This window comes from Herpailurus yagouaroundi, unplaced genomic scaffold, assembly GCF_014898765.1.
Source record: "Herpailurus yagouaroundi ecotype Mexico unplaced genomic scaffold, PumYag 180, whole genome shotgun sequence".
NCBI classification, from domain to species: domain Eukaryota; kingdom Metazoa; phylum Chordata; class Mammalia; order Carnivora; family Felidae; genus Herpailurus; species Herpailurus yagouaroundi.
The window spans coordinates 517,936-590,024 of NW_024412411.1; the positions used below are offsets into that span (position 1 = coordinate 517,936).

General features: G+C 37.2%; 6 protein-coding genes across 6 annotated transcripts; 5 read left to right on the top strand and 1 right to left on the bottom strand.

Annotated features, from left to right (window-relative positions):
* Nucleotides 1–6,413: 6,413 nt before the first annotated feature.
* On the bottom strand, nt 6,414–7,370 carry LOC121039160 (olfactory receptor 51L1-like). The gene has a single exon (XM_040489089.1). It carries the CDS (start codon nt 7,359–7,361, stop codon nt 6,414–6,416), a length of 948 nt encoding a protein of 315 aa, XP_040345023.1. The 5' UTR covers nt 7,362–7,370.
* A 14,769-nt stretch (nt 7,371–22,139) lies between these two features.
* LOC121039506 (olfactory receptor 51A4-like) lies at nt 22,140–23,089 on the top strand. Its single transcript, XM_040489750.1, has one exon. The coding sequence runs from the start codon at nt 22,140–22,142 to the stop codon at nt 23,079–23,081; it is 942 nt and encodes a 313-aa protein (XP_040345684.1). The 3' UTR covers nt 23,082–23,089.
* Nucleotides 23,090–28,723: 5,634 nt separating this feature from the next.
* Nucleotides 28,724–29,987, top strand: LOC121039507 (olfactory receptor 51A7-like). Its single transcript, XM_040489751.1, is given in 2 exon segments — nt 28,724–29,573; nt 29,575–29,987. Coding segments are annotated over 2 exon segments (951 nt in total). The 5' UTR covers nt 28,724–28,731; the 3' UTR covers nt 29,684–29,987.
* An 8,210-nt stretch (nt 29,988–38,197) lies between these two features.
* Nucleotides 38,198–39,142, top strand: OR51A4 (olfactory receptor family 51 subfamily A member 4). The gene has a single exon (XM_040489119.1). It carries the CDS (start codon nt 38,198–38,200, stop codon nt 39,140–39,142), a length of 945 nt encoding a protein of 314 aa, XP_040345053.1.
* A 9,191-nt stretch (nt 39,143–48,333) lies between these two features.
* OR51G1 (olfactory receptor family 51 subfamily G member 1) lies at nt 48,334–49,293 on the top strand. Its single transcript, XM_040489090.1, has one exon. It carries the CDS (start codon nt 48,334–48,336, stop codon nt 49,291–49,293), a length of 960 nt encoding a protein of 319 aa, XP_040345024.1.
* Nucleotides 49,294–57,398: 8,105 nt separating this feature from the next.
* Nucleotides 57,399–58,337, top strand: LOC121039194 (olfactory receptor 51G2). The gene has a single exon (XM_040489120.1). The coding sequence runs from the start codon at nt 57,399–57,401 to the stop codon at nt 58,335–58,337; it is 939 nt and encodes a 312-aa protein (XP_040345054.1).
* The last annotated feature ends 13,752 nt before the right edge of the window (nt 58,338–72,089 follow it).

A 72,089-nucleotide genomic window follows, 5' to 3' on the forward strand; every position in this document is an offset into this window, starting at 1 on the left:
ATATTCACAGAAACACAAGATCTTCATTGAACCTGATTCAAAGAGCCCATGTAGAGGATGTGTGAAAACTGACAATGGAGAGTGGTGTGGCTTAAGATGTGCAAGTTAATGAAAACCAGTTATTAGATGGGAAAGTATTTGAATTTTATATCCTAATACTGAGCATTTCTTAACCCCATCTTATTGGCTCTTGGGTAGCATTTTCTTTTCTGAATCACTTTATTGAGACATAATATAGACACCAGGTTCAGAGCAGTGGGAAAGAGAAATCATAACTTCTTTCCTCAAGGCACTTTATTTGGTATCTTGATCAAGCATTCACTGAAATAACCTTCTGCAAATACCTAAAGTGTGGCACCAAAAGGAAAAAAAAAGATGACAATGAAAACAGACATACATAACACAGAATAATTGACATGTGAGACAGTCAAAGATTCCAAGATCTGGTGAAGATACATGAGAAAAGAGAATATCACAGAACCAATATATGAGAGACAATGGCTGAGAAATTTCCATCTGAAACTAATGTTCTGCAGATTATCAGGAATTTATGTCTTTCTTGAAACCCCTATTTGAAAGTTTTATAGAGAGAAAACCCCAGAGCCAGAAAGCATCTTTAATGAATAGCTCAAAACAGAAAAGAAAAATAACAGAAACGCTACACCTGTGTTTCTAGAGAATATAAAAAGAAGGATCACTTCTTAATGATTTTTATGAGGCAAGTGTAACCTGTATTCCATAACCAGAAAATGACATCACAGAAAATAAATATTAAAGACCAAAATATCCTTTAAAATTGATTTAATCCAAAACAAAATATCATCAAATATAATCCAGTAATTGTGTGTGCACACACATACACACACAGTCCATGATCCTATTGGATTTTTATGAAAATACATAATCAGTATTAAATTTAATCAAATATTTTTCTACCTCAGTCTGGAATAACAAATGATTTCCTCCTTTTCGTGCATTTAATTCAAGCATCAAAGATGTTTCACATGCAAAAATCACACAGTGATTTATATATATGTAATATATACAAGTGAATATAGTATACATGTAATATAGTGAATATGGTATATATGTAACATAGTGAATATAGTATATATGAAATATAGTATATAGTATATATGTAATATAGTGAATATAAGGAATAAATCATGTGATAATCTAGATTGATAAGGAAAATATATTCGACTACATTTAATACTGACAATGCTTATTAAAACATTAAGCTAAAAACATGAGAATTTCCTTGATCTGGTTTTAAAAACAATAAACCTGAGGTCCAGTTTCCAGTTTTTCATGTGAGGAGACAGAGTCATCACTCTGTCATAACAATGAGGATAAACTGAGCAGACTGAAAATCAACATCTCCTCTTCTTGGATCCATGAGAAAAGAAAGGACACGGGGCACATTACCACTCCCGAGAGTGGAGACTCAGGTAATACAGGGAGTTGGCTCCCTGTATTACAGGGAGTACAGAGTAGAGGCTCATAAGCAAGATGGCTGTGGGAACTACCATTAAGGTAGGAAAATTTGAACTAAATTAGCAGGTTTCTGGAGTCTTGGTGTAGACAAGTCTGGGGGTTAAAAAACCCAGGGGGACCCAACAATGGCAGGGTGAGGGAGGGGTAAGATATTGTGATATTTGCCTCCAGGAGCTTTTCAAAGCTCCCACAGTAAACATCTAAGAAAAATCCCCTCATGCTCCTAGCAAGGAGAGGGGGAAAGGAACCATTTTGAAACATGTCATGGCACTCTGTTCCTTTTAACAAGGCCTCAGGAGAAACTAGTTAACCAGAGCCTAACCTGGTATGGTATTAGCACCTAAATGACCATAGGGAGAAAAAAAAAAAAGCCAACTCCAGGCCCCTCTAGACTTCCATGTGGGAGAAGTATATACCCACCCACAGTCCACTCTAGCCATCCTGTTTTGTCTAAGAGAGGAGAATTAAAACAAAACGACAAAACAAAAGTGAGAAACACTTATGGAGTTCAGATTCCAGGGGCATAGGCTCACCAAAAGATTGAAACTATAGGATGTTTCCCCTCCCCCATACCTTATCAGACATTAATAAAGCCCCATTTAAAGCCATTCCTTTTACCTGATACATCATGTCCAGCTATTGGGGGCTGGTGTGTGTGTGTGTGTGTGTGTGTGTGTGTGTGTGTGTGTGTGTGTGTGAAGCATACTAAAATGCTAAAAATATCATTTGAAGAGACAGAGAAAGCATCAGAAGTAGGCATGACAGTGATGGTGGAATTATCAGATCAGGAATTTAACATCCCTATGATTCACATGCTAAAGGCTCTAATGAGTAAAGTAGACAGCATGCAAGAACAGATGGAATACCTAAGCAGAGAAAGGCAGATACTAAGAAAGAACCAAAAAGAAAAGCTAGAGATCAGAAGCACTGTGATAGGAAAGGAGAATGCCTTGAAGGGCTTTTTAGTACATTAGACATGGCTGAGGCTATAGAACTCCTAGAAGATAATATAAGAAAAGGTACATGACCTTGGCTGTGGCAATGATTTTTAGACATGACATCAAAATCCCAATCTCATGAAAGAAATAATTGATAAATTGGACTTTATTGAAATGAAAGCTTCTTCTCTATGAAAGATAGTGTCCAGAGAATGAGAAGACAAGCCATTGACCAAGAAATATTTGCAAAGACACATCTGGAAAAGGACAGTTGTCCAAAACACACAAAGAACTCGTAAAATACAACAATAAGAAAACAAACAACACAATTAAAAAATGGGGCAAAGACCTTAACAGACACTTTGTCAAGTAAGATATACAGATAGCAAATAAGTATATGTAACATGCTGTACATCACACGTCATCAGGAAAATTAAAATTAAAATAGTGATGAGACTACACATCTATTAGAAGGGCCAGAATCTGGAATGTCAACAATATCAAATGCTGACAAGGATGTGAAGCAATGGGAACTCTCATTCACTGCCAGTGGGAATGCAAAATGGTACAGCCACTTTAGAAGACATTTTGGCAATCTCTTGCCATACAAGCCAACAATCATGCTCTTTGGTATTTACCCAAAGTTCAATATTATGTCCACAAAAAAACATGCACACAGATGTTTATAGCAATTTTATTAATTGCCAAAACTTTGAAGCCAACCAGGATGTCCTTCTTTACGTGAATGGACAAATATTCTACGGTTAAGTACAGACAACTGACAATCCAAGATTTAAAAGAAATGAATTATATAGAAAATGAATAATATAGAAAAGTTAAAATTAATAAAATATAGAAAGTTAATATCATGGAATTTTAATAATGTAAAAAATTAATAATTAATAATTAAATAAATTTAATAATATATAGAAAGAAAATATGATCTCTCTGCTTTTGTGACTTCATTTCATGTCCCTGAGCCCAGAGATTTTCTGGTTCAGTATTTCCACAGAATAAATATCACATCTTATGCCAGTGTCGATTAGTTACTCCAAAATCCACAGGCAAAACCTAACATTATTTTTTAACCCAAAAAACAGAGGCTGGGGGCACCTGGGTGGCTCAGCCAGTTAAGCATCTGACTTCCGCTCAGGTCATGATCTCACAGCTCGTGAGTTCAAGCCCCACGTCAGGCTCTGTGCTGACAGTTCAGAGCCTGGAGCCTGCTTCCGATTCTATGTGTCTTTCTCTGTCCCTCCTCACTCTTGCTCTGTCTCTCTGTCTCTGTCTCTGTCTCTCTCTCTCAAAAATAAATAAATATTAAAAAAAAAAAACACACAACAACAGAGGCTAGGGAAAAAAAATTAGGGGTTGACTTTTTAAGAAATTATCATTTGAATTAGACATTTGACCTAATGTCATTTAAAATTTTTGACACAAATAAACTAAATATTCAGTTCCTATTATCAATTTATCCAAGTGAGAGCTTCCACAACCATTTTCTGTCTGTGCATATACTCAATGCTTACGAGTACAGGAATAAGAATTATTTCCCTTCTCCCAGGCTCACACACTGAGTTTGGCTTTCTACTTAAGACTTCAGAGTCAAAAATCATTGCTACATCCTCTTACTTTACTCCACCTGCTTGCAAAAGGATGTCTCTGAGAATTTTATTTCATTTTTGTCACAGGTTTTCTGGGAGAATCCCAGGATTCTCTACAAAAGCAGACTTTGAGGTAAAATTTAGTGTGCAATATGTATCATATGGAGAGTCCTCAGGAAAAGCATCTTAATAATATATGGGATGGAAGTTGGTTTGCCAGGAGAAATTGAGCTGTGAGTTGGGTCTGATGCAAGCTTTGTTCAATACCACAGAGAGTCCTGGAAGTAAAAGTTGTACGAGTGAATTGTTTTGCATTGGGCGGTAGGGTCAGGCCTTTCTGCCTATCACTGTGGTTACATAGGTCATATCTGCAATGAGGACAATCCTTGAAGGGGCTGAAAGTCCAAGACTCTCTCCTGACAGCACTTCCAGCAGCTGCGGCTACAAATCCTTCACTGAAGTGTGATCTGGGTAGTTTGTGTTCATGTCCATTACAACCCATTTAGAGTCCTTTCTCTTCTTTTTTTTTTTTTTTAAAGTTTATTTATTTTGAGAGAGAGAGAGAATCCCAAACCCTGATGTGGGGCTCAAACACACGAACCAGGAGATCATGACCTGAGCTGAGATCAAGAGCCAGACACTTAACCGACTGAGCCACCCAGGTGCCCCCAGAGCCATTTCTCTTTTGAGATAATGTGAAAGAGTTTGGGCAGGTCTCAACTTTCTCCTGGAGATGGGAGTATATTACTAACACATGTTCTCTCTACAGTCTTTGTTTTTCTTCATGCTACCTCCCCTTCCTGGAGTACCATACCCAGTGGTATGCTGGTAAATGCTTAACAACCAACTCTCTAGGAAACTTTTTAAAGCCCAGGTATGTACTGTTTGCCTATTTCCGTTGTGTAAATATTTCCATCATGACCAGTTTCAAACTCCCAGTGTTTTACAGAACATGGATTTGGGATAAGATATTGTACAATTGGCGTTCATAAACTAGAGAAGTTAACTTTAGCATACCACTTTCTTTCATACCTAGTCCAGCTAGAAAGGATTAATTTGAACCACAAGGCACAGCTAAAGTGTCAAATACTTCAGTCCAATCTTTAATAACAAAATTACACTATTTATTTATTTCAGTGACAGCATCTGTTAACTACTAACATATCCTTTTCATATATGTCTCCACTATTAAACATTAATTATTTAACATTATGATCATGCATATTTTATATATCCACAGTATTGAAAGAAATAACTGCCACAAGAGGTATTTCATGTTTCTCAGTATATTTTTCTTGGATGAGCGAATAGGCAATATAATTTTACACTTAGAACTATTTTATGAGTACTCATGCTGGTTGGAGAGACCAGCCCCAGAGAGATGTGTTAGTGTAGCAGTGACCCCATGCTCAAAAAGTTTTCAGTACAGCTGAGAAGAAAGTGAATATGTATTAAATACTAAAATATCACCAATGAAGGCATATGTATAAATCTTACCAGTGAAGGAGAAAAATAAGTAATGGGTTATTGGCAATAATGAAACTGAGAAAGACAATGCTATTGAAAATCTACACAGACATGGAGAACAAGAGGAGAAAACCTTATTAAAAGATAAGGATGGTTACTTTGCACAAGTCCCAACCCACTCACTGATTCAGACATGAAATTCTGTGCTATTGAACAGGGAATCTACACACTTGTCTAGATGTTTAGATGGTCAGGCTTTCTAGAGCAACTCACATGTGTCTGCTTCAGTATTTGCTGATAAATAGAAAAAAGCCGATAGATCTATCTGCCAGGAGAGATAGATATGGCCAGGAGAGAAAAGAAACATTACTGCCCAATGATGAGGTGAAAACTGGTCTATAGCCAATGGCCACAGTAGCAGTTCAAAGTCTGGTCAAAAACTCAAGTTCCAAACTTGCCCCCAAGAAGTCAGAAATCTTTTTATAAATAAGTATGAAACTTTGGCATGAGAAACACAATATAGACAGATCAGAGACAGATATTGATTTCTGGTTCATAAACATGAGAAACTATATAAACAACTATATTTTATAAAGAAACATATTGCTATTATTGTCATTCATACCAATAATTTAATAATATTAACAAAATTGTATATTTTTCAAAAGAATCTTTTTAGACACATTGTCTCTTATACATCTCATAATTATTTGGGGGATATAAAAGAACATTCTTATCTCAATTTGGCTATGAAAACAAGGGTTGATGATTAACTGAGATCACATATCTAGAAAGTGAAAGAATTATAGATTTAATCAGATGATCACACTCCAAATATTTTACTTCTCTTCTACTCAGATAGCTGCCCCAAGATTTTTTAATGGGAAAACTTGAGGATAGAGGTTATTTAATGCCCCCTCCGCAGTCCAAACCTGCGGAGAATTCTTAGACGAATCTGCTTTGTTTTGATGCTATAGACAATAGGGTTAAGCACTGGAGGGAAAAGCAGGTAAATATCGGCCATGATGATGTGAATTCTTGGAGACAGATGTTTCCCAAAGCGATGGACCATTGACACCCCAATTACTGGCACAAAGAAAATGAGCACAACACAGATATGGGATATGCATGTGTTGAGTGCCTTCCGCCGCTCTTCATGAGATGCAATCCCCAGCACAGCATTCAGAATCAGGATATAAGAAAGAAGTATGCAGACTGAATCCACACCAAGTGTGGTAATAACTACACACAGGCCATAGACACTGCTGATCCTTGCATCTGAACAGGATAATTTCAGAATGTCTTGGTGCAAACAGAAGGTATGGGAAAGGGCATTGTCATGGCAGTAGTGATAATGTCTCAGTAGCAAAGGTGTAGGAAGTACAACTCCCATGCTTCTTAGCAAGCAGGCCAAACCAATCTTGCCTATTACACTGTTGTTAAGGATGGTAGTGTAGTGCAGTGGACGGCAGATAGCAACAAAACGGTCAAAGGCCATGGCCAGTAGCACCGAAGACTCCAGGAATGTGAATGTGTGGATGAAAAAGAGCTGAGCATAGCAAGCACTTGCCTGGATCTCCCGAGCATCCAGCCATAACACAGCAAGCATGGTGGGAAGTGTGGACATAGACATACCTAGGTCAGTCACTGCCAAGATGGAAAGGAAGTAGTACATGGGCTGATGGAGTGATGACTCTATCCAAATGACAGAGAGGATGGTAACATTACCAATAAATGCTACCAAGTATGCAAGACAGAATGGGACTGAGATCCAAGAATAGACACACTCCAATCCATGAAATCCCCTCAGAATAAATATAGGCTCCATGGTGCTATTGTTATTCCAGACTACCATGGTGAACCTTGGTATACAGTGAAGAATCTTTTCTGTTATCCTTTTTTATCCCTTAAAGTTATCCCTTGTGAACATAAGCAGTGCAATCTGTATACAACATATCTTTCCTCTAACCTTACAGAGAAAGGAAGGAGGTACCTCTTATGGATCCTACATAAGAAACAGTTCCCAGTAGCAAAGAGCACTAAATTCCAGAACAAAAATGTGTACCACACACTGGTCATCTGGTCATCTCTGACAAGAACTCTGATGAATTTGCCCCGAGGACACTAAAAATAGAAACAGCAAAAGAGGAAAAAAAGACATCTTTACCAAATGTCATAAAAATGAAAATAGAGAAAAGTGAGAGTAAATGTCTATGGATTTGCATAAGCTTCCTGTCAGTGATGTTCTTGAGTTAATCATTTGTTGTTTCTAGGCTATCTCTTCATTCAGAGCAACTGAATTGTATCCAGGGACTCAACATAATTTCCTTTCATATTTATTTTTTATTATATACTTTATAATATATAAAAATTGAGCATATATAATATTTTAATATTAAAAAAGTAAATACCACATTATATAAAAAGGGGAAATGAACAAGAGTCAAGTCCATAATCCTAGCACACTTGCATATCTTTTAGCTGTTTAATATAGCAATTCTTCCTTAATCTAAACTCCTCACAGTAGTGGGGAAGATATTTATTATGATAAATATATCATAATGGTAACAATTTAACTATTAAAGTTATGCCTGCCCACAAAATAAAATTAAAACCATATATTTAAATCAGACATCTATCAGTAATAATGGGTAATATCCACTTCATTTATGTTTATCCTTTCTTGCTTTTTTTTCTCAAAATGATGCTTATAATCACATTTTTAAAAATATTCAACCTAGGGGCACCTGGGTAGACCAGCTGGTTAAGCATCTGACTCTTGATATCAGCTCAGGTCATGATCTCATGGTTCATGGATTCAAGCCTGGCATCAGGCTGCACACTGACAGCGTGGAGACTGCTTGGGATTCGCTCTCTCTCTCTCTCTCTCTCTGCTCCTCCCCCTCTTGTGCTCTCTCTCTCTCAACAAATAAACATTAACAATAAAATAAAATAAATTATTTTAAAAATTTAAACCTAAATATTAGTTTTTCCAATTTTATGACCCATTTGCACCTACCTCCATGAATCCACAGCAACCCCAGAAGTGTAGCCCTTAGCATTCTCCATCAGTGCCTTTTAGAAACAACCAATATCTTTTTCCTTTTTCAAAATAGAGTTCTAATGTCTGGTTTTCCTTTCCCTGAACAATCTTCACTGTAATTGCCTCCGCTGATACTGGCCTTGGTATTCCCCGGGTTGATGGCATTGGGCACAGCTACGAGATTCTCTGCCCCTTTAGTTCTCTGGGTCCTTATTTTAAGCCTGTCTAATGCCATTGACTGTCCTTGAGAAAATTCTTCACTTACCCCACGTTTTAAAGTCAGATCTCTCCTGCAATATCTCAGCATCTCCCTCATTCTTCCTTAGAGACACATAGTCTCTGAACTCTTAAACGTCTAACACAGATTTTAGCTCTGGCCTGAAGTAAAGATCTTTCCAAAAGTAGCCCAGATTGTTCATTGGCTCCGTCTGTCCAGCATTGACCTTTTATTGTCTCTGTTTTATTTCATAAAAACTTTTTTTTAAATTTTCCCCTCTTGACTGATTCTGATCCCCATTTTATAGTGTGAATGCTGAAAGTTCTCAGACTGAACAATCTGTCATTCCAGAGAAGATTTTAGGTTAGAATCTACAGCTGAGAAACAGAAGGAAATATGAAGCTGTCTGTAATAAGACAGATCTCTCATTTTCTCCTTTTTCCTCCAAGTCCAGGCATCCCATCCTCTGGGAGTGGGGCACCTCCCTAGTCCTCTTCTCCAGTCCCAAGTGTTCCAAACTGAGCTTTTACTGGGGCCCTTATCCTGGAGAAAGCAGTCAGCAACTCTCCCTGCTCTTCATGGACCAGGCAGAATATGAGTTCCATGCATTTCTTTTTCTTTACCCCCAAGCAACATTGTTCTCTCTAGTCTTCAAAATCTACTAAAGTCCCTGGGTGGTTTTCTTTTTTCTTCTTCATCACTCAGAAACGTTTGTTCTAATTTCTGTTCTAAAGCTCAGCTCATGAAAATACTCCAGACATTAACATTGAAGTATATAGTGCAAGAGGGTGTGCTCACACACAAAGAGGTTGTGCTGTGGCCAAAAAAGAAAAGTAGTTTGCTTTACCCCATGCCAGGAAATTAGCCTATGCTTTATTTTTCAACCTCGATATGAATCACATTTTCCTTAATTCTCAGAGAAGTTACAGAAAATAAAGTAGGTCTCTGGTTTTCAGACATGTCTTTCTCCCTGATCTGAGCCTTCTAAATTCAGATTGCAAGGTTTAGAAAATCAGCTGCAGGACTGTGCATGGATTTAAAGCTGGAGCAGACAGGAATATCCCTATTTGTTATCTTTCTTGTCCTCTCTCTCACTGAGCATCTGTCATATCTTTCACGTTTTCTCATCCCCTTATGGTTGCCTTTGTTCATTTTCTTATGACTCCATGTCATTAGCAATGATTCTACAGGGCTCTTGATTTATTTTAACATAATTTAATCATTGCTAATTGAAAAAGAAATGGTCAGAAGAGGCTGAGATGGATGTCAAGACGTTTCAAGGGCAGAGCATAAAAAGACTTCCATCACACACTCACATATTCCAAGGAATTAAGGAAGAGCCACTGAGGGTAAGGACACCATTTTATCTCTGTGGTCTTACCTGTAGTCCTCAAAAACTGCCTTCTGCCCACTGACTGGCCTATCTTAAAATTGTTGAAAAAAGACATTATGATATTACCACAATTCTATATGTCATACATTTCAAATTGTTTACTTCTAAAGAAAATGACACCTACTTTATCCTCCTGCATAAACCGTGCATTGTCCTAATTATTTTACTCTCTTTAGGTTTTGTGTAGTAACGTACACTGTGCCAAAATCTACTAGCTGTTTATTTGTAATTTAAAAATGGACACTTACCTGAAATTTACACATAAGGCAGTTACATCAATATGAATGCTTAATCATGCAATCAGTGGCCAGTTTCCCAAAGTATCCAGTTTCATTGGGTCTTTCTCTGCCTAAACTTTCCTACATTGTAGGTAAAGTCATACTCTCTGTTTCTATCTCCATGGCTATCTCTCTCTCTCTGCCACTTAATTTACTTTCTAAACATTTTTATCCTGTCTAATCTGTTCCCTGCTGCCATTTTCTTCTATTTTGTTTCACCTAAATTTGTGCCCTTTCACCATGTAACTTTCTTTTTTCCCCCAGTCTTTTCATTGCCCCTGTCTTCTCATTTCTCTGCTTTTAGTTCTGGCTGTCTTTGATTGATCCCTCCCCTGAGAAGAGCTCCCATCTCCCTCTGAAGGTCACACATATCCTGATTACAAATGGCCCAGTTTTGATACTCCATGAAACTCAGGTCCTGAAAATTTTTGATTCCATGAGTAGTGAGGCTTGAATACTTCCACCTTTCTATAAACACTCCTGATTTATCTTAGGATAGAAAACTGGGGATTGGTGTCAGAGTCTGATGGGTCCCTGGAGGTGAAATTAATATAATCAACCTTTAACCACAGCTGTGCCAAGAATATATGATTATGACCCATATGATTATGAGTCCCTACCTCTATCCACCATTCCCAGTCCTTTCCTTAAACTGTTAACAGTTTTCTCTTTTGGAATGAGCATGAGAATGAATGCATGATAACTACTCTAACCCAGAAGAATACTGAAACTGCAGCTTCATTAGGGGCATCCATACAGAGCTGTGGTAATTAAATGCAGAGAGACCCCTCTGTTACAAGGTATTTGCAGCTTCTCACTGAACAGGATATTCATCAGTTATACACTTGATAATCATTTATTAAGCAATAGCAGGGTTCATGTCTCCATACTAAATTCTGTAAAGGCAAAAATCATTATCTGGTTCATCATTACTGCCACTGTGCTTAGCCTGGAGCATGGCTTCCCAATACATTCCTTTTCTTAGCTTATACCTTGGCTATCCACCTGTCTGCATTTACTTATAAATTTTATAGGCAGCTTATCAATTTCGACAAAGATATATGTTGTGACTTTCATTGTGAATGTATGAAATCTGCAGATCAATTTTGGGAGAATTTAAATTTTTAGGTTACCAGGTCTTTCAATCCAAGAACACAGACCTCAGTTAATCAAATCTTTATTTTTTCTCAATATGGTTATAAACTTTTAAAATAAGAGCTATTATATAGCTTACATTATATTTATTCCTAAGTATTTGGTATTAATTCACGCTAATATGAATAGCATTTATAAATTAAAATAGCACTTTTTCTAAATCTTCGGTACTGATACATAAAGATCGATTTATTTTTGGTCTTTTGTCTGAGAAACTGCTAAGCTTATTTTTATTTATAATACATAATCTGTATAATCTTTAGGCCTTACTTGGTACCAATCACACCATCATAAATAATGTAGCTTCTTTCTGCCTTATTTCCAATTCTTATATCTGTTATTATATTTATTGATGTTGTGCTGGTCTCAGCCTATTATTGGTAACTAATGCTGTGTTTGACCCTTTGTGATTCTTATGATGACTGCAAGACACCCTCAGCAAGAACCATTAGGAAACTTTGAAAAAAAAAGATGGTTTATTATTTATTGGACCTGTAAATTACATGGCACACCTGGGACCACAGAGCAGGGTTGTTGGGTGGGCTTTAGGCCTACAGTAAAAACAAAAATCAAATAACAGGCATTAAGGATGGAAATTGGGGATCATATAAAAACTTGTGAAACTCATGCAATTATTGAGGGCCTATTATAAAATAAGTCTATATGTTATGCTTTTGGTAAGTATTATAGCAGAGAGAGAGGAAGACAGAGAATCCCAAGCAGGCTCCAGGCGGCACAGAGCCTGACTACGGTCTGGAATTCACCATGAGATTATGACCGGAGCCAAAATCAAGAGTTGGACAATTAACCAACCAATCTGAGCCACGCAGATGCTCCTACCATCCTTTATCTATTGCCAGGTTTAATTTGTTAATATTTTGTTTAGGATTTTTACATCTATGTTCATCAGTGAGAATGCCCTGAAATTTTCCTTACTTATGTTTTCGTCATGTTTTGCTATAAAATTATAGCAGAGTTTGAAAATAATTTAGGAATTTTTTTTCTAACTAGACGATTTTTCATATGGTTGGCATGATTTATTTATTAAATGGCTATCCAGGGGTAGTTTTAAAGTATAGTTTCAATAGAACAATTAAAAGACACTCATATTTTCTTCTTTGTCAGTTTTGAGAAAGACCAACCAGACCTATGACCTCTATCACATCTTACCACCAGGCTAAAGTTTAATTAAATTGTGAACCTGGTAGTAGGCCAAGATCATGGTTGGCACAGTCCTTACACCCTCTCTTTCACCACTCCTTAATGCCAAATATTGCCAAGGCAGAGAAGTATCAATTAAATATGGTGTCTTTCACAGCCATGAAGAAGATAAGGATGGGGACACAGCTACAATTCTCCACAGGAGCACCAGTGGAAATTTTATTGCCCTAGAAAGACCTGGCATGTTTTCAGAGTATAGGAGAAGGCAAGCCAATTTTGACTTATCGAGCCTGTGTTTGCAAGGACGACGACTGGATGGTATCATGTTTAGGGAGTAGCAGTCCTTGGAAGAAGAAAGGGAGTAGCAGTCCTTGGAAGAAGAAAGAAATTTGATTAAGATCACTTGTCAGGAGGAGTTGATTTGGAGGCAGGGATCTAGAGTTTTGGGGGTGAGTCAGAAGTAATGAATACCCCTTAATGCCCCATCTATTTTCTATCCTGTTTCCCCTCTCTTCACAGAGTCACTTTATTCTCTTTGGTTTATCTTCAGGAACTGGTGGAAATAGGAGAGAGGCAGTGCCTTGTAAACCCTGTCCTTGGGGGCCAGTGCAACAGGTGTCTCTGTGGTTACCAGAGGATGGGCTCCTGCAGGGCAAGTCATGCAACCACATCCATTCACTTTGTGTCTTCCTCATTGCATAGGTAATTCCAGGTCTGGGAACTTTATGTTCAATAAAGCCTGGTGTTTGAATCATCTTCTCTCATTGTCTATGGGTCTTTGTTTCTGCTTCAATTTTTGTGTCTGTGTGAATGTAATGATAATTGTAAAACAGCTCTTATCAATCGTGATTTACTGTTACCAAACCCAATCCTCAGTTTCCATCTCCATTACTATCAAATATATGAATATTATTAATTTCCTTAACTACAGAAAGAAACAGAGGCTTTTCAGTATTAAATGACTTGCTTAAAGCAGATCAGCTTTTAGGTAGCAGAGTTAATATTTGTACTCCTTTTGTGTGGTTTCAAAGGCTATCATATCAGCTGAAATCTTGTGCTGTTTGTAAATCTCTGTGTCTCTATTTATTATCAAGTGATTTATTTTCTCAAGTTTTCTTCAAGTTTGAAACTACTTGTGAAGAAATGTAATTATAGATTATCTTGTTCAACATTTGTAGGGCTACTTGGATTTTCTATTTCTCCCTTTGCCTATTTTTATAAGCTATGTTAATCTAAAAAACTATATTTTAGATATTTGTTGACTAAAAGTTACTCACTACACATCTTTATGATTTTTCAAGTTGAGGGAGGGGAGAGAGCCCACTCCTACATGTGGGCCTCGGGTTCTTCTTTTATTGGGGTCAAGGGTAAGGGCCTAGCATTTCATGGGCTCACCCTTATCAGTGAACTTAAAACACAAGAGCTGGAATTTATAGAGAAGAGAGTAGCCACCACAATAGTGAAGATGTAGATCAGAATATGAAAAATCTCTAAGAACCATATAGAAGAGTTACAGGAACACACAGAATGCTAAAAATGCTAAAAATGCTAAAAATATGTTTGTGAGCACAGGGCTCAACATAGGACTCAAACTTGCCAACCGTGAGAAAATGACTTGAGTCGAAGTTGGACACTTAACCAACTGAGCACCCAGATGCCCCTGGACTGCCAATTTCAGAGATGGCTCCATCACTTGTGGTATGACACCTGTCAGTGATGCTGTTTCTGGTTCTCCCAGGGTGCACCTTGCAATCTGATAGGGCAGACTCGGATAAGTAGCCACCTGTAAGACTGACCCATTTCTCAAGTAAATTGAGTGCTGGGTGCTGATACGTAGTTTACCTAAGAAACTAAATGAGTGACTTATTAATAAGATCACATGCCAAGTCACAAAAAAGTCTTAACAAATTTAAGAAGATTGAAATCATTCTCATTCCAAGTATCTTTTCCAAACACAACGAAACTAGAAATCAATAATAGAAAGAAAACAGCAAAATTCATAAATACATGGAAATTAAATGCACTCAGACAATAGGTTAAAAAAAGACATTTAAAAAGCTGTAAAATAACTCCAGACAAATGAAAATAAAAACATAACACACCACACTTATGAAATGCAAGAAAAGAAGTACTAAGTGGGAAGTTTGTAGAAATAAATACCTATTTTAAAGAAGAAGAAAGCTCTCAAATAAACAACCTAACTTTACATCTCAAGGATCCAGGAAAAACAAAACAAAACAAAGCAAAACAAAACAAAACAAAAAAACCCTAAGCCCAAATTTAGCAGATGGTTTCTGAGAAGTCACATGTAATTCTTATCTTTGTTCCCATATAGGTAAGTTATTTTGTTCCTTTGAGTGCTTTAGGATTTTTTTCTTTATTTTTGATTTTTGTAGTTTGAAAATAATATGCCTATGTGTAGTTTTTTTGATATTTACCTTGCTTGATGACACTAATTTGATTTTAAACTTCTTTTGTTCTTTAGCTAAGGGTTTATGAATTCTGTTTATATTTTCAAAAAAGCAATTCCTTATTTTATCAATTTTTAAATTATTTTTCTATTCTCCATTTCACTAAGTTATATTATAATCTTTATCATTTCAGGTTTTCCTAACACAGCACTGATTCCCAAGTTGATTTCTGCTAATGAGTCTCTGCTCCAGTAAACTGTGACTCCTTCTGTGCACTTTTCTGTCTTTCCAATTTGGTCACAGGGGTTTATCCTGCATTCTCAACTCTCTTAGTGCTTCTACAAGAGCTGTTGATTTTTCAGTCACTTCTGTTTTTATTTGTTAGGGTGGAGAAGCAGTTTCCAAGCCCCTTACATGGGGAACCAGAAAACAGAAATCCCTGTTCTTATGTTTGTATCATTACTTTGAATTCTTTATGGACTATTTTAAACAGTTGAACAATATGTTTATAGTTGTATTTGTTATTCAAAGAAATATAAGTATGTATATTAACTCCTGGCCTAGTAAAATTAGTGTATTTGTGTCCACGAAATTTCCTTTGACTGACTATATTTTTACTTACAAGTTGTTACCACAGAGAAACTTCTCATACTTTTTCCTTAAAGTTGAGGATATACTGGGGCGCTTGGGTGGCTCAGTCCGTTAAGCATCCAACTTCAGCTCTGGCCATGATCTCGCGGTCTGATCCAGGAGTTTCAGCCCCATGTAGGGCTCTGTGCTGACAGCTCAGAACCTGGAGCCTGCTTCGGATTCTGTGTCTCCCTGTCTCTCTGCCCATGCCCCACTCATGCTCTCTCTCTCTCTGTCTCTCAAAAATGAATAAAAGTTTAAAAATTTTTTTTAAATTGAAAATATACAAATAATAGTCTTAATTTTATGACTATGGACATATACATAGTACATAATTATTGCATACCCATTTTATTTGCATAACTACTTAAATGTTCTTCAGTTTTTAAATTAATTTTCTCTTCTCTTTGAATTATCTTCCCTTAATCACCTTACATTGTTTAAAATTTTTAAGTACAATACAAATCTTAGATATCCACTTATTCCTCTAGATATTGCCCTATTAGAGCTCTTCCTAGTCTTTCTCCAAACTAGACTTGAAGCTTTCTAGCTCGCGGCACAAATGACCTCCTGGGACTTACTTTAATTACCTTATGGTTTTGCATTGCTTATTAGAGTTCATGTATTCTTCTATCAATTCACTTAGTTTACTGGAAACCATCCTCAAGTAACTTCTTAGGTGAAATTAATTACACCTAAGTATTTAGAAAACATTAACCCCTTTGTCTTCTAAACTCTTGTCTAGCTATTGCAATATCTTACCCACATCTAATTATATTTGCTTTGTAGTCAAACATATTATTTTTAGATGTTTGTTTTTCTCTAATATCATTTATCATTCTATCTTTATCATTATTCCTTTAAAATTTCACAATATATTTAATATGGATTTTTAAAAATCCATAATTAGGTAACCCTTATTCCAGGACCTCCCATTAAAATGATGACATACGAACTCGTAGATTAGATTTTTTGTTTTTTTTAATGTTTTCCATCCTCATATTTTGTTTTTGCTGGAGATTTTCTCATATATTCAATATATACATTGAATCAAAGGCCTTTATATGTACTGCGACATCCTCCCCCTCCCCACCCCAAAATAGATCACAGGGGATGTTGTGTTTCTGTCCTCACATATGTGGACTCGGCAGGATTAGAGGTAGTGATTGCCAAGGCAGTGTAGTCTTTGTTACCATTGCATGGAATTCAAAGTTCTCTCCACTACTTCATTCTTTCCCCATAAGTCTTTAACCTGAGAGCACTCAACCAATAAACTCTGCGTACAAATATTCACCTCAGTATTTGATTCAAAGAGAACTCAGCCTATGATACCATCACTTACAAAGACAAATGCAAGTGACATAAGAGGAAAAATTATTTGCAAGCACATCAAAATAGAAGGCTATATTCTTTAATATAGAAAGCACACCCACAAACTAATAACTAATTTTTTTTAAAGAGCATACTTGACTGGCTTCTAAAAATAAATTCAAATGCTCTTGAATGAGAAAAGAAGACTAATATTTATTTTATAAGGTACAAAGTGCATTTACCTGCAGTAGCAAAACTGAATCTGAACACTCAGTTACAGGCACAAACATAATGACCTTGGAAAACAAAATGTGACACTCTTCCAGAAAAGCCACTTACAGAGTCTCTATAATTGCAGGTGACATAGGAATCAATTCTGCTTGGAGCAACAGGAGAGGCCTCTTAGGGCCTTAAACATAAATGGCTAATTCATATGCATAATGGGAATTCAGTTGAATGTTCCTTGAACTAATTCATTTAAGGACTTGTCTGGGGGCTTTTTAACCCTTCTGGATAATTTCCAGAGTTTTCATCCCCAGAGGCCTTTGTTATGCTAAAAGGGCATCCAGGTAGAAGGACTAGAATCAAACTGTCATGATCAACCCTTGTTGTGTCTATCAAATGGGATTTGGATGACTTCATCCTGTGTTCATCTCTTTTTTGAACTTAAAGAATATAAATGCAGTGGCCAACACCTTGGTAAGTACCTGAAAACCCTCATGATCTTATCAGTCAGTAACCATAAGATGCATCTCTTATCCCTGGTAAGCTATCATGATTTCACTATTCAATGCCTGCTTCAATATCAGGATATAGTCAACATCTGAAGCAGTCCCAATGACTTCATTGAAAATCACTCTACCTTTAACTTAAAGAACATGATAAACAACCTTATTTAAAACTTCCATATAAACAGTAAACTTTATTCTAAATCCATCCTTTAAAGACATTCTGTATCTGTTACTTACACTGCATTTTTTGTTTTTACAAAGTACAGAATAGGGTTGGGTAGGCCCTTCTGAGATGAAAACAACATACTAGAAATTTTTCTGTGCAGTGTTTTACTTTCTTGTAGACTCTTTAAAAATGTCACACTTCAAAGCAAATAAAATGGCTCTTCCAGAGACATATAGCACTTTCTAAAGATATATATATATATATATATATAAATTTAGGGGAAGTAGAGGTTGATAGTGAAGAATAAATAATGTGCTTGTTGAAAATGTTATTACTCCATTTTTTTGATTTATCAGTAAACAAGTTTTTATTACATTAAGAGAACTTATAAACACGAAGTTATTAATGGGATTTGGTATGGAAAAATTAATAACTCAGATCTCAAAATGCTTAAATTGATTAAAAGATTCAAAATTATTACATGATTACTGTGCAAAACCAGTGCCAAGTTATTGACAACCTATGAAGTATGGGAGAAAGTTTGCTAGATAATATCTAAGAGAAAATTGAAAGAGCAGAGTCCCCTCTACAGCCCAGGAAGAACTGCCTGCAGCAGGGATGGAGACATTGGCAGGAAGGGTGCTGAAAGAAAGATGGAAGTAGGTGAGTTCAAAGACAAGCTAGGCAGAAGAGGGACCCTGGGCAGCAAAGCAACATTTCTCAAACGTCTCACTTAGCTCAACAAATCTGACAGTAAACATGCTTTGATACTATCTGTCCTAAAGGGAATGATCCAATAACTCCGTGTGGTTACATAAACCAAACAAGCAAACCCCTTACCCAATCCTTGTTAAAATAAAACTTCAGTTTTCATTAAACATTAATCTTACTCCTTCCAGATTAACATCAGAAGCAAGTTTGGGGAATCTGAAGACACTAGGTCTAACGGATAGCCCTTCATTGGTTGTTGTGTGATTTGACACAACTGGTTTAGTGTCTAGGCAGACAGCTATCACAAACTAGTCACTGAAAGTACAGTTTATTCATTACTTTACTATCAATTTGTATGAGAGTTTGCCAAACTCTAAAGTGAACAATATCCAAACACCTGACAGGTGTTTTACTTTATTAAAAAATGAAAATAATGTATTATATAATGCAAAACTTCCTAGGCATTTCTTTCTAATTGTCTGTCTCCTAGACATCTCATTCTTAAGGGGAATAAATGTCACTAAAATGTTTATAGACAACCCAGAAGTGGAAGTAATTTGGGCAGAGGAACATAAATACAGGAAGTTGGAGGTGGGGTTCGTCCAGAAAACTCATTCAGAAGGCAGTGAAAGATCAAGAAGCAACAATAGCCTAGAGAAAACTGAAGGTGGATTACAATGCTTGGCATTTGAGATTATAGGAGAGATGAATTCCAGGGAAAAAAAATAGTTAAGAAAAAAGGGAACATGAGCTTTTAAGTATTTTCCATCATGACAACAGAATCATTGTGACAAAATGGTTGAAGATGTATGTAAAAATAAGAATGGAAGTACTAAGAAATGGCCTAAATAGTTCAGATCTGAGAGACATTATCAAATTCCTCATGACAAAAATTGATGATGAAGCCTGCAATTAGCTCTAGTGTATCATTGAATAAATTAATACATTAACTCATTATTTTACAAATAGCATATGATCAAACAATTCTCAAAACTATTTTTCTTGAACATTAACAGGTTATATTTTTTAAATTGTATTGAAGTTTTGATGGAGAATTTTATTAATATGGTATAGTGAGCTAAATTTGGTATGTCAATTTCCATTTTACTCTACACAGGTAGTAATAATAAATAAAAGATAAAAATAATAAAGAGATATTGCCATGCTCCTTAGATAGACAAATAGATAGAAAATACATGATAATTGATAGATGTTAAATGATAGATGGATGATGATAGATGATAGAGAGAGAGAGAAAGAGAGATGAGATGCCATGTAAAAATACATAATTATGTGTTGAAGTTGAATCCAGAAACCAATGTGGCTCCTGGTCTAGAGGCATATTGGTGGTTGGCAGCTCAGCATGTGCATGGGACTCAGCATGACAGTGCTGTATATTTGACAAGGGACCAGTCTAAGTTACCCTACTTGGGACATGAAGCTGTTAATCCACATGGAGAGTAGAAATAGGTGTTGTCACAGCTCAGATCTATTCCCCATAACAAGCCAGGTCTTGAGATAGTTGAGGGTGGGAGATGGGAAGGGCAAAACCGTCTTCAACTCTCATTTGAAACAGTATCCTTTAACCGTTATAAAAAGACTTAGTACAGTTGACAACCTTAAGGAAGTGAGGAAGAGTCAACTGCCACATCTAAACATGGGGCATGGACAAAATAAATCATCAAACAAACAAGGAAATTTTCACTGAAGGTGCGCTTACAAGTAAAATTCTGAAACATGTATGAAGACTAACACTGAAAAAGAAACTCTACAGTTTCAATAATAGCATTCACTGATGAGAAAAGAAAAACTAAAGCAATTTAAAATGAATTTTGAAGCAGCCATTCTTAAGATCCTCAAAACTTGAAGGTGGCATAATAACAATAAAATGAATGAAAAATTATGGGGGTAGGTAGATATAAATTGAAAATATAAATATGAATTATAAAAGAAAATAGAGTAATTGAAATAAAACTCAATAGTTGGGATACATTTGGGACCAGTAACAAATGAAAACAGAATTAGTAAATAAGAAGTGGTACTAAAGAATTCACCAAAATGCAACAAAAACAAATGAACAGTTTGAAGATATGAAGCAATCTAAATAGGAAGTTAGATTGGGAAGTTTCAACAAGTTCCAACTAGACATATTTTAGTAGGCAATGTTGAAAATTATAATGGCAGAAGATATTCAATGCTGAAAAAATACATGGCTTTTCAGGCTAAGAATACTAAATTACAAGCAAAATAAGTTAATTGCCAATCCCCATCTTGCACCGCAGATAACAGCCTAAAGACTAGAGGAGGTGAAGAAAATCTTAACTAAAAGGAATGAAAGACCATGTACCAGCAAGACACAGAGACACATGAGGAAGTCAATTGAAGAGGGTTTACTGAAGGATCTCTTTACAGACGTGTATATATGGCCAAAGGTGCAAAAAGAAGATGAGGAGACACTCAGGACTCTATGGTAGGAAGGAGGAGACAAAAAGAGAATGGCCAGCATAGACAGGCTTATAACAGGCTTCTACGCCAAAAATCTGCAGTGTTCCTCTATGTGACCAGTAATCATTATGAAAAATAGAAAAGTAATAGAGAATAAATGATCTTATAAATATTCTTATAAATAATTGCATAAGGACTCTAAAAAAATTTTTTTACAAAAGATGTAAGATCTTTGTGGAGAAAATTACCAAATGTTTCTGAAAGACATAAAAGGAAATTAGAAGAAAGGAAAAAAACCTATGTCTACGTTAGAAGACATTGTATAAAAATATGTTATTTTATCTCTGAATTTTTTTTTAATTTTTTTTTTCAACGTTTATTTATTTTTGGGACAGAGAGAGAGCATGAATGGGGGAGGGGCAGAGAGAGAGGGAGACACAGAATCGGAAACAGGCTCCAGGCTCTGAGCCATCAGCCCAGAGCCTGACGCGGGGCTCGAACTCACGGACCGCGAGATCGTGACCTGGCTGAAGTTGGACGCTTTAACCGACTGCGCCACCCAGGCGCCCCTATCTCTGAATTTTATGTACATTAATTGAAATTTTAACAGTATGTAAAGTATAATATTTACATTAAAAAGTGAAAGTTGCAAGTTCTCCAGTTGGAATATAATTATCTTAGTTGACCAATCAGCTCTTGTATAGAACTTATACCTATTATAACCTCTGTTGTAATGTTCAATTTTGATATAAATTTGTTTTCCTTCTCTCTCAGTTTTTGTTTTTAATGGACATTGATGAATACTTCTCTTCCTAGGTTTCTCCATTTAGGTTTATACCTAAGAATTATGTGCATATCCCTTGGATTCACAATACCTCAATGATTCCAAAATGGTAGAGTCAGGCATCTGAGCCAGTCTATTTGCAGCACTTCAGGAAGCCTCTCCCAAGCTTCCCATCTTGTTTCCCTCATTCACCTGTCATGTTCACCGTCAACAGCTCTGAAACTGAAATTTCTACCTTCTTCCTGATTGGGATCCCAGGGATGGAGCATGCCCACATTTGGGTCTCCATACCTATTTGCCTCATGTACCTCATTGCCATCCTGGGGAACTGTACCATTCTGTTTTTCATAAAAACAGAACCATCTCTGCACGAACCCATGTACTATTTTCTCTCCATGTTGGCTCTCTCTGACCTAGGACTGTCCCTCTCATCTCTCCCTACCATGCTAAGGATATTCTTGTTCAATGCTCCAGGAATTTCCCCTGATGCCTGCTTTGCCCAAGAATTTTTTATTCATGGATTCTCAGCTATGGAGTCATCAGTTCTTCTCATCATGTCCTTTGATCGATTTATTGCCATCTGCAACCCTCTGAGATACACTTCCATCCTGACCAGTGCCAGAGTCACCAAAATTGGGCTTGCTTTTTCTTTCAAAAATGTTCTGTTGATCCTCCCTTTCCCTTTGACCCTAAAACATCTAAGATACTGTAAGAAGACCCTCCTTTCCCATTCCTACTGCCTCCATCAGGATGTCATGAAGCTGGCCTGCTCTGAAAACAAGGTCAATGTCATCTATGGCTTATTTGTGGCTCTCACAGGCACCCTAGACTTAGGATTTATTTTCATGTCCTATATGATGATACTGAAAGCAGTATTGAGCATAGCATCACAGAAACAAAGGCTCAAGGTCCTCAACACCTGCGTGTCCCACATCTGTGCTGTGCTCATCTTCTATGTTCCCATTTTCTCTCTAACTGTTATCTACCGGTTTGCCAAACACAGCTCCCCAATAGTTAGGATCTTCATGGCTGATGTTTTCCTGTTGGTACCTCCATTGATGAATCCCATTGTATACTGTGTGAAGAGCCAACAGATAAGAAATATGGTTTTAGGGAAGCTGTGTCAGAAACACAGCTGACAGCGATGCTTAACCACAATGAAATCTCAATCAGTGAATGACACAGAACAAGCAGAATGAATCAACAAGGAATCACGCCATATATTAATTGCTTTACAATATCATCTTTCCAACATGTTTATTAAGATTGAAGAATCAGCCTTGCAATGTTTTTGGATTAAGATTTAAGAGTAGGGCTCATATATAAATATAAAATTGTATTCTAAGTGTCCACTTTCACCTAGCTTGCTTTAATCAGCCTCATGAACACAATATATGCTTGCCAATTTCATCATACTTAAAGTGATATCCTATATATTCATTTGAGAATTAACAGTATACATTTATATAACAATTGGATAGCAATCAGAAGTGACAGAGGATTGCCTCTTCATTTAAAATAGTGCTCTCCAGGGGTGCCTGGGTGGCTCAGTCGTTTACATGTTCAACTCTTGATCTCAGCTCAGGTCATGATCTTGTGGGTTCATGAGTTCAAATCTCACATTGAGCTATGCACTGTCAGTATAGAGCCTGCTTGGGATTCTCTCTCTCTCTCCCTCTCTCTCTCTCTCTCTCTCTCTCCTTTCCCTGGTATCCCCCCCACCAAGAATAAATTGATAATCTTAAAAAAATAAATAAAATAGTGCTCTCCAATTCATAGTTTTGACTTTTATTAAATATGCCTATGCCCTCAGGAACTAAAATTGAAATGGACAATGATATGAGCACACATAGAACCAATAAAACAAACAATAAACACATGCAGTGTTAACAAAAATATAAGAAGAATTTAATTCATTCACCCATTTCATTTGTTTCAGTATTTGCTTCCTGAGCATTAAAAATATCACTGTCTATGTTATACATCATAGAAAGTTTCCTGTCTTCCCGGTTTCCGTGGGAGTTCTAAATGTTGTAACTCTTTATAATGTATATGATTTGCCTCTCTCTCAGGCACAGATATAAACACTGACTAAGACCAATTTTCAGGGGTGCATGAGTGGCTCAGTCAGTTAAGCATGTGACTCTTGATTTCTGCTCTGACTCTTGATTTTGGCTCAGGTCATGACCCCAACTGTCATGAGATGGAGCCCTGATTGGGGTCCACACTGGACATGGAGCCTGCTTAGGATTCTCTCCCTCTCTCATTCTGTCCCCCGCTCATGCCCATGCTCTCTCTCTCATAAATAAATAAATAAATAAATAAATAAATAAATAAAGCAAACAAGCCAAGGTGCCTGAGTGGCTCAGTTGGGTAAGCGTTGAACTCTTGATTTTGGCTTAGGTGATGATCTCACAGTCATGAGATTGAGCCCCTGCATCAGGTTCTGCTCTGGGCATAGAGTCTGCTTGAGATTCTTCCTCCTCCCTCTGCCCCTCTCTCCTTCTCATGCTCTCTCTCTAAAAGTAAATAAATAAATAAATAAATAAATAAATAAATAAATAAATACAGAGATAGATAGATAGATAGATAAAATTTAAAAGGACTAATTTTCAAAAAAGGTAAAAATAATAGCTCTCACAATGGCATAAAATGACCATCCATTAGAGATCTAATTTAACTTATTTTTAATGAAAGAACCAGGCAAATAATACAAAATGTTCAAAGGAGATCCCATATAAAAGATATATTTATAGATAGGAATGTTGACATTATTTGGCAAATGACTACAAATAGTCTCTTTCACTTTGTGAGACATGCCTATTGACCCTCCACCAGTCAGAATTTATTTGCTGGTCTACCTACCTGAACTACTTTGTTGCTGTTAGTATCTACAACTTACAGAGACTTACAGAGTTGGAAAATAGCTCAAAAGCATTGAAAATACCAAGTCCCTGCATATCAAAATCAGATAACCCATAAGAACATGCTATAAAAATGTAGCTTCCCACGGAAGCACACGTTTTCCTGTATAGTCTCCCCCATTTTAAATAAAATATAATTTCAGGGGTGCCTGGGTGGCTCAGTCAGTTAAATCTCTGACTTAGGCTCAGGTCATGATCTCACAGTTTGTGAGTTCAAGGCCTGCATTGGGCTCTGTGCTGACAGCTCAGAGCCCGGAACCTGCTTCTGATACTGTGTGTTCCCTCTCTGTCTGCCTTTCCCTTGCTCACACTCTGTCCCTCTCTCTGTGTCTCAAAAATGAATAAACATTAAAAAATTAAATTAAATTAAATATAATTTCAATGAAAGATTATTCTTGATTGGGCTTTCATTAGATTTTATCTCATTATTTACACAGATGCAGAAAGAATGATTATATACCAGATGGGCCTTCTTAAGTTTGCAGTGCTAGAGATTTCCATACAGAATCAGATTAGATGTTTAAAAGCTGCTATCATACGCTATATCCAGAATAGGGAGCTATAACCAAGAAATTGTCTTCACCAAATTACTCCTTCAGGTATGTATACATTTGGGCGGTATTTCCTTTACTCAGATCTCCCAAATGTCCCAGTATCCTGTCCTGTCATGGAAGTGATCTCCCTTACCAGTTTTACTGGCTATGCCTATAAACCAAGTAACAGGGTGATTTATTTGAGAGGGCTTTGTCAGCACAGATTTTATACAGTCAAACTTCGTTCACTAAAAGTCACTAGTCATACTTGATTAAATGAGCAACATTATCAAATATGACATTCTAGGAAAGGACTTGGTTGCATAACCAATCCTCCAAATCTTACCTTGGTGAAAAGAGGACAGGATCTTATTGCACCTATGCAAATACACATAGTATGAAAAGCAAAGACACTCAGTAAGAGTTCCTCAACACTGAGGATTCAATGAGAATCTGTTATAACTTCAAAATGTTTCATTGCATTTTACAAAAGCAGAGTCTACTAGATTATGATTGGTTGGAAATAGCTTAAGAGAAAGAGAAAAATCCTCCTTATATATTCAGAAAATAGAACAAGATGATAACATTAACAATATTCCAAACAACATATTAGGATGCTACCCATCAGTTCAGCCAGTCCTATGCAATGAACTCTTCTGTTGGATCTTGGGTTAACAGTCTCATGAAATATTGTCTATTGAATGAAAAGAGTTCAGGAAATCACAACTCAACCCACTGAAAGTTACCTAAGACTCTGTCCTTTGAAGTTTGAAGTATTGGGTGCAGGCCTTTTCCACAAGCTCTGCCTGGGTCCTTTCATATTGAAGATAAAACTCTGGACTGTTGCTAACTGTAGAGCTTTCATGAATGCATCAGAGTCAAACAAAAACTATTGTTTTAAGATATTGATTTTAGGGGCGCCTGGGTGGCTCAGTCGGTTAAGCGTCCGACTTCGGCTCAGGTCACGATCTCACAGCTCATGAGTTGGAGCCCAGCGTTGGGCTCTGTGCTGACAGCTCAGAGCCTGGAGCCTGTTTCGGATTCTGTGTCTCCCTCTCTCTCTCTCTGACCCTCCCCCGTTCATGCTCTGTCTCTCTCTGTCTCAAAAGTAAATAAACGTTAAAAAAAATTTTTTTAATTAAAAAAGTTAAAAAAAGATATTGATTTTAAGCTAATGGAAGAGTGTTACGTTTATCTTAAAATGCTCATTGTTAAGTCTAATGAGAGCTCATAGTACATAAAATGCAACTGACAATTTCACTTTTACAGTGAAAACAATACTCATATATAACATAATAATCATAGGAACTAATACACATACTATACGAAGAAAATGCAAAGACTATACCGTGAATATCAAGTAAAGAGACTCAGTGACTCTAGAGTAGGCCTAGAAATCTCTATGTTTATAAAATTCCACAGTGAAGTCTGAATGCAGTTGTAAACTACCATATTTGAAAATACTAGATGCAAATTTAATTTTCAAAACCTTGTCAGTTTGTAGAAGGAAACACACATAAGTTTAAGGGGGTAAAGTGTAGTGAAGGAGGCAGACACATACAGGCATAGTTATCAGACACTGTGAAACTGTTCTAAGAGTATTCACATGATGCTCTTGACCTTTGAAGACAGGAGCATATTCTGCCAGAGGGGGCAGAGGAGGCTTAAGGGGTGTTTTGCTAAAAGGATTAGTTCATCTCATTTACAGGGGGTTGGATGACTCTCCTGCGTTCTTGGGGTTTCACCTCCAGGGAGTTTTCTTTTTCTCTGGGTACAGCCTGCTGAGCTGGAATCCCCAAAGCTTTCTGGGCGAATAGGAAAGCAGCAGGAAGGCAGGACTAGACTCTGCAGGTCAGGATGGACTGTTGTGCCTACATAGCAGTGAAATTCTGGTGACTGCATGCCACCTCCATTTCCTCTTTACTCTGCCATGTGGGTACAACCACTTACCAACTTACTGGTAAGTTTCCAAATGTTCATAGCTGCCTTTGTACCAGCTCAAGAAAAAATTTCACACGGTATCTGGCTGGCTGTGGTTTCCAAGTGATTAGGATGGACGCCATTACCCTAACCCTCTAAAAAGTCCAACAATTCTGTAAATGCATGGTAGAAGTCCAGAGTCCTGCTAAATGATAGCAACCAGTCAAGTCTAGGCCAGAATCACTAACCTGGCACAGAGAGAAATTCAGAGGCAGGTACTGGAACCTGGCTGGCTGTGGGGTGACATGTTTGCTGAATGGTAGAGTTATTGCCTCACAGGTTAGTATAGGTGTTTCTGGGTGCAGACAAGCAAAACTACTGAGTTTGCAGGGGCATCAGTAAGAAGGCTATAGGGACCACTAGGAGTTACTTGCTCTATTGTCTGTCCTAACTCAGCATGCTTCTTTATAGGTTTAAATATCTCTTTACATTTTCTCTATATATATGAACAGAAAGGAACTGTACAATTCTAACAAAAAACTATGAGTTCACAGATTTTTAAGCAATGGTGTGAAGGTGGGTTTTGTATAAAATTCATTTTATGATTTAACATATACATATAATTACATTTATAAATTTAATTTATACATACCTCTGCATTGAGGGTATAACTTTTCATTCATTTAGTGCACATCAAAATGATATCTGCTTATATGAGATTCTGTGAAGCCAGAAGGAAGACAAAGAGCAGCAGTGACCTCACAGACAGCACAACCCCAGATGACAAAAACTTACCACCTAAGTTTCCTTCAAAGACATTTATTGTTGTAGCTCTTTTTTGATTGAGCTCTATAATGTATTTTGAGATAACTTTTGCATAAAATGTGACATACAGGTTTACCTTCATCCTTTTAGATATGGATGTTAACCCTTGCTAGCCCCATTTTTTGAAAGAAACTGTTTTTAAAAATTAATATTCATTTATAACTATAAATGCAATTGTACTAAGTGACATCCTTCTTTGATCCTATATTTCTCCAAACAGGTTTCAAACTTAAAGGCATGACAATCCTTAAAAAGATGGCTATAGAAGCTGTGAAATTTACTGCTTCCTTCTTGTATAATGAGATCAGGAAAAGCACTTAAAATATTTGAAATATCTATCTGCTAGCAATTACTGCATATTAATCTATATTCATGTTTCTTTTCATATCCTATCTATATGAGTCCTACTATTATTCCTACAAGTACATTATAAAATATGTTATTTTAGTCCAAGAATTCTTATACAAAGAAAAAAAAGTGCAATCCTAAGATTTCACACCAACATTTTAAAGCATACGCTAACCTATTTAGGCCATTTCAGGAAGGCTCTTCTGAGATTCATATTATGAGCCCCTCACATTCCTGAAATGTCAGTCTTGAACACCTCTGAAATGGAAATCTCTACCTTCTTTCTCATTGGGATCCCAGGAATGGAGCATGCTCACATTTGGGTCTTGATCCCCATTTGCCTCATGTACCTCCTTGCCATCCTGGGGAACTGCACTGTCCTCTTTTTCATAAAAACAGAGACCCCTCTGCATGCTCCAATGTATTATTTTCTCTCCATGCTGGCCTTTTTTGACCTGGGACTTTCCATCTCCTCCCTTCCAACCATGCTGAGAATCTTCTTGTTCAATGCCACTGGAATTTCCCCCAATGGCTGCTTTGCCCAAGAGTTTTTCATTCATGGATTCTCAGCTATAGAGTCATCAGTTCTTCTCATCATGTCCATAGATCACTTCATAGCCATCTACAGCTCTCTGAGATACACCTCCATCCTGACCAGTGCCAGAGTCTTTAAAATCGGCCTCATATTTGCTGCATTATGTATCATGTTTGTCCTCCCTTTCCCCTTTATTCTAAAGAGGCTGAAATTCTGTAGGAAAAGCCTTCTATCCCACTCCTACTGCCTCCACCTGAATGTCATGAAGCTGGCCTGTTCTGACAACAGGGTCAATGTTATCTATGGACTCTTTGTGGCTCTTACATCCTTATTGTACTTGGGGTGCATTTCTGTGTCTTACATGTTGATCTTGAAACTTATTCTAGGCATTGCCTCACACAAGGGCCGCCTCAAGGTTCTCAACACCTGCATTTCCCACATCTGTGCTGTGTTCATCTTCTATGTGCCTTGGCCGCCCTTCATCGCTTTGCCAAAAAATGTTTCCCCAGTCATTAGGGCCATTATAGCTGATATTTTCCTTCTGGTACCCTCTAATGAATCCCATTGTGTACTCAGTGATGAGTCAGCAGACTGGAAATCGGATCCTGGCAAAACTATGTGATAACAAGGTTGATGAGCATTGTCAGCCGCAATGAAAACTCAACTCAGCAATTTCTGAACAATTGTAGGAACCTGAAGACAGTAATGACAGAATAGAGACTGAACGCAAAGCTACACTGCCTATACTAAGTAGGCCCTCAAATGTCAAGTTATTGATTGAATTAAGCAGCAACAAAATCTAGATAAGATGTCTTAGGCGTTAGGCGTGGGGTGATAGTCGTCTTATATCTAATTGTCCCACCTCTTTTCTGATTGTTATTTCTCTATGCAACCACCTATCTATCAACCTTAATAGCATTGCAGTCCTAATTAGGACTTAAAAGATTTTTAAAATATGATTCTAAACAAAAATAGAAAAAAAATAAAATAACATGTCTGTGGCTTTAATTATCACAGGCATAATCAGCAGTGACTAAAATGTGCTGGAAGATTAAGCTCACACACTTACCCAGAAAAGAATCAGCAAGTTCTGAATATCTAGTGTGTATGTGTTTGTGTGTGTGTGTGTGTGTGTGTGTGTGTGTGTGTGATCAGCAATTCATATAATCTATTAAAAACTCTCTGCCCTATAGGACTCTGAGATGTGTTTGGAGAGGTAAGGCTCACATACATAAAATAATTTAAATTAAATTCAAAACATAGATAAGCAGATATTTCACTTATTTATATTTTCAATAGTTTGCAATAGACTCCACAAATGACCTCCTTTAAGTGTATATTGGTTAACTATGCTTTACCTAAGTCTGCACAACATTCTTTGTTTACTACTGTTATGATACTAAACAATAGTACTTTTGAATTTTTAAATTTAAATCTAAATTTTTAAACAGTATTTTAAATTTATTTTAAATTGTCTATGGAGAGTGTGATGCTAAGTGAAATAAGCCATACAGAGAAAGACAGATACCATATGGTTTCACTCTTATGTGGATCCTGAGAAACTTAACAGGAACCCATGGGGGAGGGGAAGGAAAAAAAAAAAAAAGAGGTTAGAGTGGGAGAGAGCCAAAGCATAAGAGACTGTTGAGAACTGAGAGCAAACTGAGGGTTGATGGGGGGTGGGAGGGAGGAGAGGGTGGGTGATGGGTATTGAGGAGGGCACCTTTTGGGATGAGCACTGGGTGTTGTATGGAAACCAATTTGACAATAAATTTCATATATAAATAAATAAAATAAATAAATAAATAAATAAATAAATTGTCTATATTTTTAATCAATGTATGAGTGACTTAAGAAACAGAGTTTCACGAGGTGCCTGGGTGGTGCAGTTGGTTGGGTGTCTGACTTCAGTTCAGGTCATGATTTCACGGTTCCTGAGTTCAAGCCCTGTGTCTCGTGAGTTCCAGCCCCGTGTCAGGCTCTGTGCTGACAGCTCAGAGCCTGGAGCCTGCTTCAGATTCTGTGTCTCCCTCTCTCTGTACCCCTCCCCCACTCACATTCTGTCTCTCTCTTTCAAAAATAAAGATTAAAAAAATTTTTTTAAGTAAATAAAAAAAAAAGAAGCAGAGTTTCACTTCTGTCTTTGTCAATACCCAGCAAAGGACCTGGAATATCCTAGTTGTTCTTGTGTTTATTAAACATTTTATGTTAAGAGCAAATTTTCTATTTGACAAAGCCCTGCTATGGGATCTAGATGATTTTTCTGTACCTGTAGAAGAGGGAGTGGCTTTATAGCCTTAGAAATCACTTTAATAAGAGCTGTATGATAAATCACTAAAATACAAGTATAAATATTTTTATGTCTATCAGCGTTCTTATTTGGAAGTGTGCTTTCACCATTTCCCTTGATTAAGAGAATAAAATAGTTCTAAGTGTTTATGAAGGATGTGCATGCTTGCTCTAGAGGTTCTAGGAAAAGCAGGCTCCTCTTAGATAGCTTGGGAACACTGGTAGCCTTAAGGGGACTAAATCTACACATCCTTTAATGAAAAAGATACAGTTGAATTACTGTTCTGTTAATATACAGAAGAACAACAAACAAGTACATGCAAATACATGTAAATATTTACATACATGTGGTTGTAAAGCCTAAACAGGTGGATTTGGCCATCCTTAGATGATTAGGTCAAATGTGAATATGTGCCTTTCATAACTGTATCACTGTGAAAAACCATCAAAACTGCTGTACTTTTCCATTTTTACTGTATTTCATTTGCAATCCACTTTTCATAAACTTTGTAATACTTAAAAAATAACATGGTTCTAATCAATTTTGCAAATATGAATAAAATGTATGATAGTAAATCCAAAGAATCAAATTAAACTATGTCTGGGGAACCCTGTTAATGTGAAACTCACCTATTCTACAAATTAACTAACTGGAACAGAAAGGAAAATAAAAGCTATGTAAATAGTACTTAGACATCATTTTTAAAATGGAGTAATCTGGGTATCATAATCCCAGATTTCAAAATATACTACAAAGTGGTAGTTATCAAAACAGTATGGTACTAGCACAAAAATAGACCCATAGATCAAAGTAACAAAACAAAGAGCCCAGAAATACAACCATACTTATGGGGTCAATTAATACCATAATGAAAGCAAAAATGTACAATGAAAAAAGATAATCTCTTTAACAAATGGGTATTGGGAAAACCGGACAGCAACATGCAAAAGAATGAAACTGGCTGCTTTCTTACACCATACACCAAAATAAACTCAAAATGGATTAAGGGTCTAAATGTGAGACATGAAACCAAAAAAACTCCTAGAAGAAAACATTGGCAGTAATTTCTTTGACATCATCTATAGAAACATTTTTCTACATATGTATCCTCATGGCAAAGGAAACAAAAGCAAAATTAAACCGTTAGACCCTAATCCAAAATAAAAAGCTTTTGCACAGTGAAGAAAACTATCAATAAAAAAAAAGGAAATGTACTGAATGGGAGAAGATATTTGCAAATGATATGTATTTTAAGGGTTTAATAGACAAAACAGATAAAGAACTTATAGAACCCAACACATAAAAACAAATAATCTGATTAAAAATGACCAAAGGAGGGGCGCCTGGGTGGCTCAGTGGGTTAAGGCCTGACTTCAGCTCAGGTCACGATCTCGCGGTCCATGAGTTAGAGCCCCGTGTCAGGCTCTGGGCTGATGGCTCAGAGCCTGGAACCTGCTTCCGACTCTGTGTCTCCCTCTCTCTCTGCCCCTCCCCCGTTCATGCTCTGTCTCTCTCTGTCTCAAAAATAAATAAACGTTAAAAAAAAATTGACCAGAGGACCTGAAGAGACATTTTCCAAAAAAGGCATACAAATGGCCAACAGACATGTGAAAAGATGCTCAACATTACTAATCATCTGGGAAAGGCAAATCACAATTACCACGAGCCTTTACCTTATATCCACCAGAACAGCTAAAATCAAAAAGGCACGTAATAACAAATGTTAGCAAGGATGCAGAGAAAAAAGAACCCCTGTGCACTGTTGGTGGGGATGTAAATTGGTTACAGCCACTGTGGAAAAAGAAGTATGAAGGTTCCTAAAAAAATTAAAAATAGAATTACCATATATAATCCAGTAATTCCGCTGCTGCATATTTACCCAAAATAAACAAAAACACTAATCTGAAAAGAGATATGCACCCCTATATTTATTGCAACATTATTTGTAATAGCAAAGATAGGGAAGCAATCCAACTGTCCATTAATAGGTAAATGATAAAGAAAAAAATATATATATATGTATGTATAAAAAGAATATTACTCAGCTATAAAAAGAATGAGATCTTGTTATTTGTAGCAAGGTATAATGCTAAGTGAAATAAAAAGTCAGTCAGATAAAGACAAACACTCATATATGGAATTTAAGAAACAAAACAAACGACCAAACATTAAAAAGGAGATAAAAACAAACCCAGATTCTTAAATACACAGAACAAACTGGTCACTACCAGAGGAAACAGGAATAAGTGAAATAGGTAAAGGGGATTAAGAGTACACTTATCTTGATGAGCACTTTCTTTAGAATTTAATTTTTAAGGGGCACCTGGGTGGGTCAGTCAGTTGAGCACCTGGCTTTTGATTTTGGCCCATGTCATAATCCCAGGGTTGTGGATGGAACCCCCTGTGTCCGGGTCTGTACTGAGTGTAGAGCCTGCTTAAGATTCTCACTCTCTCTCTCTCACCCTAAAATAATTTTTTTTAAGTGTTGAAAAAATAATTTAATTTTTAAAATGGAGTAATATCAAATATATATAAGATCTCATCAGATCTATAGGATTTCACTAAAAGTTCCCTGCTGAATTTAAACCTAATTCTAATATAAATGAATATCATTAATCCACACTCAACTCTGAAAATCAAAAAGCTTGCTTTAGTGAGGTACACACTCCAATACAAGTGACAACAAACCAGATAATATTATCTCAAAAACAAAACATTTAGATATTAAAATGCCTCATGGATATGGAGTAAAAGTTATAGGAACCTGCAAGGGGGGTGGCTACAGCATACTTCAGTGCAGGAAAGAGGTCATTAGCACCACTAACTCTAACTGTCTTCACCTCTCTTTTCTACTTTGTCAGTATTCTGAATGAAGCTAACCCACATGGTATGGTAAGTGGTCACAAGCTGGATAAACAAGCAGTGGGGACACTTCTTACATCTTATCTAACAGAGGAGAGAGAACTCATATTATCATCTCCACTTAGAGATCTAGGGAAGGGGTTGAATACTGCTTTCTTAATATCCTAAAGAGAATGGGCACTATATCCACGGAGACAAGTTTAATGCCAATGGCAAAATTAGTCATGTATAAAATTAGTCCTATGCCACTACCTCAAACATTGTGATTGCAAATATAAAGTAAGGATTTCTCTTTCTAGAAAAGTTGCTGAAATCGACTGGAATAAACCAAACAAAAACAAATAAATGAAAACGATAGCAAACAAACCCAGTAAATGTCTACTAGAACTGCCAAAGTTGGCAGAATGATATCAGTGAGAAATAATATGTCAAAACCATTACTTAAGGAAAATGATTATTAAAATATACATGAGAAATGAGCTCATATGATGGCCTATAGGGATTGTAGGGGTAGTTCCCAGAAAATACAAACATCATTACACGAGTAATTACAAACCAATGTATTTAGTAATAATCGTGAATCATTATGGAAAAATAGTCATCTCTGGAATCTTATGCTTAAGAATAGAGACAGGCATCCAGGTGTATGTTATCTTTTTTAAAATGATTTTAATGTTTATTTATCCGAGAGAGAGAGAGAGAGAGAGAGAGAGAGAGAGAGACAGAACGTGAGTGGGGGAGGGACAGAGAGAGAGGGAGACACAGAATCCGGAGCAGGCGCCAGGCTCTGAGCTTGTCAGCACAGAGCCAATGTGGGGCTTGAACCCATGACCTGTGAGATCATGACCTGAGCCAAAGTCGGAGGCTCAACCCACTGAGTCACCCAGGTGCCCCTAGCTGTATGTTATTTTCACTGACAGCACCTATCCAAGAGTCATGAAACCCTCTTCCTGAATATAACTGAAGTTATATCTTTGTTTTTAACTGTTCTTTCCTAATAAATGAACTTTACCTATATGTTTCCATTGAGGGATTGCTTAAGCTGTCCCATCTGTTTGACATGCATATTTTTATTAACATTTGGTGCATAGAGCCAAGAAACTTCAATTAATCTGTAATGTCTTTTTATTATTAAAAAATGCTTTAAACTTATATGATCAAATGATAATAATTATGATATATATGCATAATTAATCCTATTGCCTATTAATATTCTATCTTTGAATAATAATCTATATGCAGATAAAGCTTTCAAAATAAGATTATATGAATTATGCATGCAAAAATATAAATAATGCCAGCTTACACAGTAAAAGTCCATATGAACAGATGTTAGATTTACCACAATCTATCCTTTTACTTCATAGCAAACATAGCCAAATGGGAAAGATACTAAAGACAACGAAGTTAAAAACAGTATATGATTTAAGATGCCATGTTTTACAATGCAATTCATTCATTAATTGATTCAACAAACATCTACTAAGCTACCACATGCCTTTCAACATGCTAGGGACTGGACATATCAAAATAACAATAACAGATGTGATAACTTCCCTGTTGTAGCTTATTAATATTATCATAGAACAAATGGAATCAGTCTCCAAAGTTGGGTAATAAGCCAATAAACATATAACACCATTATTGCAATTGTGACACACACAATAATAATAAAAACCCAGATGCACGCTGCCATCTCCTTTATGAGAAGGAACTGGAAAGTTGAGATACTAAGCAAGAGTTGAAGATGGAGAATTCCTGACAATATAGCCAAAGGAACTTTCATCCTCTGAGGAGGATGAAAACAATAGGACCTGTGTAAAATAAAGTGACTTTCAAAAAGTTAAAGAGAGGTTATTGTAGAGGGCTATGGTAATACTTTGTTATACTTCCTCTCTTTGATCTACTCAATATTAGTTCTCATCCAAGACTCTGTATTAATAGAGGTGAGTGTAAATATAAATACATTTTTTGCTTCAAGAGAATTTTCTCTGGAATCCTTTAGTATTTTTTTTGTTGAAAGGTCAACAAATGTGAGGTTACATGTTCCATATAATCCCTAGAATTAACTAATAGGCAGTTTAGAGTGAAGAAAATACTATAAAATTCTACCATCCATTTGATCCATAACTCCATAAATATTGATTGGCCATCCCCATTGCATGAAATATGCTTAGTTATCTGGAATCCAGAAGACCTGAGTTCCTACCTTACCTCTACTGTACAATGATCTTGGAGAGACTACTTGACCTCCTTGAGAACATTTTCTTCATCAGTAAAATGAAGATAATAAGTGTACTTGTCATATTTAAAAGATCCAAGGACTCAAAATCATCATCAATAATGAATGAAAGTAAGTGGAACAGTTTAAATTCTCAACAAATGTTGGCTATTGCTATGAAAAAAAATGTGAGTGAGAAGAGGTTAAAGGGCTCAGATTTGGGGTTTGTTAAATATTAAGCATAAAGGCTTCTTATAGAGATAGCTCCCTAAGAAGAGATCAGAATTGGAAAAGGAGACAATGAAGTCTATTGGATAAGTTGATTTTAAGGGATATTTAGTTAGTTATGTCTAGGAGTAAGGATCTAGAAGGATGGATACAGGTCCTGGAGTTAACCAGAAGGCTAAAAATGTATATCATAAGGTGTTTGTCCTACATCACTTCCTTGAACGCACTGATTTAACTCACAGCATTTCTGCTTTGACACTTTTCAGAACAGAGGAGTAATATCTGAGCCAAAAACCCAACGGAAGTGTCAGAGACTTTTCACAGGATTTACCAGGTCTTTACCACTCCTGGTTATTAAAGGCCTCTCTCCAAACAAAATGGCCCCTAATTCAAAGTCTAGATACTTATTTCACTTCTTTGGTATTAACCATCTCTGTGTATTTATTGCATCTGCACAAGTTTATTCTTATTCTCAGAAAAGACTTGTCCTGGTTGGAATTCCCCAAGGGTTCAGTGCCCCTTGGGCAGGTACAAGACTGAGAAAGAGAAAAAGAGGCAAGCCTTTATATATAAGGAAGTGCCTTGGGTAACTTCTGGGACTTTGTTGGAATCCTTCAGCTACTCTCAGAAGTGTTCTCCAAAATGTCTGCTTTTCGGTAAGTACTCAGATATCCTCATCTATTTTGTTTTCACTTTTTTTTTTTTTTTTTTGGCAATCAACCACATACAACTTCATATACAAAAGGAAGAAGACTTCAAAGGCCATATCTCTGGGAAAATTGTCCTTTGGAGACTATGTAAATAGGAAATCATTCCTCAACAGAATTCAGATTCTCTTAAATTGTGATACTATATCATTATTATCATTCTTCTGTCAACACTACACAAGTGATCACAAATTCCAGGTCAGGAAAACATGAGACATAATACGTCAAAAATCTCTGCAGTAACTGCCCTTACAAATATATACAGGATTTGGAAACAGTGGGAATTTTTAAAAGCATTTTTAAATAACCAACAATTTTCAGATGGCAGGGAATAGAACTAAGGGTAGTTTGTGAAAGAATATTTTTGTGGAATAGGTAGGAAGATACTGGGTTGTGAGATTCTTTTGCCTTCATAGTGTCATTTTAGAAATCATATATTTTACCCAACTTCTTACCTGTAATGTGAAAGCAAGAAATAGGGAATTACACATTACTTGACTAGAGTTTACTAATATTTTAAAGGGAAATATTAGTATTTCCACATTACTTGACTAGAGTTTACTAATATTTTAAAGGGAAAATGAAATTAAATTAATATCTGAATACAAAATGAATTTCTAGTTTTTCTATAGGAAAAATATGGCCAAAAGAAATTTTCTTCATGTATTCTACAGGCAGATTTTAGTCTAAATTGGCATCCACTTCTCACTATATGATGGTCACATAAATATTGTATTCTTCCAAAAGAGAGCTTAAAAAGAGCCAGAAATTTCAACAACTGCATTTTTTTCTAGCAAATTTCCAGATATTCATATTTTACCAACTCAAGAATCTGTGTTTCATTGCAGAGTCCTTTAAATGTATGATGTCCATTATTAATACATCGGATGTTGAAATCACCACCTTCTTCTTGGTTGGGATGCCAGGGCTGGAATATGCACACATCTGGATCTCTATCCCCATATGTAGCATGTATATTTTTGCTATTCTGGGAAACTGCACCATCCTTTTGGTCATCAAGACAGAGCCCTCTTTGCATGAGCCCATGTACTACTTCCTTTCCATGTTAGCCATGTCTGACATGGGCCTGTCCTTCTCTTCTCTACCCACCATGTGGAGGATCTTCTTATTCAATGCCCCTGAAATTTCTGCCAATGCCTGCTTTGCCCAAGAATTCTTCATCCATGGATTTGCAGCAGTGGAATCTTCAGTGCTCTTGATCATGTCGTTTGACCGCTTCCTAGCCATCCACAGCCCTCTGAGATACAGATCCATTCTTACTCCTATCAGAGTTGTCAAAATAGGAATAGTGATATCCCTTAAGAGTGTCCTCCTAGTGCTACCCTTCCCCTTCACTTTGAGAAGTTTGAAATATTGTAATAAAAGCCAATTATCCCATTCCTACTGTCTCCACCAGGATGTCATGAAGTTGGCCTGCTCTGACAACCGAATTGATGTCATATATGGCTTTTTTGGAGTACTGTGGGTTATGGTAGACTTTATGCTTATTGCTGTGTCTTACTTCCTGATCCTCAAGACTGTGCTGGGAATTGCATCCCGAAAGGAGCAGCTCAAGGCCCTCAATACTTGTGTTTCACACATCTGTGCAGTGATCATCTTCTATCTGCCCATCATTAACCTTTCCATTGTCCATCGGTTTGTCCGACATGTCTCCCCTCTCTTCAATGTTCTCATGGCAAATGTTCTTTTACTTGTGCCTCCAATGATGAATCCTATTGTGTACTGTGTGAAAACGAGACAGATTAGAGTAAGAGTTGTAGCAAAATTATGTCAGAAGCAGATGTAACAGACAATGTAGGATGCATACTGGGGAAATTTCTTATATAAGAGATCAAGGTCAGTTTGTGAAAAAGCTAATATTTGCCACAAATAATCATCAATACACTTTTCTTGTTTTATCAGCAGATTTATTTTATTCAAACTGGATACTGAACACGAACATAAAACAGGAAACAAGAAGTATATCCTGGGACTCTATCCCAGTTAACACAGTAATAATAGATACCTTATGATGTCACCTCTGATAAAAAACAACAAATTTCAATCAATATAGTGAAATGGTAGTGTCTGTCTACCAGGAGTGTACTCCTCGTCCCTGCATTCAATCTATTTATACTAAGTTCTTAGTTCTTTCGATTCTAGCCTCAAATTATGTCTTAATTTTCTCACCTCATTGTTTTACTCATCCTAGCACCTCACTAGCATCTCTTTAGTAAAATACTGCAAGAAACTATTTAGTTTCTAAATGTTTACTTTTGCTGCTTTCTAACTGATCATCTGTGCGAGTTATTTTTTTAAAAAGAAGAATATAATGAAGTAATGTTTAAATATGTTTTAATTCAAATATGTAAATTCAAGTTTAAATATGAACTTGAATTTCTTTGGGACTATAATTAATATTTTAAATAATTAAATCAATAAAGTACATAATATAAAACAATACATGCTCTAGACCGTCTCTGTCTCTCCAACATTGTCGGATAATCAAACTACAACCAAATTGGCCTTCTGAAAATTTGTTGGATTTACAAATTTTTCTATTTCTTGTAAGTTTTCATTATCTGTCCCCTTTTCTTAGACTGCTCTTGACTTAAATTTCATATAACTCATTTCTATTCACCTTTTTTATAATTTCCTCATAGATTATCTATACCCTCAATTCAAAGTATGACCCTCTCTTTATGAAATTGTTTTTTTATTCTTTATACATTATACTCATTATATGATTTGCAATGAGTTTTCTTTTTTCTTCTTCCAAAAAAAGAGTCTGTTATCAGTGAAGGAAGAACCACATCTATTTTCTTTATGTCTTTGTGTCTAATATGTAGGATATTTCTGGCACAGAATAGATCTCTGATAAATAACTATTAACAAATGAATGTGGAAATGAGGCCATGTTTTATAACGGGAAATTGTTTGTTAAAAAGTTCAAAAGTACTCCAAGATTGGATAAAACTTTCTTAAGTTGTTTATTGCAAAAGTACACATGTTACAGATACTCACAGATTTTGAAAGTAGGAAAAAATTATATGGGATTAGGGAGGAATTTTTGCCTTAGGTTTGGTGGGTCATGAATGGTTCAAATTCTCTTCCTAATATAACCTAAAAACCTTGTGGATTATAGAAAAGTTTCTTACATTTTCTTATGCCCACTCATTGACCCAAGTCTTCACCACAAACCAGTTACAATCTCTTGCAAATTTATCCTCAGGTAAATCAAGAGACAATTTCCAGCAGTGTCATATGCTTAAGAATAATACTCAGCCTGTAAGGAGATAGTATCTAGCAACTAATGAAAAGCTTTCACAGATACATGCATTGCATTTGAAATGCTAATATATGTAAAATTTACCTCTAGGCACACTTTCTACTTTGATTCTCACGTATACAATTTTACTTATCATTCTTCCTATTTTTTTCGGTTGTTGAATAGATTGAAGCTCTGAGAAATTGTCTTACCGAATTCGCAAAGACAGAAAGTCAAAAGTTGGGAGTGACACCTCATTTTTTATACCCCAGGATAGTACCATTGGGCTACATTTTAGCCTTCACATTCAGCATTGCATCTGTCTCCATAATTCTATCATCAGATCAGGGTGCTACGTGCTTTTGTGCCTTGCATAATTTTCCCATAACCTTACAGATGTAGCCATGGGCACTGAGGGCTGTAGCACAACAAAGCACAAGTTAGACATACTTTATTAATTATAAGAAATGGAAGCTCATATTTTTCCAGTGTGAAGATAGGCATCACAAAGTGAAGGCTTCAACAGTGTCTATTAATAAGAGGAGGGATAATAACATGGATTTGAGAGGTATTAAATTCTCATGGGTTACTGTACAGCAATGTCACACTCTGCACTCTTGAAACAATCTCAGGTTGTTTCTGTCCTCCTCAATAAACTAAAACAAAGGGAAGATGAAGCTACAAAATGCCAGTAGGGATGGGGGACTTTACAGTCACCATGATTATTTCCACATGTTCCTGGAGGAATGAAAGCCGAACTCTGGGCCTCCTAAAACAATGGTACCCAACTGGGAACAATTTAGCTACCAGGAGACATTTGGCAATATCTGGAAACAATTTTGGTTTTTGTAACCTGGGAGGGAGGTATGTTATCAACATCAACTGGGTAAAGGCTAGGGATGCTGCCAGAGCATCTTACATGACACACCCTGCATGCACAGTACACTCTACAAAAAATAACCATCCAGCCCAAATATCATAATTAGAGCCCTAGTCTAAATGTAATTGTCAAACTAAATAGTAATCCCATGGTTATCCAGATTGCCTTGAGTTAGGCTATAGCTGGGGATAATCTGATGTCGGGGAAGTCCCTCAGAAAGGCACTCAGTGGAAGACTGATAGAAACCTTCTGGGTAAGTAAAAGAATTCACTAATAAGGTATTAACAATACTTAATCACAAGTGAAAAACAGCAAAGACATATGGAATGTATATAAATCTGATCACAATAGTTTAAACAGGATTTAGAAAATATGTATTACAGATTACCAACAAATGGCTTAGCCTACATTTATTAAAAATAAAAAAGAAAGAGAGAAAAGAAAAAATTTACAAATCATTAGGAAAAGACAAATAATCCAATAGAAAATGGACAAACAGAGTAGAAGACCTTGGAGGCCACATTCAAATTTAACAGCTATACACATCAACTCTTGTTCTTGGTTCAGTTGCTAGCATATCCTGGAACAAGTCAGCTAGGTGTTCTAGAATCCCAAATCTTGAAAAAGATCGGCCATCAATAGCATATGTTAATTTTCTGCTAACTTAAAATCATACTCCTGTATTCATATATGTTTATTGGGCATTTCTATTTTCTCATTTTGAAGCATCTGTTCAATCTTTTGTCCATTTTGTTTCTGCCCTTATACAAATATCTGATAAGTGATTAATATCCAAAATATGTAAAGAACTCATACAATTCAATAACAAAAAAAAAACCTGATTCAAAAAATGGGCAAAGGAACTGAATAAACATTTTTCCAAGAAGACATACAAATAGCCAACTAGTACATGAAAATATGTTCAATATCATTAATCATCAGGGGATTGGAAGTCAAAACTGCAAGTCAAAATTGCAAGTCATACTTGTTAGAATGACTGTCATCAAAAAGCCAAGAGATAACAAGTGCTGGTGAGGATACAGAGAAAAGGGATCACCTGTGCACTATTGGTGGCTTTGTAAATTGGTTAAACCACTATGAATAATAGTATAGAGGTCCCTCAAAATATTAAAAATATAACTAACATCCTACTTCTGAGTACATAGCCAAAGGAAATAAAAGCAAGATATAAAAGAGACATCTATTCTTCTGTTTGTTGCATTATGCACAATAGCCAAGATATAGAAAAAGCCTAAACATCCATCAATGGATGAATGGATACAGATGTGCTACATACACATACATGAATTAGTTATTCAGCTAGGGGAAATAAGGACAGTGTGTGACTTGTAACAACATGAATGGTTTTGGGGGACATTATGCCAAGTGAAATAAGTCAGAGGGAAAAAGACAAATACTGTGTGATATAACTTATTTATAGAATCCAAACTGAACTTATAGAAACAGAGTAGAATGGTGATTACCAGGGAATAAGGAGTCAGGGAAATGGGGAGATGTTGGTTAAAGGGTACAAACTTACAGTTTGAAGAGGAATAATTTCTAGGATCTAATACACACAGTATTGTGATGATAATTGACAATAATGTATTATAACCTGACTGTTCTTAAGACACTAGATCCTAAATGTTCTCACCACAAAATGGCAACAGTAATTGTATGACATGATAAAAGTATTAGCTAATGCCTCAGTAGTGACCCTTTTGCAACATGTAAGTGTATCAAATCAGTGTATCATATACCTTAAACTTACCCAATGTTGTATGTCAATTATATCTCTGTAAAGCTTAAGAATATAAATACAAAACACAAAGTTGAAAAAAAAATATTTTCTGTTTAAATCATCTGAATAGTGATTTAAAATGAACATAATTTACCTTATGCTAATGAAATCAACACTGTAACAGCTATCCTGTCCCTTTTCACAATGACTGAAAAGTGTGTAATAAAAAGGGAATACACTTATTTTGAATAGACAATTATTTAATCTTTTTGAAAAATCATGAGAATGTAGCATGAAATCTGCCTTCAGTATCTATGTATGGTAAATTATCACCATCACATACAATGTTCTTAAGATAATTCACCTACTTTAGAAGTAGATATTAATATCTTTTTTCTTCTGGTTGTTATGGGATCAATTCTATCAAGTTAGCCACTATAGTGATGTCACACATTTGCAAAGATTTTGCTCAAGTTATGAATTCATTATCAAATTTCCTAAGAAGCACTAACAGAGAACTTAAAAAGTATGAACTTTAATTTTTGAAGGATCTTTGCTGCCAGTGGGCTTATTAAAAATTAGTTTATCAAACAATGAAATAAGTTATATGATTACAAGAAGTGATAAACACTAAACATTCATCAGTCTTTATTCCTTGAACATTTTCTTTTCTGGATCACTTAACCAAAGTATTTCCTATTGATCCCAGGCTGCTGGCAGCCTCATGACTTCATTTATTCCACAGGCTTTTGCACAAGGAGTGACACAAGTGGTTGGCTCCAATAAAAAGCATCTGGAAGTGGTGAGGCACCTAGGTGGCTCAACTGGTTGAACATTTGACTTTGGTGCAAGTCGTGATCTCGTGCTTTTTGAGTTCAAGCCCTGCATTGTGCTCTGTGTTGACAGCTCAGAACCTGGAGCCTGCTTTGGATTCTGTGTCTCCCTCTCTCTCTGCCCCTCCACTGTTCACACTCTATGTCTCTCTTTCTCTCAAAAATAAATAAACATTATTTTTTTTAATAAAAAAATAATTTTAAAAAAAGCCTCTGTTAGGGGGATCATTGTCAAGTACCATTGTCTAAACCTGCAAGGAGCCAACTGTGTCTATGGGCTTGCATGCCAGTAACGACCCTGCCTACTGTCTTTGCAGCTTTACTAACATTACTTTGGGAATGGTCAAGAAAAGAGAGATGGGTCATCTTTCAGATTTAGAAATGAGTTAAAGTAGGATCACTGTGGTCACTGCCCATGTATTGCACAAGCTATTAGATGAATGTGCAGCAGAAACTTGGAGTTTGAAGTGGAGGTCCACCAACCCATCCCAGCTTGTTTTTCCAAACTGGTTGGGAAACCAAATCAATAAGTGTAAATTAGGCCCATTCTTGGCAAACTAGAATCACAGTTACCCTACTAATTATTTTAATAATTGTGTTTACTGAGTATCCATTAAGTATCAGCTGTTCTGTTCAGGTATTTGTTCCCTCTAATTGTTTAAATCTATGCTGGAAAATCTCCTGATATACATATTTGTAGTTAAAATGGGCTAATGAACTATTTTAAGGTATTAAGCTGGTATTTGGAGTACAAGTTTCTGAATTATGTCCCAAACCACACGTGTACAGTGGAGAATACACAGGAAATGGCCAGTAGTAATTAAGAAACACATAGTTTATGACTAAAGGCCAAGGTGGACCTTTTCTTCTCCCTAAACTCAAACCAAATTACACTGGCAGATGATTCTAAAACATGCCTGATAGTACTAGAGTCTGAGTAAAAAAAAAAAAAAAAAGAGGGAAATTTTCCATTTTTAGAACATAAGGAAATGATTTTTCTGGGACATTAATTTTTCCTAGGTTACATGGTCACATGGTCAGAAATTATCAGAGATTGGAATCAGTTTTATCTTTTTATCCGAATCAAAACACTCTTTTTTGTAATACTGTACTCCAAGCCTAGCTATATCTTGCTTATCTCATTTCAGAAAATGAAATCTAGAACTAGAAGCACCCTAACATCTTGAAGCTATCCCTTGCCCACATAAAGGACTGGGATTTCTTAGCCTCTCATGGTTTCCGTTCTCAGCTAAACATCTTGAGAACTCTTTGGGGAATTCTCAGTCTCAGCAGAAGTCCCTGAGCTTCTCCCCTAGGGAGAAGCTTCTGGACTCTTCAAAAAAGCCCCTGTGTTTTAAGCAGAGAGTATTCTCGTAGCTGTTAGCACTCACCCTGAGTTCTGCCTGGTGTCTCCAGCTGTTGGTACACTCCAGTGTATATTGCCAGAAGATCTGCAGATGGTCACCAACACAAATGCTAAACATCCTGAACAGCTTGTGTACAATTATATGAGGAATTAGAGGGAGTGAGAATGTCATTGAAATTGCTGTTCAGCCCATCTCTGCTGTTCTCTGCCATAGACCCTAGGATGACATCTCTGTAATGCTAATAAATTAGAGTTGAAGGGAGGGTCAAGGATGTATGCATAGTCTAGTGGAGGAACCAGCTGACGGTTCTTCCATCCATTAATCTGGAGGTGAGTGACTTGGAGAAGAAAATGTAGTCACTGCACTAAAAATTCTGTTTAATCCCATCTCATCTGTTTTTTCCAACCGTTCACTTAGGCATTCATTCAGCAAACTTTATTAAGTTCCAAATCTGTACCAGGATTCGAAGTCTGTAGTCAGTCTTACAACAATTCCATTTCTCTAGTGCTAGTTAGGGCTTTCATAATTTTTTCCCTCCCATACCTGGCACACTTGCCTCTTACCCGTACCCAAAATATAATATGCAAGTAATATATCTGGAAGGCAAGATAATAGCAGCGTGGTTTATGACAGATGCAACTTCTCACTAAGCAGCAGAATGATCCTTCCCTGCCTGGAGATACGGGAGTGAAATAAATCACCTCTAAACGTTTCTTCTCTGTCACAAACTCTGAAATGGCTGGACGAAAATGGATGGAAACCAGCTTCACTGTGAGTCTGCCGGCTAAAAAGCTGCACATATATTTAAACTCTTGTTTGAGTCTCCCCTTAAATGATGGAAAATTTTCCCTTTTTTATCATTCCTTTTTAAAAACTATATTGCCATTTTCTGTCTTTTTAAATTTTTGAAAAATGTTTATTTATTTTCGAGAGAGAGACAGAGCGTGAGCAGGGGAGAGGCAGAAAAAGAGGGAGACATAGAAACCGAAGCAGGCTCCAGGCTCTGAGCTGTCAGCACAGAGCCTGACACAGGGCTCGAACCCACGAACCGTGAAATCATGACCTGAGCCAAAGTCTGGCACTTAACCAACTGAGCCACCCAGGCACCCTGCCATTTTCTGCCTTGATATCAGAGTGAGAGTGCCTTGTCCTCATGTGTCACCCACAGCATGCTCTGCAAATGCTGTGATATTCCCTTTTCCTTCACAGCTCGTTACTTTCCATCTCCACTTCTTTCCTCCATTCACATTACTTCCCCACTTTTCCTTCAGAATCAAAAAATAAGAGGGGTTTTATTATCACATTAATTATTGCATCATGATCTTACCATTACTTGCTTTGATTTGAAGCATGAATAGTGAAAGCTGGGTAAGAACTTTTCTTCTTTCTTTATTTTCGCCCCTCCAATATCCCTCCATCTTACTGAGAAAAAAAATAATAAAAGCCTTTTGAAAGAGGACCCTGAACTCCCCATCTCCCCTCCTCAAAATATCCTGACATCTTCACTCATTCTGTAGATTTTGTCTTAGAGGAAAACTACAAATTATATACACTTTTTACTTATTCCTTCCCACCTACTGATAATTTAAGCCCTTATAATTTTTCTCCAATCTATTGAAATATTTTCTAAAAAAAAAAAAAAAAAAAAAAAAAAAAAAAACAAAAGACAACTGAAGATGACCTCGCTATCACAAGTGCAATGCCTTTATAGAAACCCTCATCCTACTTTATCTCTTTTTTGTAGCCACAGTGGTGAGATGACTTTAGTATTATAATACACTACTATTTTCTTCCTGTTTCCCTGAGTCTCCATTCTCTGTCTCTTTTAGCTGTTTTAAGCTTTTATATACATAGAATCCATTATTGTGCAGCTTGAAATAAATGTAACTGAATAAAAGTTCTGAAGAAAGATGTTAAATAGAGCCCAGTTCAGGTATTATAGAGACAGATCTATACCTGTGTGGCATATTGATCCAAACCCCAAAGGCATAGCTTACTCGGAAAGCCTGAAGATTTAGTTTCCTCATTGTAAGCTAAAGATTAGAGGTTTTTCTTGACCATTTTAGGTGTCTCTTCATCATTTCTGTTTCATATCTGATGCCTACCTCCTCTGCATCCTCCTCTCTACACCTGGCCCCAGCTTAACTGCCCTGATGTTGGAAACTTACATCTCTTTTCATCCCCTCAGAACTAAGCCCTAATGTACTCTTTTCTAGAATTATTTGCTTTCTGAAGATCCTGCTTCTTCTCAAACATTTTTCAGTTCCAAATTTCAGATTCGCACAGCACAATTTGCATCCTTGGTCACCACAGACTTTTATGTAGATTCAGGAAAGGCATCACTCTGGTCACAAGTTACAAGTTCAAGGATTTCAACAAGCATTTGGTCAGTGCTTGTCTGCATTCCCTTGCAAGCTAGGCATTGTGGAATAAAGCACAATCCCCAGCCAAATTCAAAATACATTTGAAGGCATATGATATGCACTTGATCCTAGTACACAATTATGCAAAATGGTGTATAGTGCCAATTCCTCATAGATATGATGCAGATTCTGAACGCTTTAGTGATTAAATTAAAGATATTTTTCATGGAGTAACATATGAAAAGGTGCCATCTGAAGTGACCTCGTTAACCCACTGAGAGTCCAGCACTGACAGATATACCACCATACAGCTGAATCATATAGCATTCATAGACTATAGAAATCCCTGTAAAAGTCCCCATCCTAGACCTTCCAGAAAAGCCTTATAGATCAAATCTCTCAATTCTTTCTTTTCTTTCTCATTTCATCTGCAGAACTTCCTGTCTCACTGGTCCTAGGATGCTCAGGTGAGTGAGAATTCAGTTCTGTCACTCTCCAAGAATCCCGTTCTAGATTGCAGGTTGGTGAATCCAAGACCGTAAAGCCATGACAATCTCTTATAATGGCAGCCTCCAAAAAGCCACTTTCTTCCTAACAGGCTTCCAAGGTCTGGAAGCTCTCCATGGCTGGATCTCTATTCCCTTCTGCTCCATCTACTTGACAGTTATTGTAGGAAACCTTACCATCCTCCACATCATCCATACCGATGTCACCCTCCATGAACCCATGTACTATTTCTTGGCCATGCTGGCCCTGACAGACTTGGGCCTTTGCCTATCTACACTGCCCACTGTGTTGGGCATCTTCTGGTTTGATGTCAGAGAGATTACCATCCCCGCCTGCTTCACTCAGCTCTTCTTCATCCATACCTTGTCACTGGTAGAGTCTTCAGTTCTACTGTCCATGTCCATTGACCGCTATGTGGCCATTTGCAATCCATTGCGTTACTCCATGGTCTTGACACCTGCACGTATCATCAAGATGGGGCTGAGCTCAATTCTTAGAAGTGCCCTGCTCATCCTGCCCCTGCCATTCCTCCTTAAACGCTTCCAGTACTGCCGCTCCCATGTGCTGGCCCATGCCTATTGTCTGCACCTAGAGATCATGAAATTGGCCTGCTCTAGCATCATTGTCAATCACATATATGGGCTCTTTGTTGTGGCCTGCACTGTTGGTGTGGATTCACTGCTCATCTTCCTCTCCTATGCCCTCATCCTCCGCACTGTGCTAAGCATTGCCTCCCGCCAGGAGCGACTTCAGGCCCTCAACACCTGCGTCTCTCATATCTGTGCTGTGCTACTCTTCTACATCCCCATGATTGGCTTGTCTCTCGTGCACCGCTTTGGTGAACATCTGCCCCGTATTGTACACCTCCTCATGTCTTACGTGTATCTGTTGGTCCCACCTCTCATGAACCCCATTGTCTACAGTATGAAGACCAAGCAAATCCGTATCCGCATTGCTAAGAAGCTTGAGATTGTAAAATCCCTTAAGTGTTTTCGATAGATTAGGTTAGGATGATGAGAGGGAGCTTTGGGGCATGAAGCCTATTGATATTTTTGGTTTTCAGGGAATCCGTAGCAGATTACCTCCTTAAGCAGCTTCTAGAAACTTTCTGGTGATTCTAGCTGGTACCCCGGCTGACTCTCCAGAAAGCCAACAGTAACCCCCATAGGCATTCTTGGAAAATGTCATCAGTCTTCCAGCAAGTAGTTCTCCACCAATCAGCCTCATCCTAATTGTGGATCAGCTTTGGCCCAGAACAACTTAGTGAACTTTGTCATTCAGTGAGCTTCACTCACATGTTGGTGGACAACATCCAAATGCCAGCCTTGGGAAAGATTCTTCTCTTGAAATCTTGTTTCCTTCTTAGAGACTCTCCCTCAGCCCTAGAGTATCCTCTATGGTTCTTTCTTTCTTACTCTTAGTTGATTCCCTGTTACTATAATCTCTTGTTAATAAATGTTTATATTAAACTTTTCTGTTAAATTATTCTGTGGTTTCTTTCTTCTGACTGGACCCTAACTAACACACCACTCAGAGTAAGTTCTTTGTTTTATCATACCTACCCCACATTTTGGTCTAGTACCTTAAAGGAACCAGTTAGCATCTAGAAACTGTGACTTGCCAAGTGAGTCCTATTTCTGTATGAAAGTCACACTCTCTGGGTTTCAGATTCATCACTTCCATCCCTCAGCCAGTTGAAGTTGAAGATTTTCTGCAAAGTCTTCCAGAGGCTTCACGCCGCCCTTGGACTAGCATCTATTGAAGAATTCTTACAAAACTAAGTTTCAGAAGGCAGCAGGAGAGCAACTTAAAACTGAAGTTGATTAAAAAAAAAGTAATAACATCTCATGTTGATACCTGGGTGTGTGTCCAAAATTCTGTGAAAGGACATAGGACAGTTGAGGATCTGGGAGCATTCTCTAATACGTATACATTTTAATTTCAAAGTAAATAAAACACCTGTATTTCCTCCCTACCTCCAATCTTACTGATTTCTTACAGAAATCTTACAGATAATCTTACTGATTATCTGGGAAATATGATAAAAAATAATAGTGACAATTGTGGCAATAACACCCAATAATTATTGAACATTTACTATATACTATAGAATGTTTAAAAGCACAATTTGACTTTCCTTTGGAAATTAAGATGACAGAGTCAAATTTTTAAAGTAAGATTTTTTTTTAATTTTAAAAACTTACTGTAGGAAGGTATTCTCCAGGTAGCAGCTAGCTGACTGTTATATGCTGATTATTTGATTATTGATACATCAAAATTATGAGCTTTTTTTAATGCAGAACTATAACCTAGGATCCATCCCAAGAATTTCCTTCTGTTTATTTGTGAAGAATGGCCTCCCAAACACTTCAATAGGGTAGAAAAGACCGCAGTAGGAGTGAAAAAGGTATGCCTACTTCAGGAATGTTAATTGAAAAGCATCCTTATAAGACACATTTTTAAATGGTCATGATGTTTATGTACTTACTACAATACTGAATATCAATCATTTTGTTGAAATTTTAATTTCTCGAACTATTTTCATTTAGTGCTATATTACCATTCAAGATAGCAAGTTCTCATATAATTCTTTTAGATAGGAAGTTCAATGAGGTAAGTTACTATAACCAACATCACGTGTAATAAACCGAAAGCCCCAAACCACATTAAGGTCTGTTGGATCTCAAAACATAAACTTTTGGCATTGTGCTGTTGAGACTTTTTGAACTCTAGTTTTCCCACATATACTAACACTTTAGATTAATGCCTCAGTGGCGACAAAGGAAAAAAAAGTAGATCTAAAACAGCATGGGATATTCCTGGGAAATATACATTTTAGGTGTTAGGTGAATATGGATGGGCATCAAATTTACTCACACAACTAGGGTGTGCAGGGGGAAAGATGTTACTTATTTTATTTCTAATCATCTTTCTTATTCATAAATATCTACCAACTAATTATCACAGGAAAAATACAATAAAAACTATTTTAAAACCGTACTTAAATTAAAAGAAAAACACTAATTTTTACATCAGTTTGTCTAAATCCAATCCAATAATATTCTTTTAAGGTCCTTTCAGTTTCTCCTAGCTGGTGTCTCCTCAAGGCAGCATCTTTATGTACAAGTTATTCCCTTCATTCTGCCCCTACCTTGTTTCTTTTCCTATTCTTTTCTGTGATAGGAGATGAGTTTTTATTTCTTTTGTCTCTCCCCATATCATGTCCTGTTTTTCCCCTCACAGAGCTGAATAGTTAAGATTTAAAGCTTAAGTTAATCTTAAAGTTAAGATATTTTGTAGGATATCTTCCCTGTAATAAACTGTTCAAAGATTAATTCCCTCTCTCTGTCTCTGTCTGTCTGTCTCTCTCTCTCTCACTCTCTCTCTCTCTTCCTCCCTCCCTCTGTTTCTCTTCACAAAATCTGAGATTCAGACCTATTTTCTTCCAAAACATATCTAACACTATCTCTCTCTTCTCAGTGCTTGGACTCAGAGATGGTAAATAAATATTGCTTGTGTATTTTTGTGGGGGAGTGTGTGAGGAGGTATTATTTATGTTATAAAACATTTGTTAAATAAGTGAAAAAGTGGGTGATAGGATGCATGGATAAACAGATGCTATTGGCTGAATTGTGCGCCCTCCCCCAATTTATACTGTAGTCCTAACCCCCAGTTCCTCAGAATGTGACTGTATTTGGAGGTAAAGGCCTTTAGGAGATAGTGAAGTTAAAACAAGGCATTTAAGGTTCGCCTTAACCCAATATGACTCATGTCCTTATAAGAAGAGCAAGAGACATCAAGGATACACATGCACAGAGGAGAGGCCATATGAGGACACACAGAAGATGGCCATCTGCAAGCCAAGGAGAGAGGCCTCAGAAGAAACCGAACCTGTCAACACTTTGATCTTGGGCTCTGCTGGCCTCCAGAACTGTGAAAAAATAAATTTCTATTGTTAAAGCCACCCAGTCTGTGGCATTTTGTATTGGTGGCCCCAGAAAATTAATATAAAAGGTAACTGTGTTTTGAAATGGATTCCAGGTTAAAAGTGATACATTTTTTTTTATTATAGAGGGAATAAAATATTCTGGAATCAGAGCTGAAAACAAATCATAAAGACAAGGATATATAAGAATTCTTAGACCTTTGTGGTTGCGACTAATGTCAGTTTCTGATTCTGCACTACAGGGATGAGGCCCAGAAATCTGCATTTTAATAAGCATTACAGGTGGTTCTGATCCTGATTATCGGGGGACTCTGATTTGAGAAATACTGCTACATAACACTTGGATGTGTCTACAATGTGTTTGACCAAAGATTAATGGAATGAAACCACAAGAGGAAGCCCAGCACATTCCAAGGGGGCCCATCAGGCCAATGAATTGGAATAAACCTTTTATGGTTGGTGTGGGGATCTGAGACATTCCTTAATATTTATACCTTTGTATTCTCAAAGTAGAGTCAATAAGCTGGATACTAATTACGTGGGTAATGAAAACACTGAAATGGCCTTCCTTTCCTCTTTCTAAAATATCTTTCCCATCAGCTTTTAAAGTCCAAAATGGATGATTAATTCTTCATATCTCTGTATTGACATATGAAACTCCTTGGTTTACCTATGCTTTTCAGGGGCTCATGTTGCCCAAAAGGTACAAAAATGAATTCCTTTCTGAAGGTAGCTCCTTAACGTCTAGAAACAAAGGGCTGAATTCTGTGTCTGTGTGGATCAGACACAGGAAGAGGAGATGGAGTACAGACAAGAGTCCCTGAGTATAGACAGGAGTCAGCAGCATATAGGGTTACTTGGGGCACCAAGAATCAACATTATCACCATATTTCCAGGAATGTGATGTTCCTTTCTTCCCCTTTAGTGATGGGAGAAGGATTGAATTAAAAATGCCCTTTTAATGTTATATATACGCACCATATACACTGTCACTTCTGATTTGCATAACTATATGGTTATGATACATCATATATAAAACATTATCAACAACACCCACTCTGGTTTCTTAAAGTTGTGGAGCTGTTCAAAATATTTCACGATATCTTCAAAAAGTAGCTACAGTGTGTAACATCTCCTGGGATTCCCATTTAGATATCTCACAAAACTATTCCCTTCTTTTCTTTCCCTTATCCCCAGAGTATGAGATAATGAGGTCCAGAAAACCAGTCCTCCTAGGGAATTGATGAAAGATTCTTGAAATGGTCTCAATGGGGACCTCAGGAAGTTTCATAAAAATCAAGGAATTCAACATCCATCCTTCAGTCTCTCCATACCCTCCAGAGTCTCTGGTTTTAACTTTCCTTCTCCCCTGTCAGAAGAACTGAAGTCTCTGCACCTAGCCTTGATAGGTAAGTCAGGTATCTGGTGCTCAGTTGTGAAGCCAAGAAGAGGTCCTAGAAGGCTCAGTCTGAGCTCTGGAGAGGGAGAGGAGAGAAGGGACTTTGAAGCACAAGAAATGCTGTAGAAGATGCCTGCAGAAGGTGGTGACCATTGCAGTCAGATCTCACTAACTTCATGGGATCCCACGTCTGGTTTTAGCACTAGCTTAGTAGGGAGACAGCAGCTTTCTCACACCCATTCACTTCATTGACTTCTAGCCCAGAGAGTTGCCTCATATGTGGCAACATAAGAGTATTACTGAGACCCACAGAGACAGACAAGTTAGGCAAGCAAAACCGAGATGCAAGAATGAGATTAGCTATAAGTTCAGTCTCTACTCCTTAGCCTCAGACACAAGGTTAGCAGAATCAGGAGTTAATTCCAAGAAGCAGAGACAGAGGGGTAGGAAGTCAAGTGATCCTCTGAAAGAAAAGCTTGTCTGTGACATGAAAGGACATTTTCCTGAGCAACCACAGAGTCTGAGTGATAGAATTAGAAGCAGCCATTGAACTTGTGCAAGTACCTCTAGGAAGTGTTCTCCAAGAACAATTGTGACCAAGCCATTTGTTAAGTTTACCACTCCCCTCTACACTTGAACTGGTCAAGAACAATGAAATCCTCACCAAATCTGAAAATGGATACTCTGAAGACCTTTAAATAAGAACCCCTTAGAATAGTTACCTTACTAAGATCTCTCTGGCCAACAGGTTAAGGTGGTCTTTCCCAGGCAGATATCTCTTGGCTTCACTATTCTGGATTTTCTTTTATATCCAAGTCCTTTCCTTCAATTTATTCTCGTAACTCTCTCTCTCTCTCTCTCTCTGTCTCTCTGTCTCTCTGTCTCTCTCTCTCTCTCTCTCTGATTCTTACTCTGCCCTACTCCCTTTAAAATGTGAGGCACAAACTCTGAAGAGAGTCTATCTTGAGGTAAAAGAAGGTGGGGAAAAATACTTTTGATATTTCCCTCTATTTTTGTCATTCAATCTTCACTCATTTCAGGCTGTCTCAGCTTAAAAAAACTACCCAGCTATATTAAACTAAATGCTTCCAAACTTTCAGAATGCTCCTTGGAGCTCCAGAGATTTCAGTTTGAATTCCAGCTGTCACTGATTGATAGTATGATTTTATACACATCATCAAATTCTGTAAGCTTCTCTCCTCATTTGCAAATCGAGGTAATAATATTAACTTGCAGGGTTTTTCTAAGATCTAAATGCTATTTCTTTTTCAGTGCTCCTAGTACAGTGCCTGGAAAGTAATCGATGTTCATCATGTATTATAAATTAACTTTTATATTATTAAGTAATATATATTCTTTCTTCACTACCCTACTTTGTTTTCATGTCAAAACATTTTCTGCCTTAAGTTTTATGCATTATATCGTTAATCACCAGGTAGCTTGCCTGTCCCCGACAGGTAAGTTTATCACAGCTCTTCTGAATTCATTTTGATGAATGATGTGGTGACCACTGATCATGGCTGAAGTAGAACCTGAGGAACAACACACAAGAGCCAATCTGACCTTCAGGTGGACAGTGAGTTAATGACACTGGCTATTAATTTCACTGGTGTTTGGAGTGAGAGAGGGTGTGTATTTCTCCAGTCACTTTATTAATTTAGCTAAAGAATCAGTACTTTTTTGAAGGTCTATTAAGCCTTTGATATTATGCTAGCTGCTTCTAGCTGACAATGAATAGTCCTGTATGTGGGGAGAAAGTATAATGTTTGTTGAGAGCCTGGAATCTAGAGAATAACTGGATATTAGTTCAAATCTCATTTTGGCCATTTACTGTATCTTTGATCTTAGATATATTAACTGTCTCTAATCCTCTATTTCTTCATTTATAATATGGTACTATTAATAGAACTTTTTTCACAGGATTAAAAAATTGTAGTGTTTATTTATTTTTGAAAGAGAGAGAAAGAAAGCACGAGTCAGGGAGGGGCAGAAGAGAGGGAGACACAGAATCCAAAGCAGGCAGTCAGTACAGAGCCTGACACAGGGCTCGAACTCATAAACTCTGAGATCATGACCTGAGCCAAAGTTGGACACTTAACTGACTGAGCCAAACCAAGCGCCCCAATTCGTAGGATTTTCTTTAAGTGATAAAATATGCACTGAGTTACTAACAGCTGACCAAATAAATTTAGCTCTTAACCATGCATAAAACAATTTCTGAGTGCCTACTGTATACCATAGCCATTATAAGCACTGTCTTTACAGAAGTAAGCAAAGCCAAGCCTCTGCCATTTTTGAGCTCACATTCTAGTGGAATTATTAACTGGGAGTGGGCAGATCACTGCATTGAAAGTCAGGAGTCTTAAATTGGCATAAGAGTTCTGCCCAGTGACTGTCCTCTCATGAACCTTCATTTTTTAATCTAAGGAAGAATAAGTCCTACTGGCATATTGCATTCTATTCTGTGGACTCTCACAGACTCTGCCTTGCAATTGTGGATGTGGCCATGGTTGATGGTGCTTCAGCCTTTTCTCTCACCTAGGTTGATAGAAGTTGAACTCTAGATCTCCAGGGAATGCAGGTTACTGATTCACAGGAGAATCAGAGCTTTGATATGGCACTTCAGCAGTCAAGAATAACTTTACAGACAGCCATTCATTCACTCCCCAGTCCTTACTGGAATTCTGTGAGCTGAGTAGCACATGTGAGCTATCTGGATCAAACTAGGCTTCCACGACTGGAAGACCAGAGGAGAAGGTGAATGAAGGATTAATCTGTGTCTAAGGTTAGAAATTATAGGGGCGCCTGGGTGGCGCAGTCGGTTAAGCGTCCGACTTCAACCAGGTCACGATCTCACGGTCCGTGAGTTCGAGCCCCGCGTCGGGCTCTGGGCTGATGGCTCAGAGCCTGGAGCCTGTTTCTGATTCTGTGTCTCCCTCTCTCTCTGCCCCTCGACCCTCGCCTGTTCATGCTCTGTCTCTCTCTGTCCCAAAAATAAATAAACGTTGAAAAAAAAAAAAGAAATTATATGTGGCTGATGAAGATAATCAAGAGGGAAGAAAGGAAAGAAAGAAAGAAAAGAAAAGAGAAAGAAAGGCAAAAAATGAAAGAAAGAATGAACAAAAGAACAAAAGAAAGAAAGAAAGAAGGAGGAAGGAAGGAAGGAAAGAAGAAGAGATTGGAAAAAAGGAAGAGAGAAAGAGAGAGAAGGAGGAGGGAAGGGAGGTAGGGAGGAGAGAGGGAGAAAGGAAGGAAGAATGGACAGTGACAAAGGAATAGCAAAGGAAGTAAGGTAAGAGAAAGGAAAGAAAGATAAGTTGAAAGAAAGGTTAGAACATTAGTGAGAGTTCTGGCAGAAAAGAGGCAGGTGAGGAGTGTTTAATTAAAGATCTCCTCAAAAGAGGTAGGCAAAATTAGTATAACCAACAGGAATAGTGTAGGTGCTCAGACCTCTCAGCCTGAAGGAGAAAGGAGAAAAGAATTCAAAGAAAAACATTTTTCTAAAACAATGTGGAAAGAAGGCCAGAGACCAGAAGGAAGTGACCTCTGGAGGAGATGTACACTTCTAGATCTACTTGATTCTCATGTTTTTTTGTTTTGTTTTGTTTTGTTTTGTTTTGTTTCTTAGTTTTTGTTGTTGTTGTTTTGGTTTGGTTTGGTTTGGTTTCTAATTTCTTCCCAGGTTCGACCTCTAGCTTTTTTTCTGAATTCATTTCAGGAATTTGGAAGGAATCCAATTTCCTCTTCCCTCCACACACAATGTCTTTGGGAACCTTGGAAAGCAGCAGCAACATTTCCTCCACCTTTCTGCTGAGTGGCATTCCTGGGCTGGAGCACATGCACATCTGGATCTCCATCCCATTGTGCTTCATTTACCTGGTTTCCATCCTGGGCAACTGTACTATCCTTTTTATCATTAAAACAGAGCCCTCACTCCATGAGCCTATGTACCTCTTCCTGTCCATGCTGGCTGTGACTGATCTGGGTCTGTCTCTTTGCACCCTCCCTACAGTGCTAGGCATCTTTTGGATTGGGGCGCGAGATATTGGTCACGATGCCTGTTTTGCCCAGCTCTTTTTCATTCACTGTTTGTCCTTCCTAGAGTCCTCTGTGCTGCTGTCTATGGCCTTTGACCGCTTTGTGGCCATTTGTCGCCCCTTGCACTATGCTTCCATTCTCACCAACACAGTCATTGGCAGGATTGGCCTGGTTTCCCTGGGTCGCAGTGTAGCACTCATTTTCCCATTGCCTTTTATGCTCAAAAGATTCTCCTATTGTGGCTCTGCACTTCTCTCACATTCCTATTGTCTCCATCAAGAAGTAATGAAATTGGCCTGTGCAGACATCAAAGCCAACAGCATCTATGGCATGTTTGTCATTGTTTCAACAGTGGGTGTAGACTCACTGCTCATTCTCTTCTCCTATGCCCTGATCCTGCGTACTGTGCTGTCTATTGCATCCAGGGCTGAGAGATTCAAAGCTCTCAACACCTGTGTTTCCCATATATGTGCTGTGCTCCTCTTCTACACTCCCATGATTGGTTTGTCCATCATCCACCGGTTTGGGAACAAGGCACCTCATCTTGTCCAAGTGATCATGGGCTTTGTGTACCTTCTAGCCCCTCCCCTGATGAACCCCATAGTCTATAGTGTGAAGACCAAACAGATCCGAGATCGTGTGGCCCATGCCTTTTGTTAGCTGGGTCTAGTCTTAGAGGTACTATTTCCTTCAGTATACCCTTATTCCTCTATCCTTTATAATATCTAATGTGTATGAAGTGGAGGAGACAATTATTTATTTACTCAACAAATACACACAGATATGATCAAGAAGTCACAGCTCTTACAGAACTATCATTCTGGTGGGGGGGAACACAATGCAGTATGACATGGCAGATTGTATTTTACAAAAATGGCCACAGAGGTATTTCTAATCCTGCATTCCCTTCCAGAAATTTGTCATTTCCCCATCAAGAGAGACAGTCTGTTTTTTTTCTACCCCTCGTAACAGGGTAGGACTTTGTAACAGGTTCAATGAATTGAATGTTGTGGAAGTGATCTTGCAAGACTCTCGAGGCTAGTTCATAAAAGATTATATGTTTTTCATTGGTATATACTTCCCCACACTCATTCTTTCTCCCTCTTTTTTTTCCCTATTTATATATCCACCCCTATCTCACTCAATGCTTGCTTTTTGAACACAGCCACCATACTGAGAAGCTGAGACCACATGGAGAAGCCACATATAGATGTCCCAGACCAAGCTAAAGTCTAAGCCTTAGCTGGAAATTTATCAACTATTAGTGAGTGAAAAAATCTTCATATTATTCCAACCCCCATTTTTCTTGCATTTCCAGGTGATATCCAATAAAATAATCAATCGAACCCAGTCCACGCTGCAGATTTGAAAGCTAAATAACTGTTTGTTTATTTGTTTGTTTGTTTATTAAGACACTAAATTTGGGGGTGGTTTATTATACAGCCATATGTTAACTGTGTTGCTCAAAGTAAAAAAGAAGTTAATATAGAAACAAAAAGAGAAATGTCTTCTTCCAGGTGGGACAACAGAGTGTCAAGAAAGATTTCCTTGAGTTGATACAGTAGCCAGCCTGACAGGATATATAAGAGTTAGGCAGTCAAACCAGAAAATTATGGTCTAATCTGAAGGAATGGTATGTGCAAAACTGAGGCAGAGGTGAGAGAGAGAACAATATATCCAGAGAAATATCTGAAGTTGTTTTTGTTGTCATTGTTCCTAGCAAGTCAGGAAAAAGTAGAGAAAATTAGGGTGGAAGCAGGGGAAGTGATAAGTAGAAAAAAAAATGAGGGATTGAAGATATTGGAAAGATCAGCGAACCAAAAAGAGATAATTCCTTATACCCTCTTATCTGTCCATTACAATTTTGCCACCACATTGACCTAGAAAAAAAAAATTATCTTTTAAGACCTAAATGTGAGACCTGAAACCATAAAAATCCTAGAAGAGAGCACAGGCAGTAATTTCTCTGACATTAACCATAGCAACGTTTTTCTAGATATGTCTCCTGAGGCAAAAGAAATAAAAACAAAAATAAACTATTGGGACTATATCAAAATAAAAAGATTGTGCACATCAGAGAAAGCAATCAACAAAACTAAAAGACACCCTATGGAATGGGAGAAGATATTTGCAAATGACACATATGATAAAGGGTTAATATCCAAAATATATAAAGAACTGATACAAATCACACAGCCAAAGCCCAAATAATCTAGTTAAAAATGGGCAGAAGACATGAATAGACATTTCTCCAAAGAAGACATACAGATGGCCACAGACACATGAAAAGATGCTCAACATCAGGGAAATACAAATCAAAATTATAACAAGATATCATCTCACACCTGTTGGAATATTTAAAATAAAAAACACAAGGTGGCTCCTGGGTGGCTTAGTTGGTTGGTCACCCAACTCCCGATTTTAGTTTAGGTCATGATCCCAAGGTCATGGGATCAAGCTCCACATTGGGCTCTGCACTGAGCATGGAGCCTTATTGGGATTCTCTCTCTCTCCCTTTACCCCTCTCCCTTGTTCTCACTCTCTCTAAAATAAAAATAATAATAATAAATGAATAAAAAACACCAAAAACTATAAGTGCTGGCAAGGTTGTGAAGAAATAAGAACTCTCTTACACTGCTGGTGGGAATTCAAACTGGTGTAGCCACTTTGTAAAAGAGTATTGAGGTTCCTCAAAAAGTTAAAAGTAAACTACCCTATGATCCAGTAATCACACTACTAGGTATTTACCCAAAAAAAAAGACAAAAGCACTAATTCAAAGGGATACATGCACCCCTGTGTTTATAGCAGCATTATTTACAATAGTCATATTATGGAAACAGCCCAAGTGCCCATCAATAGACAAATGGATAAAGATGTGGTATACATATATATACATATACAATGGAATATTATTCAGCCATAAAAAAGAATGAAATCCTGTCATTTGCAACAACATGAATGGAGCTAGAGTGTATAATGCTAAGCAAAATAGGACAGTAAGAGAAAGACAAATTCCATATGATTTCATTCACAGGCAGAATTTAAGAAATAAAACACAAGAACAAAGGGGAAAAAAAGAAGAGAGACAAACCAAGAAACAGACTCTTAATTACAGAGAACAAATATGGTTACCAGAGGGAAGGTAGTTGGGGGGCAGTGGGTGAAACAGGTGAAGAGGATTAAGAGGACAGTTATCATGATGAGCACTGAGTAATGTATTAAATTGCTGAATCACTATATTGTACACTTGCAACTAATACAACACTGTCAACTATATTGGCATTAAAATTAAAAACTTAATTAAAATTATCTTTTGAGTAATGTATGTCAATATAGTATTATTCATTTTGCCTTTGAGGTATCTGTGAGGAAAGCAGACCAGGTTAAAATGCTGCTAAGGAAGGTTTTGAGCATCTGGAGGAAAGATTGAGGGGGTCATGTTTCTGCACAGTGCAGGGTCAAGAAGGGGAGTGGCAAAGGGCCAAAGACAAAACCTCTACTACAAGGTTTATGTGGAGTCAGTTCTCATTTGAGGTTGGACTTATCTGAGGCTATCTGGCATATCTGACATTTAACTCTTGACAGGTTATGCCTTCTCCCACCAGTGCCTCATTCTGTCTGACATGAGAAAGCTGTTTCTTCAGTGATAAGGTATATGTGAACTTTGGGTGTTACATGTGGAAGATCCAAAGGTACTTATGCAAAACAAATAGAATAAAATAGAGGACGTGTGTGAGTGTCTTGGGTGCTGCGTACATGCAAAACTTCAGGAAAACCATACAGCCACAGCAAATTCCAAAGCATGCATACAGCTCTACAGCTGGAATCTATATCTATGCTGTGTACTTGCAATTTTAGTCCTCATATAGGAGTCATGTTTTCTTATATCTTATAGCAAATTTAAACGTTTTTGTGATACATTAGAAAGTATACTACACCTGGAGTCAGGTTTAGAAAGTTCTACGTTCTGTGTGACTTAGGAAAATTATTTTCCTTATATGACCTCAATTTTCAATTAAAATGAATCTAACAATAACAATGCCTAACCCAAAAGGATCTCTACACAATTTAAATATATGATATATATGAAAGTTTCAAATAAAATTATTAGCATGTTTTTCAGCTCACAATAAACTTTAGTTACTTTCATTCTTTTTTTTTAATTTTTTAATGTTTATTTTTGAGAGAGAGACAGTGTGAGCCAGGGAGGAGCAGAGAGAGAGGGAGACATAGAATCCAAAGACTCCAGGCTCTGAGCTGCCAGCACAGAGCCTGATGCAGGGTTCAAAGCCTCGAACCATGAGATCATGACCTGAGCCGAACACAGAGTAAAATATATCATGGAAAATTTGTTATAAGGAAAAGAGGGATCCCTGGAAAGGCCCTGAAGGGATGGAGAACCGTGGATAATTTTCCAGAGGGGCTGACTTAGCTGTCTTAAAGAACAAGCAGAAGTTAGATGGGCCAAAATTGTGTGGGTGGAGGAGTATTCCCCCATTCCATAAATAACATTGAATGTGCTATTTCCAGGCATAGTTTCCACTTTAGGAAGCTAGTAGACAAAACAACAAAAGACTATGCTTTTAACTTACATTTTGGTGGGAGAGACAGACAATAGAAAAGTAAGTGATTAATTATTTAAGACAGTGCTAAATGTCCAGGTAGTCTGTGGGCAGGGAAGACCTTTATAATAAGGAATTTTCCAAAAAAATTAAAGGAAGGGGATTATATTTTATATTTATATAAATGTGGACTTATTTCTAGATCATGTATTATAAGTCCTGAAGGATGAATGGGGCAATAGCTGAAACATCAGCAATGTTCTGGTCTCAAGACTGTCAAACCCAATAGCATTATGAGATGCAGAGCCCCGTGATCTCCCAGAGGACAGTTAAAATACAGCACCTGCTGTAACTCCCTGACATTCCTTAAAACCACACACACTCCCTTTATGCCTTCACGTAAAACCAGATGTATGTTTGGTTAATGTCTAAGACCCTTTGTGCTCCCTCTCATGCTTTGAGGCTCTTTGATGTTTATACCTAATAAAACATAATATAAAGACTATTTGCAGACCCCAGCTGGTGCTGTTCTCTCACAGAGGCAGACTGCATGTCCGCTCAGTCTGGTGTCTGAGAACCTTTTCTTCAGTGCACGGCCACACATAAAATTTATTAAAATGTTTATATTTATATTTAAATACAAAAAGGCAGAGAATTATAAAGGGTCTACGATGGAAATAAATTAGAGTATTCTAAGAATAGCAAAAAGACCAGTGTGCCTAGAGCTATGTGAGCAAGAAACTACACTAGCTGTTGGAATTAGCAAGTAATTGATATTAAAGACAGAAGAGAGGACAGCTAAACAAAGCTGATATTTCAAAGTCACTGTCAAAAGAAGTTCTCCTTGATAGAGGAAGTAAAAACATAACTGACCAGCCATGACCATGAGAAGAGGTTAGCAATGGTCTGAGGAATGTGGATCAAGCACTTTGTATCCAAGATCATAACTGCTAAACTCTGCAGTGAATCTAACCCAGACCTGGTAGGAACAGGGAGGAGAAGAATTGCACCTTCCTTTGAAAATCCTGAGGCCCAAACTTCTCTGATAAAGAGGCAGTAATTGTAGCAGGCCATGGGGCTGCCATCAAGCATGGATGACAGCCTTTATGCATCAAGTGTAGAAGCCTCATTCATTCATTCATTCATTCATTCATTATTTAATACTTAATGATTGACTTTTTTGAAAGTTACTGGGAATAAATTGTTGAACAAGGCATATCTTCCACCTTAAAGGAGTTTATAGTCTGGTGGAGATACCTGAAATAGTTTAGGATGATCTACAAATTAAGTCCTGAAGTTCAGGTTGAAGTTATCCAGTTGGAAATGAGGAAAAACAGCTTACTACATAAAGCGAGTATTTTGTGAAAAAGCCAAGAGATGACAAAAAGTGTGATTTGTTGAGAAACTATAAATAATTCCTTTGGAGATCTATTCAAGTGATAGAGTGGGAGGAGGAGGCTATCTTGAGATGCAGGCTGGAATACACAGGGATCAGAACTTAAAGACTGCAGGTTTACTAGTTCATGCACCCAATATCCCCTGAGCAGCTACTCTATACCAGACTGTGAACAGAACAGACAAAAACACTGCCCTCTAGAGTCTTAGATTTTAATAGGTGTGGGCAAACAATAAACATGAGAAATAAATAAAAGACATAGTATGTTAGATGGTGAAAAGTGCTGTGGAGAAAAATTAAAGTAGGAAAGGGGTAAAGGCTATATTCAGAAAGGCTATCACTGTTGACTGTATTTGATGGTCAAGAAAAGCCTCACTGAGAAGTGATATTTCAAGAATGTGAGGAAGTAGCACATGAACATCTTTGGGAAAAGGATTCAAATTATAAAGAAGAGCATGTAAAAAATGCTGCAGTAAACACAGAGGTACATATATCTTTCTGAATTAGTCTTCTCATTTTATTTGGGCAAATACCCAGTAGTGGAATTATTGAATCATATGGTATTTCTATTTCTAATTTTTTGAGGAAACTCCATACTATTTTCCACAGTAGTCAAGATATAGATGCAACCCAAGCATTCATCAATAAGTGAATGGATAAAGAAGATGTGGTAAATATTTGAATATTATTCAGTCACAAAAAAGAGTAAGTTGTGTCATTTGCGATGACATGGATGAACCTAGAGAGTATTATGCTAAATGAAATGAGTCAGACAGAGAAAGACAAATACCAGATGATTTCATTTATATGTGGAATCTAAAAAACAAAACAAATGAGTAAACAGATAAAAAGCAGAATCAGACCCATAAATACAGAAAACAAACTAACAATTGCCAGAGGAGACAGGGTAGAGTGATGGGCAAAAAGGATGGAGGGAAGTGGGAGATACAAGCTTTCAATTACAGAATAAATAAATAACAGGGTAAGAGTACAGCATAAGGAATATAGTCAATGATATTATAATAGCATTGTATGGTGAGAGATGGTAGCTACACTTGTGGTGAGTGCAGCACAGCATATAAACTTGTTGGATTACTATGTTGTACACCTGAAATTAACATTGTGTGTTGGGGCACCTGGGTGGCTCAGTCGCTTAAGCATCCAACTTCCGTTCAGGTCATGATCTCACCGTTTGTGAGTTTGAGCCCCATGTCGGGCTCTGTGGTGACAGCTCAGAGCCTGCAGCCTGCTTGGAATTCCATGTGTGTCTCTCTCTCTATCCCTCCCCTGCTCATGCTCTGTCTCCCCCTCTCTCAAAAATAAATAAACATTAAATTAAAAAAAAAAACTTAAAAAAACACATTGTGTGTCAACTATCGTCAAATTTCTTTTTTTAATTGGCAAAAAAAAAAAAAGGCTCAGAGAGCAAGACTGGACAGTAGGAGAAGAGTTAGAGGAGACACACTAACTCAGGTAGGAGATAATATTACTAGACGTAAGGTAGTACCAATAGAGATGGAGACATGTGGACAAATTTGGAACATATTTAGAGGTACAGTTGATAGGATGTTTTCAGTTTTGGATATAGAACACTGTGAGAAAGGAGACGCCTAGAAATCTAATTTGGAGCAATGGCATAGAGAGTTAGGGAAAACTATACAATGGGTATCAACTTTCTTGGCAAATATTATGTACACAAGACATTATTAACTATAGTCACCATGGCATATACTAGATCTCTAGAGAGTACAAAGTTTCAGTTATATGGGATGAATAAGCTCTGGAGAACTAATGCTACTCTTCTCACTAAATTATTTCAGTTTTGTTTTATTCTTTTATTTTTAAAACGTGTTATTTATGTTAATACGCAATGGGCTTATTATTGTTATTTTATTTTATTTTATTTTTAAAAAAAAATTTTAATGTTTTTTTTTTTTGAGAAAGAGGGAGACAGAGCACAAGTGGGAGAGGGGCAGAGAGAGAGGGAGACACAGAATCTGAAGCAGGCTCCAGGCTCTGAGCTGTCAGCACAGAGCATGATGTGGGGCTCGAACTCACTAACCACGAGATTATGACTTGAGCCGAAGTTGCACACTTAACCAACAGCCACCCAGGTGCCCCTTATTATTGTTATTTTAATGAATTAATACATAAGTAATATGACCCAGTTTTAATCTCTAATATGGTAAATATCAATAGAAACAATGCCCCATAAATAAATGATCTGTGGGGTTCTCAATAATTGTTAAAGAGTTTAAAGGAATCTTAAGGCCAAAATATTTCAGAATTGCTCTAACAGATGTTTCTTTTATTATGATATAAAAATAATGAAGTAATAAAAGAATACAATCTCCTCTATATCTTATTAACAAAAGTCACTTCTTGGTATTTTGAAGTTTTCCAGAAAGGGGTAGATCTTTCCCTGGAAATTCACATATATATTATAGAAGTTTTATTAAGCACTAATTTCAGACACCAAGAATGACCATGTACATTATTTCATTCTGTGATGTCTTTTTCATAACACATATGGAATGTGTACTTTCTATCCATCTGGTATTGTTTTATAAAAGGCATAGACCCTCTTCATTTTCTTATATGTTGATAGTATGGATTTGACAGTGAGACCTCCTAGGCAAAGAGAAAAACAAATGTAGAGACTCAAAGATACCAGACTCCCCACTCTAATAGAATTGAAACTGAACTTTTATCTCTATTTCTTGACATATTTACTTAGATAAATGCAATAGCTTAATGTCTGTTCTTCTTGTCTCTCTCTCTCTTCCTGCTACTGTTTTTTAAATGCAAATCTGCTTACCATTCTGCTTATAACCTCAACAACTTCTGTTATTAGAAAAATTAATACTATTTTATGATGCCTATGTATTTTGCCTTTACTTATTTACCAGACACTGTACATTATATTTTCCTCCCTCTGTATTCCACTAAAGAAATGGATGTAGGGATTAAGGATATAGCATATTTGTAGAACTGAGATAAGTCCCAGATAGTGGTAGCAGAAAGAATAAAAAGTGTGGCAGAAGACTAGACTGTGAGTTAGGCATAGAGTTAGCTGAGAAGGTATACACAGGCCAAAACAAAGAATAGAAATTGTATCTTTAGAGTAAAGGGAAACCAATGAAGAATATACCCAGGGAAGTAACATAATCATATTTGCATTTTAAGATACTCAGCAGGGCTATGATATAAAGAATGCATTAGGGAAGGGTTGATAAAGGAAAAGCAAGTAAGAAGTGTTGCAGAAGTCCAAGTAAGAAATCATCAAGCACCACAGAACAACTGGCAAGAAGAGTGAATAGTATCATGAGATATATAGAAGAAAGAAATTTCATGACTTGGAATTTTCATGATTTGGTATTTATTGTATGTGTGATTTTAACAATAGTCAGGAAGGGATGAAGATCACTTCCTGGTTTGACTTCTGAAGAATCAAGTGTATGAGAGTTCTATTTAATGAGATAAAGAATACTTTATAAGGCATAGGCTTAAAGGGAGGAATTAATTAATTGCATTTTGAAGATATTGAGCTCCAGTTGCCTATGTAACACAGAGAGTGTATAGTGGTTAAGAACTCAAGCTCAGGAATAGGTCAGCCTGAGATGAATCCAGATTATATTCAGATTACTAGCTATGTATCCAGAAAAGTTTTTGTTGTTGTTTTTTTACCCCTATAAGCTCCTACTTTCTCATCTTTCGAACAGGGATAAATAATACCTCCTAATGGGTTAATAGAGGAATAAATGTAATAAGGTACCATATATTATGTAAAGCATTTGGTACAATATATGGCACTTAGTAAATGGTTAATAATTGTGAAGTATTATTATTATCATTATTCTCATTAAAAAGTGTAGTCAATTAGGCATTTGGAGCTTGGAAAAGAAGTCCATGGTGTGGAAATAAATTCATGACCTGGAATCATATTTTAAACGTATAGTAGGGCAAGACTACTCCTTCACCTATCTCTCTCAAAGAAAACTTAGAATTGGAGTCATAAACTCAAATCCCTGTGGAGGCCATTCAGTAAAGTCAAGGAGTGAAGAAAAATAGTGGAACATGAATAGCAAGTGGTAGGGTATGATCTGTGGCAAACCATATCTTAGTTCAATTTTTGAACAATCCACAGTTACATGAATGAAATAAACCATTATTCTACAAGCTCTGTCCTATTGATGACCACTTTGCACATCTGGCCTATCAGTATCCCCAAACAGCCAATTTCTTTCAATTTGTTCTTTTTCCTTTTTATCCTGGAAGACATAGCATAAAAAAGTTTTAGAACAAAGGAAGTGGCTCCAAAGAGACTGGAGCCCAGTCCTCATGTCTGCAATTTTAGTAATCACTCAATTTCTCCAGAAAGAAATTCAGGCTTCCCAACACCTTGACTTTAGGTCAGTAAAACTCATATCAGACCTCTAACCTGTAGAATTGTAAGATAATAAATTTGCGTTGTTGTAAGCCATTAGGTTTATGATGATTGTTATGCAGCAATAAAAAACTAATACAGCATCCTGACATACAACATACCATAAGCAAAGGATTAGGTGTAAGTAACAGTGTGAGATCTATATTACATTGTTGGAGTGCAAGCCAGAGAATTAACAGAAAAAGTAGTAGATAAAAGCAGGTATTGAATAATGGAAAACCTTTGTGCAAATATGGAGCCTCAACACTACCTTGTAACTTATTGGACATCTCTTGAAGGATTTTAAGTGTGGTGACATTTATATTTTAAAAAGATCCTTTAAACAGTTAATCTCAACGTACAAGATTATAGGTTAATCCAAGGGAAATTTTAAATCTGAACTAGGAAAGCTTCAGGGGGAATCAGTGAGTGAAAAAAAATATTTGAGATATCTTAATACGGGAGGATCTTCACAGTTTGATGAATAAACCTGGTTTAAAATATATATTTACTTCCATGTCTACAACCAAGTATTACTGTCTTGCAAATGAGGGCAATGCTACCTATTTTTTTAAACCACTTTATTGACATATGGTTGACATACAAAAAGCTATACATATTTAATTTGCACAACTTGGTGAGTTTAAGATGCAGCTGTTTTTTTTGTTTTTGTTTTTGTTTTGTGGGGTTTTTTTTTTTTGTTCTTTTAAATTTACATCCAAGTTATTTAGCATATAGTGCAAAAATGATTTCAGGAGTAGATTCCTTAATGCCCCTTACCCTTTTAGCCCATCCCCCACTCCCACAACCCCACCAGCAACCCTCTGTTTGTTCTCCATATTTAAGATTCTCTTATGTTTTGTCCCCCTCCCTGTGTTTATATTATTTTTGCTTCCCTTCCCTTCTGTTCATCTGTTTTGTATCTTAAATTCCACATATGAGTAAAGTCATATGATATTTGTCTTTCTCTGACTAATTTCGCTAAGCATAATACCCTCGAGTTCCATGCACATAGTTGTAAATGGTAAGATTTCATATGTTTGATAGCCAAGTAATACTCCATTGTTTATATATACCACCTCTTCTTTATCCATTCATCAGTCGATGGACATTTGGGCTCTTTCCATACTTGGCTATTGTTGATAGTGCTGCTATAAACTTTGAGATACATGTGCCCCTTCAAAACAACATATCTGTATCCCTTGGATAAATACCTAGTAGTGCAATGATCCATCAGGGTCATAGAGTAGTTCTATTCTTTAATTTTGTGAAGAACCTCCATACTGTTTTCCAGAGTGGCTGTACCAGTTTGCATTCCCATCAGAGTGCAAAAGAGATCCTCTTTCTCCACATCCTCACCAACATCTGTTGCTGCCTGAGTTGTTAATGTTAGCCATTCTGACAGGTGTGAGGTGGTATCTCATTGTGGTTTTGATTTGTATTTCCCTGATGAGGAGTGATGTTGAGCATTTCATCATGTGTCAGTTGGCCATCTAGATGTCTTCTTTGGAGAAGTGTCTATTCATGTCTTTTGCCCAATTCTTCACTGGATTCTTTGTTTTTTTGGGTGTTGAGTTTGATAAGTTCTTTATAGATTTTGGATACTAACCTCTTATCTGATATGTCGTTTGCAGATATCTTTTCCCATTCTGTCAGTTGTCTTTTAGTTTTGCTGATTGTTTCCTTCACTGTGCAGAAGCTTTTTATTTTGATGAGGTCCCAGTAGTTCATTTTTGCTTTTGTTTTCCTCACCTCTGGAGACATGTTGAGTAGGAAGTTGCTGAGGCCAAGGTCAAAGAGGTTTTTTCCTGCTTTCTCCTCGGGGATTTTGGTGGCTTCCTGTCTTACGTTTAGGCCTTTCATCCATTTTGAATTTATTTTGGTGTATGGTGTAAGAAAGTGGTCCAGGTTCATTCTTCTGCATGTCGCTGTCCAGTTTTCCCAGAACCACTTGCTGAAGAGACTATCTTTATTCCATTGGATATTCTTTCTTGTTTTGTCAAAGATTAGTTGGCCATATGTTTGTGGGTCCATTTCTGGGTTCCTTATTCTGTTCCATTGATCTGAGTGTCTGTTTTTGTGCCAGTACCATACTGTCTTGATGATTACAACTTTGTAATACAGCTTGAAGTCCCGGATTGTGATGCCTCCAGCTTTGGTTTTCTTTTTCAAGATTGCTTTGGCTATTCGGAGTCTTTTCTGGTTCCATACAAATTTTAAGATCATTTGTTCTAGCTCTGTGAAGAATGCTGGTGTTATTTTGATGGATATTGCATTCAATATATAGATTGCTTTGGGTAGTGCAATGCTACCTTTCTAATCATGGCAGATGAACAGTATCCTAGCCTCCTATTTCAACATGCCTGTCTTTGTATTTTATTATTTTATTTTATTTTTATTTTTATTTTTATTTTCAAGAGAGAAAGAGTGCATGTAAGTCAACATGGGAGGGGCAGAGAGAGAGAGAGAGGGAGAGAGAATGTGAGTGGGGGAGGGGCAGAGGGAGAGGGAAAGAGAGAATCCCAAGTAGGCTTGATGCCCAGCACAAGGCCCGATGTGGGGTTTGATCTCACAAGCATGACCTGAGCCAAAATCTGGAGTCAGACACTGAACTGACTGAGCCACCCAGGAGCACCTCAACATGTCTGTCTTTGAATATTCAGTCACATATGTATGCACCTTCATTGTTTAGTGGAATATGCAAATTTGATGATAATTTAAGTATAAAGAAGATATATTTATAATAATTAGCATATGTGTATCTGGGAACAAAGATGTTAAAAGTAAGAGTGGCCCCACTTACCATCACTTCCAGTGACTTACTTAGGAATTTTGCTATCCATTCCTATAGTTTAGACTCTGTTGGGCTGGGGGTCTTCCCAGAGTGGGGGACACAGCAAGAATACAATTAAAATTTAAGTTGCAGCTCTTACCTAGGAACTTTGATCTTCTCAAGTCCAAAAGCCAGAGGACAGGAAAAGAAGTCACTAACCTGGTAGGTGTAATTAATCCCTAATCAGGAAAATATAGGGATTCTGCCTAACAGTGGGAGGATGGAAGAAAATGTTCAGCACCCAGAAGGCTGCCAAATTCTGATGATGAATGAACAAGTGCAGCAGTCATACCCTGAGAAGAGCATGGTATCCAGAGATTCATACTTTTTGGGAAGAAGGATCTGGGTCACCCACCATGAAATCTACCTAGACAGTAAAGGCACTAGCTGAAGGTGAGGGGAATTTAGAATACATGGTAGAGGTGGAAAATGATAAGATAAGTTGAGGCTTTAAGAATACTGCAGTGAGTGGGTCTGTTGTAGTTCATTCTCTATCCTTCTATATTTATGTTTCCTCAGGCAAAGGAACCAACCTAAACAATGGAGGGGCTATTCCCAGACTGGATGAAGCAGTTGGATATAAGTGGTGCTAGAGCAGACTCTAATAAATTCAGTCCACACTATTGCAGAGCTGAGTCCTGGCTGCTATTGGAATATAGCTGAGTCCTTCTGGATTTTTCTTTAATTCTATTTTTTAAAGTTTATTTATTTATTTATTTATTTATTTATTTATTTATTTTTGAGAGAGAGAGAGAGAGAAGAGAACATGAGCAGGGGAGGGACAGAGAGAGGGAGAGAGAGACTCTCAAGCAGGCTCTGTGATGTCAGCATAGAGCCCAACGTGGGGCTCAAACTCATAGACAGTGAGATCATGACCTGAATGAAATCAAGAGTCAGACGCTTAACCAACTGGGCCACCCAGGCACCCCTGGGATTTTTCTGATCCAAATGAAGCTACCTCACCCAAGTTACACTCCTGGTTGGTGGAGCAGGAGTGTAACTCCTGGTTGGTGGAGCAGGAGTACATAAATTTTGCCTCTTTGCCTCAATCTGGGATAACTTTGAGGGCTATTCCAGTTCCAGAGTTTTCTGTAGGATTGGCAGAACTATCCATTACAACTGACTTTCATATCAAATTATCTATCTAACCAGTCAAGATTCCTCCATACTCCTACAGACATTTTTACTGAAAGT

Bases quoted from the DNA above. Each gene is read 5' to 3' on its own strand.
- LOC121039506 (XM_040489750.1), top strand. From the start codon at position 22,140: ATGTTCACCGTCAACAGCTCTGAAACTGAAATTTCTACCTTCTTCCTG.
- LOC121039160 (XM_040489089.1), bottom strand. From the start codon at position 7,361: ATGGTAGTCTGGAATAACAATAGCACCATGGAGCCTATATTTATTCTG.
- OR51A4 (XM_040489119.1), top strand. From the start codon at position 38,198: ATGATGTCCATTATTAATACATCGGATGTTGAAATCACCACCTTCTTC.
- LOC121039194 (XM_040489120.1), top strand. From the start codon at position 57,399: ATGTCTTTGGGAACCTTGGAAAGCAGCAGCAACATTTCCTCCACCTTT.
- OR51G1 (XM_040489090.1), top strand. From the start codon at position 48,334: ATGACAATCTCTTATAATGGCAGCCTCCAAAAAGCCACTTTCTTCCTA.